At 36.6% G+C, this 72,089-nt stretch overlaps 1 protein-coding gene across 2 annotated transcripts; it reads left to right on the forward strand.

Annotated features, from left to right (window-relative positions):
• The first annotated feature begins 9,654 nt into the window (after positions 1-9,654).
• On the forward strand, positions 9,655-60,299 carry LOC107079539 (formin-H). Of its 2 annotated transcripts, none has more exons than XM_015364560.2 (17): positions 9,655-9,990; positions 11,829-11,954; positions 16,863-16,937; positions 17,686-17,859; positions 18,886-19,043; positions 20,476-20,664; positions 21,246-21,789; positions 23,133-23,295; positions 37,862-37,973; positions 40,175-40,265; positions 42,734-42,820; positions 49,315-49,467; positions 52,711-52,840; positions 52,936-52,968; positions 53,522-53,619; positions 55,898-55,981; positions 57,808-60,299. In XM_015364560.2, exons 1-17 carry the CDS (start codon positions 9,820-9,822, stop codon positions 57,910-57,912), a joined length of 2,493 nt encoding a protein of 830 aa, XP_015220046.2. In that variant the 5' UTR covers positions 9,655-9,819; the 3' UTR covers positions 57,913-60,299. The 2 variants fall into 2 exon arrangements, with proteins under 2 accessions (XP_015220046.2, XP_015220047.2); XM_015364561.2 differs by having other exon boundaries at positions 9,900-9,990; positions 11,834-11,954.
• The last annotated feature ends 11,790 nt before the right edge of the window (positions 60,300-72,089 follow it).

Raw genomic sequence — 72,089 nt, forward strand, 5'->3', positions numbered from 1 at the left:
TTGTTTTTTTTTTCATAAGATGTCATTGTAAAGTTTTATCTACTGAATTAACCAAAAAACACCCACAGACAACCTGAGCCTACCAAGATCCTTGTGGATTCAGGAATGTGCTATTGTCATTAGATTTTGTTCATTGGATTATAGCAAGAGATAGGATGGATGGGCAGGCATACAATCAGAATAGCTCCAACGGCTTCTGCAGTATACACTCTTTTTGACGTTTTCCAGATTCTCCTTTTTCAACTTCTTAGATCAAGCTGTGTCAATTGTGTCAATGGTTTTATGGACGTTAAGTCCAATCTTGTGTTCCCTTATTTGGTTGTAAGAGATTTAGTCTACAGTTATCGAATGTCAAAAGCACACAATTCATATTATGTTGTCCAGAAAACCATCATCTGCAACAGGCACACACTATCTTTTGATAGGAACTCTTCTGTGAAGTAGGTCATAAGACACCAGGTGCAAGACTATTGTAGTTCCTTAACCCATAAGACACCAGGTGCAAGACTATTGTAGTTCCTTAACCTATCTACAGTATTTCCACCATTGCATTTGTAGAATTGATTGACAGCTACAATAGGCCGCATTTCACACCTCATTTCCACTGCCACTCTTAGGAAGACAGCAATATTTTTATTAGTGTTCTGTTCAGTATTCTGTTCAGGTCACCAAACGCTTTAAATATCAGGTGAGTGCATTAAACCAAAACTGAAATGAGTCTGAAAAGCAGATGGACCAAAAATGATTAATTTATATGTGGCAGGTGAAACTAATATGAACCAATGCTCTGTCCTCTGCAAGGCAAGTCTCAGAAATGACACCTGTTTGAGAAAGAAAGGAATCTCTAGTGGCCTTAAGAAAATAATGGGTAAAGCATAAAGTATCAGTTATTGATCCCTTGAAACACATATCTTGGTACTTTCCCATAGTAAGCCAAGAGTGTATATACAGTAGGTCATATTTGAAGAACTCATCATCAGACTATATTAAATCTATTATAAAAGAGATAATTTTATGATGATGTTCTGGCTGAAGTACAGATATTTAGTGCCATTTAATGCCACACAGTATGTATGATACAAGTTCTAAACATCTCTTCTAAACATTGCATTATAGTTATTTTCTCCTTCACCTGTGCATGTGCACCTATTAACTTGTTTCCATTGGTGTAGAAAATTAATTAAATTCAAAAGTCTGATCCAAGACGATACTGTGCTTGTGATCACAGACCTCTGCTATGGGAATTTTTGCTGATGTGCTCCTTGTCATGATCCTTTGGTTATTTATCCACTAAATTAAATAGTGACAATACAATAAAGCAATTAGAGGTAACTGTGCCATTCTGATGTTTTCATATATGATGACTGATTTATTATTTCCTGTCTGGTGGTATGACTAAAATAAGGTTTGTAATGTTGTTTATCATCACCAAAAATAATTCAGTTGAAATTAGAAATATTTAGCAGGACATGTATGTCTTTTTATTTTATCTACTAGAATATTTTGCATCTGAGTCAGCTGGGTGGAGGACTTTTGTGTGTAAAAAGAAGACCAAATCATTCTTAGACCCCTCTTCCTGCTCACTGTAAACAACCATGTATTTACTTTGCCAACAGCTAGATACAGACTAAAGTTATTTTACTGTTATTTCAGTATGATCATTAGTTAAGATAGAGTTGTTATTCAAATAAAGAGTGTAAGCTTTTCAGATAGTCTTGATCTGAAGTTCTTGTGGCTGTACTTTCATGTTTAGTTGTTTTTACAGGAAGCACCATGGAGAAGTGCCAAGGTGAGGGAAATGCAGTGGAAGTGGATTAGGACTGTGGATGTTTCCAAAGCCTCTCATGTGACTTCTTGGAAATCATTTCCTTTCTCTGATTCTAGACACAGCAGTGCTTCCAGTGCTGAACTTCAGCATTGCATCTGCATATTTTCTGATTTTCATGGAGAAGGGATACGTTTCACTTTTCTTCTGGCCATCCTACTAAGATTATTGTGGAAGAGAAACAAGAATGTATGTCAAATTTGGCTGATTTAAAGTGGAAACGATTGGTATGACTAATTTAGAGGAAAAAAGCTCATTGCCTTAATACGAAAACACAAAAGAAGATCTGTACTAAAACAAAATGATTAGGTTTCTGGAATTGTAAACAATTTTTTTTTTCTTTTAACCGGATGTATTGTCACACCTCTGTACAAATTTGAAGTCCAAATTTGAAAAGGCGAGAGTTAATTTTAAAGTTTCGGATTTGATGAATAGTGTAAGGTTGTGAAATAGGAAAGACATCCCCACCTATGTTGGACTCAGTTTTACAGAGTTTCCTGTTTGCCATTATGGCAGAAAAGGGAAAATAGGAGGGGATTTAGTTCTGCCAGTGTCTCACAAAACTGTTCCAGGACTTTTATATTACACACTGTGCCTTGCGTTCTTTGAATGATTTTCAATTTTGTTCAATTACAAACAAGATAACACATTTTTTAATTTATGATGAACATTAACAATCCATACCCTCATCATTAACAGCTGGACATGCATCACACACACTCCCGAAATGACTGTTATTTATTTTTCCTTCTGTATAGGTTTAATCAGTTGCATTTCATCTGATATGCCTGAATAAGATGTGCTTTCTAAGTGTTGGCTCTTCAACGAAGCACTGACAACTTATTTCTGAGCCTGCAGTTACCAATTTCCATACCGATTACCTTTTTTAAGAACTGTAAGCAAATTTAGTAATGTACCTCAAATACAAAATAAAAAGTGACTAGCTTGTAATTAAGACCTTGGCTGGAAAAAAACAACAGAAGATGGGAATATCCCAGGAACCAATCTCTTCACAGCAATATAAAATGTCTACCATTTGAGAAATTCATATTTGTTAATGGTAGAAAATCATTCCTTTATTGTTGTATATCCCTTTGTTTTAAATTGTGTTCATTTATCTTGTTGTGTCACCCATTTAGACCAAGACATATAGTCTCTTAAATCTACCTAGAGTCTGATCTAGCTGCAATGCTTACTAGGAGTGGAAAATCACCACCCTGGAGGTGTTAAATAAAAATACAGACCCAAAATTACAAATTGCATACCCCATACCTTTCAACAGCTTTACCTTTCCAAAGACTTTTTCCTTCTACAAATAAAAACTGTTTATCAAGTCCTGGGTTTGTGAACTGTGAGTGGCAGGTGGATTGAATGTTGAGTTATTCTAGGTCTGAATAGTATGAATGCCCTTAGAAACAAATGTACTATTGTATTGTTTTCAAAAAAAGCATTAAACTAAGGGTGTATTGTAATGAAAGCTGTGTGAGCAGAGTAGTTGTTGTCTGGAGGAAGTATAGTACAGAATGAACAGGGAACAACACTTCCACATTTCTGTGATTGCTAATCTTATACAGTAGTTACATCTGAAAGGTCTTAATTTCAGCTTTGTCAGATACACATCTGGTACTTTAAATTAATATATATATTTTAATACATACCGTATGATTAATTAATTAAGACCAGTAACATATCTCTCACAATTTGAAATGCTAACTAGAAGGGTTTCACTATAGAAACCCTGTACTTTCCCTAGTCACCTACTCATCTGTATGGAGCTAATTGTTTGTAGCAATTGTTGCAGCATTATTATTATTATTATTATTATTATTATTATTATTATTATTATTATGAATAATAATATTAATAATAATAATATTAATAATAATAATAATAATAATAATAATAATAATGTTAATGCCATTCCTTTACTATGCTGTCACAATTTGCTTGTAGTTATTTTTTAAAGAACAGTATTACCAAAACTGTCTTGATGACCATAAACGTCAGTTATTTTTCCTCTGCCTTATAAATATAATTTTGAAGACTGGAATTATTACATTATCTAAAAAATGTTTGTTTTGTTTTTTAGTAAAAAAGGAATTACTGGGTTTTATTCAATGCGTTTGACATCTACTCAAAATTCACAGATTACACAGATCTGGCATGATGGGGCCCACAGGATAGTAATACTGATTTAACATACAACATATCCATGTTTTTATGGTTTAAACTTGAAACATTTTTTAACTTTCGCTTGTAAGCTTTTACAGCCCTAATTACTGAGTGGAGAATACACTAGGGGTGTAACTATGGCAGGTACTGTAAATTTGTATCTACAAGAATAGTGGCCAATCACTCTCTGTGTGTCTCTATTCATCTGTTCTTCAGAAAAGTTGTTTTTCTCTTTTCTCCCTCCTAAACACCCATACATTATTTTCCTCCATTCTCTTTCAGGTAGTTTTACACTTGTGTGCTTTAGTCTTCCTTAGTTTGAAATATCCTTGTCCACAATTACAGTACCATGTCTTTGGCAACGTTTCTCACAAACAGACCTGTCACCTTTAATTTATTTATAGGGAAGTGCTCTTGTGCCAAAACTACCTACCCAATGACCAAGCAACCCAGCAGGTTCATCTGCACAAACAGAAAACTTTCCATGCAATTTTGAACAAAACGACAGAAATTACAGTTCAAATCAGCAAGGAATTTAACTATGAAAATCCAGCACAAACTTTGAATGCTCTATCAGCCATCCACAAAAAAAAAATGAAAAAAAGAACAGAAACTGATACCACCTGTATATTTGTTTTTATATGTCACCAACATTTCCCTCTTACTTTACACAGTGTAACGCATAAAGGAATGCTCTCCTAATAAACCAATTTTACACAAAGTACATACAGTACACGGAAATATTTACCATAATGTCAGCAAACATTACAATTCACTAGACATAAAAATACAGATGGGTCTAAAGGAAAGGGGGTGTGTTAAAAATAAAACAAATTTAGTATCATGTTATTTAACCTTTGCCAAGAATTTTGTACTGTATGAAAAGGGGAAACCCAACAGCAATTCTCAGGTTCACCACAAGCAGTCACTGCACTTTAAATGTTATTAAAAAAAAAAGAAAGAAAGAATAATGCTAGATTTCCCCCCAATCAAGTATGCACACTAACATGGTTTAGCTTTTAACAGCAACTTTTAATGATTTTATTTACTAATACAGATGTATTCAGTTCTGCAGCCTGAATAGAAATATGTAAAGCAAATGCATTGATAATTATTATTTTTTTATTTCTCTTAGCACTGTCTTAGATTATTTTGAAATATGGAACTTTGCAATTAAGACTCTTTTAGGAATATGTAACATCTTCCTTTTCAGGTATTAGCAAAGCACAAATGACTATTCACTTATGCACTCTTCACATCCACAACCTCCAATTACAGTAATTTAGTTAAATGTTTAACATCACTTTATTAACCCTTACAATCTCTTGCATTAGGAATTATCTTTTTGCATACCCCAGCTTGCTTTCCATGAGACACACAGACAGGGAGAGAGCCTGGGGTCAGAGCACAGGGTCTGCCATTGTACAGCACCCCTGGAGCAGTTGGGGTTAAGGGCCTTGCTCAGGAGCCCAACGGAGTAAGATTCCTCTGCCAGCTGTGGGATTTGAACCAGCAACCTTCTAACCACAGGCGCAGAGCCTTTGCCACAGAGCCACCGCTCCACCCCAACTTTGTTATTGATATTATTTTAAAAAACACCCCAAAACCTTGCTATTCACTAGCCCTGTGTTACTGTACCCTCCTGTATTCCATCACACTCTGTGTACTCTTTTTGCCTTCTTACAAACACCACTTGCTTTGTTGCCACTAAAGAAATGTAGACCCAAGAATCCTCCATTTTGCTGCAGCTGTACTTCTTGAAGCATTTATATTTATGTATAGGCCTTCACAATCTAAGAACAGTATCTTAAGAAAATGAGAAATACTTTAAAATGTGAACAAATAAACACTGAAGCGAATGACTAATGTGGTCAACATGGAGGTAGAGTGGTTAGCATTACTGCCTCACAGCCTGGGGTCCTGGGTTGAATTCTGGACCCGGGATGCTACTGTATGTGCGTGGACTTTGTATGTTCTCCCTGTGTTCACGTGGGTTTTTTGAGCAGGTACTCTAGTTTCCTCCCACAGTTCAAAGACATAGTGAAAGGTTAAGTGACTTCTGGGAAACCTGGCCTTGCACCTGTTGTTTGCCAGGATTCGCTCTGCCTACCCCACGGCCTTGTATTGGATAAAGTGCTTAGAAAATGGATGAAAGAATGAATGCCTAATACAACTGAAAATAAATCAACATAAATCTCTTTTTAGGTACTGTATATGTGAGATTTTAACAGAAATTTGCACTCATTAATGGAAAGTACAGTTGAGGTAAACATCGGATACGACATAGTGCATGTATAAGCCGTTTTTTGCTTCCTTGTACTGTATATGTAAGGCTAGAAGGGGAAATTGCTGTAGACTTTGGTTTACAGAACGTCAGAGTGACCCTTGTTTTGCTTTTCCTGCGCTTTTGTGTTAGAGAAATCGAACAGTTAGGTGTAATCCACAGTGATTCATAAATTGAATGGGGGGGATTTCCGATATCCCAAGGGGTAATAAAACATAGAGATTTAGGTAGAAGGCTGAAGTTTGTAGACCAACGGAATTCCCCCGGCAAGACAAACACTGCTGGCCACTCAAGTGGGTAAGGCTGCACCTGCTAGCTTGGTCACATGATTAGAAACAGGCAGCAGCAAGTAAATCTGAAAGAACCTTTGATTTTAGTCTGACTGATCTCCTAGCTGTTGGAGACTCTTTTGTTGTAAATGTAAAGATAACCAAAAAGAGTTAGTAGTGGTGTGAACACGATGGGTTTATGTTCCTAACTAGACTGAATATGTCAGCAAAATTAAAATAAGTCATCAGCTTTACAGTTGGTTAGCTCTTACCTTGGTCGTTTTCAAACAACACCATTCTTCCAGCTGCCCAACTGTCCTTTTCTCTTTGATCACTCAATAAAACTCGATAGAACAGCAGTACCATCCAAGAGCAAGCCATTAATTAATTATCCATCAGACAGCCAATTGTCTTCCTAGAGTATCAGGGGACATGGAGTCTGCCCTGGCAACATACAGTACAGCCTTAGGCAGAATTACTCCCTGGACAGGATGTCTGCCCATCACAGGTCACATAAACAAGCACCTACTAACAGGAGGATTTACAGACACCAGTCAACATAACGAGCTTGTCTTCTGAAGATGAGAGCAACAGAACACAGGGAAGAACACAAAAAAAAGGAAAGACATGTTAACCTCACGTAGAAATATGGAGAGGACATGTTGATCTCTCACAGAAACATAGGGAGGTCATCTCACCAATGAATATACCATAAGGAGGACATGTTAACCTCACAGAGGGAACATATGAAGAGATACTGTATATGCCTTTTCATAATGAAAGAGTTAGTTATCTACTACAACTGATAAAGTTGCTCCCTAATAAAAAACTCCACACTCTTGGTATGAAGGCAGGTAGAGTTGTGTAACTTTATTGAACACTGATTTGTGTGTTTACACATGAAAACCCAAAAGTAACCTATTTTTACCTCTTCACTGCTTAGCTCCTTGCGAAAATTGTGAATTTCTTTTTCATGCTCAGCAAAACACTCTGTTCAAACACGTTTTTTCAAATATGTTTACAAGGGTTCTTCTCAGCTAGCAGTGTTACTTCCACAGTATGTTATTTTTTTCTCCGAAAATGACAAAAACTACTAGTTAAGAAACAGATTTGTTTTTGGTTAATCTCTGAGCACATACCTTATTGCTCATTAAGTGTCAGAACTACAGTCTTAAATTTTACTTTTAATTTCTTTAAGCCTGCCAGTCTGCATTTTCGCTGAGAAACAGAAGTTTCTCTTTCCTACACTGACCTCTGCTGGAAGCTATTAAGAATGACTTACATTTTAGCCCAAGACCACCCTAAGGGCTGTTTAAATAAGTAAAATCAAATATCATAATGTAATTTAAGCATATACCTATTTTTTCTGAAACTTTCCGAAAGAAAAGTAATCATAGATTAGTTTCATAGGTATAAGAAACAGGCATAACTAGTAGATGGGTTCAAGTTGTGTAAATAATATAAATATTATATGAAATAAATAATACAAAAGGAACTTTTTAGTCTGTTATGTTACTTCCTGTAAACCACCTAGGCTCCTCAGAGCTACACTCACAGAGTAAGATGTAAATATTTGGTTTGTGATCATACTGAACGTTGACAATGAGTAAGAGAAAGCAGGCAATGCTTGAAAATGGTATGCAGCTGCATCTCTTGCACAGTTGCATTACTTTTCAAATGAACCCTTACTCTTTTGAAACTGACAAGAACAAATATGAAAATTCCCAAAAGGAGTTGACATTTATGCAACTGAAACTTTCAATACTGTACCTCTTATTTATAAAGATTCCTATATTTTACCTAGGTAAGACGTACAGTACAGCTAACATTCATAGAAACGTAAAAATTTATGTTTTTAAAATATAATTTAACACCACAAGAATTGCTAACAGATATTAATGCACCTACTGCATTTCCAGTACTGTTCTGTAAAAAACGATCCAGTAATTCAAAAATTAAAAAAATAAAATAAAAAAAACAGTCAAAAGAAAGAGCGTAAAAAAGTAGTGTTAGAAGCTGCACTAACAAAGTAACAAAGTCGTGTTGTAAACGTTCAGTGAAGGGTATCGTTAATTTATTCTGTATCGCCATTCGTACTGTATACTCACTTATACAGTATCAATGCCAACTGATCATATCCACGAAGTGAAGAATATTGCTTAGTGACATGGACCCTAATATGTGTTATGGAGAGTTTTATATATACATACCATCTTATATTTAATACATAAGTTTTGTATATACCTGTATCTGTGTCGGGACGAATACCTGACATTCAAGCCAAGGTCCCAAGGTGACAGTCAAAAAAATCACAGAACTGAAAATGTTTGACTGATTTCTGGTCTTCAAAAACGAAGACATCTGTTCCCAGACATCTGTGGTCCTGGTGGATACAGTAGATTAATAAAGAGATACAATAAATAATGTTTTTTTTAAAAAGCTTGAAGGCATAGAGATCACATTTCTAATATTTACAAAGAAATAACAGCCCCTAACATTGAAGAGCACCCTTCATCTTTTTTCTTTACTTCATGTAATTATGTTCCGTTAAAGAATGAATGACTTTAACATTAAGGTCAAAAGTAGCCATTCTTGAGCGAATTGAGCCCTCTGGTGTGTAATCAAAACATTGCATACGATTTTATGGGTGTCTTTTCAGGTTGCAGCCTTTATCTCTTATCAATATAACTTTAGGAAGCAAGTTGCAAAGTGCTTTTGATTAATTGTTTTCGATGGAGATATACAAAATCATAGATTGGAGAATTTAAATCCTGCAGCTACTATGTTTGTTAATTATGGGAGTATATGCACACCTATATTCTGGTATTATAAATTACATTTAGATTACTTGCTGTACACAGACCAGATATTTAAGGATTGTTAATCCACATTACAGCGCTAACACAGTGTTAAGCATGGTAAATATATTATTTTAATTAGAGAATAGAAAACAATATCTATTAACAATATCTACAAAACACAGTATGTAAGAAACTTATTCCTTTGAACCTTATATTAGGCGCTATGCGTACAGTACGCCGAAGTACACACCTCCACTGTGGAAAACCCTCCTTGCTTCAAATCCTAAAGGGAAATGAAATCTGATCTCCTCTTAGGTAAAAGCGTCGGACAGTTACTGCTTCAGTGAAGCAGGTTCCCCAACTGCGGTTCTTGCAAATCCACGTTTCTTCTTGAATAAGGAAGTTGTTCTGCGGGTAATTAAGGTGTGTTCTCACGACCGGGTGAGGAAATAATAGTCTCTTTTACCTATGGCACTAAAAGGACTATTCGCTGGAAAAGGAAGTCTCACAGCCGAGAAGCAACGGTGGCTGTTCAGCTCTGTGAGAACTGGGAGGCTTACTTTCGGACAGGCTTGGGATCTAATGAATGAGGACGTGAAGACTATGGAAATGCCTAAACTCGCCATAGACGTCCCGCAGGTGCAGTAGAAAACCCGTTTTAAGGTTATATAGATATGCAGAATATAGATATTGTTACATTGTCACAGTTTGATTGTCAATGACCTTTCCTGCTGCTGCAGAGTTACAACTTGCCTTGGTGACAGAATTACTGTACGTTCGAGTTCCTTGGATGCTTATCTGGTGTTTTATTAAAGCTGTAGAGTACTTATAATTATAAAAGGAGAATATTTGACTAAATTAAAAATAAAAACATTTAAAAACATGCATAAATACCATTGACGTACAACCCAGTGTATAACTTCAAACATATAGCCGGAGATGGAATATTCTGAAAACGGTGATTGGGTTGGTTTGTTGGGTCAGTAATCTGCAAGGAAAGTACGTCTCACGTGTACCGGCTCATACGGTTTTGAGCTAGAAATGTATAAAGCCTCTCTAGAAATACAGATCAGGCTTTACATCTTACAGCTATATATATACCTCAGATAACCCCACAGTTCCATATACTGTACAGTACACACACCCAATACCCAGTGTTGTTGTAGAAGATGCTGTCACTTGAATGAAGCATATTCAGAATCTGTGTAAACTGTGGACAGTGTTTGGTGACTATTCTTTGACAGTTGTAAACGTAACGAAACTAAGAACATGAGTCCCTAATTCCGCACTCTTAACGATCCCAGTAGTCTTTTATGTGCTATGAAAGTAGCTGTTCAGATGATTTCTTTGAGTTAGAAGTGCATTTTAATTTGAGTGCGTTTGCGACATTTTGTACTGTTTTTCAGTAAAGGATATGCGAAACGTTAATAAAATTATACATCATAACATATGACGGCTGTCTTCATCAAATGCTTGTATTGAATATCGCAAGCTTGAAGTTTATGAAGATGTTAAGAATTCCAAATTATTTTCACATTATTCTGTGAAAGCATGTCATTAACATTCATTTCCTTTTTAAAAGAAGGTAGTAAGCGCAGCTGTTCATTCCCTGGTAGTTCTCAGAGCAAAATATAACTCACTTTTACACATTGCAAATTTGTACACTTATGAAGTATTTTATAATTATAAGTATTATGGAATATTTATCAATAATGTGTCATTGATATGCTGTTAATACATCTTCTCTGAATAATACTTTAGATCTGATAATTATCTGAATAATCAAAGGTCTCTATCACAGTAGTACTGTCTCTACCCAGTACTTTTTATTTCAAAACCATTTTCTACACAAAATATCATGCATGCAACAATTGTACAGTACATGTTTATTGTGCAAGTATTACAATTATAATCAGATGGCATACTGTACATACTGTATTATGTCTACAGCCATCAAAGGGTTTAAAAAGCTAAGAAAAAGTACAAAAGGGCATACAGAAAACTGGCGGTGGGTATCCAAAATCAATACTGTATTTCTGGTGCTCAGTCTCCAGTGGAATAATCGTAGGAGTGCAATATAGAAGGTTACACTGTGGAGTGATCACTTGTTGACCACTTGTTGTGTTTCTTATCTGTTTAACTGTGTTCCTTATTACTGTAAATGCTGTTCTCTTTTTCTGCAGGTCACCAGACTGTTTGACTCTCTGAAATCCCAACTTTTACTTTGCAGATCAGCTGATGTGTTTTATTCGTGTCCTGCAAAATAAAGCCCTTCAGAAGCAATGTGCTAAAAAAGATAATTATACAAAGAAATGTAGAATTAAATAATGCAGATTATATGAAACAATGTAGATAATATGGTTGAATGCCTGGCTTTGTAAACTATCCTTTTTATCATTTTCTTTGTACTTAATTGAGCAAGCCAGATGGAAAACAATTAGTGTGTTTTCACTTTTTCTTTTGCACGTGTTTTTCAGCTCAGCAATGAGAAGCAGCTCAGTATCATGAATATGGTGAAGAGAGGGGAGCTGACCATCGAGGAAGCTTTAAACGAGGCCCGGAAAGAGAAATCTGAAGTCCTGAAGCAGAACAGGCTATCCCATGTAAGGACAATCAGTACCTGTCACTTTGCTCGATGTACAGTTCATGTAATGGCAAATGACGAGATGTTTTATCTGTATTTCCAAGTACAGCACTTTTTTACTATAATAGGATAGTTCCTCCTGTAACTTGAAAAGTAACTTGATGTGCGTAGGTGCTTGAATGTGGCTTTGACCTTCTGAAAAAAACATCAAAGCAAAATGGACCTCACCACTTTGTTCATAATGTTCCCTGTGCACTAATCCCCGTATTGTGTGTCGCCCATCAGCTCAGCGTTACAAGGAACAGTGTGAATTACAGTATTAGCTGCAGCTCTTTTTTTCTGCTGGTCGCCATGCCATGCCATTTCACTCTCTGAAATCCCAACTTTCACATTGTAGATCAGATGGTGTGTGTTGCTCGTGTCCTGCATGTCCTTCAGAAAAAATGTACACATTGTGTTAAAAAAAGAGTATTATTTTTTGGTCCTGAAGTACTTTGAAACCCGTTCAGTTACTATATGGATGTAACCTGGTAGTTAGAATGCAGAACATACAGTACAGTATGTGTTGAAGTAAGACATCAGAAAGATATTTGATTGGAAAATCCTTGAACTAATACACTTATTAGATATGGATTTCGCAGTCAGTTTCCCAGTAGGTTTGTATAATAAAAAAGCTCTATTTAGAATTGCATCAACCTTGCTTATCGCGAGCAGAACTCTTACAGCTCTTAGATGTGTCTTTAAAACCAGCTTATTTGATTAGCTAGAGTTATAGAACCCTGCAGCCTCACAAGTACTGAATTAATGGAAATTTTCACACTACTAGTAGAGCGCAGAATTGATTTTATAAGCTACCTACTTACTTTTAAATCTCTTTATGAATATACAACACTCTTACCTGGCTGATGTAATGATTCTAAATATTTCGAAACAAGCCCTGGGAAAGATTAGAGTTAGAAGTTCTTAGAGCCTGGTGTTACTGTAATTCTTTTGACACTTGAGAGAGAGCTCTGCTTATACCCTCCTAATGTCTGCAGTACACCAAGTAGATTAGGCAAAACAAATCTTTCTTTTAGGGCAGTATGGTGGCACAGCACAGAGGTTAGCATTGCCTCTTTGCTGCTCTGGGTGGCTAGGTTCAATTCTAGACCTGGGGTGCTACAGTATGTACAGTATGTAGAGTTTGTATGTTCTCCTTGTGTTTGTGTGGGTTTCCTCTGGGTGCTCTGTTTTCATCCCACAGTCCAAAAACATACCAGTAGGTTAATTGGCTTCTGGGAAAATTGGCCCTGTGTTGGACTGGGGTCCCACCTAAATGCCTATTACTTACCAGAATAGGCTCCAGCTCCCCTATGACTCTGTACTGAATAAAGGGATTAGAAAATGGAAGGATGAATCTTTCTTTGTGCCATATACAGAGAAGCTGCTTTTCTGCAAGGGAAAGGACAATAAATTAGCCCTTTTTACAGCTTTTGATCAAGCCTGATAGCCAAACCCATTCTCTTACATTTTTTGTGTTTTGGGGATTCGCTTCCCCTTCATAAGACCATGTGCTATAGTCCCGAACCTGAAGCCTTTTTAAGGACAACTTAGAAGAGGATTTTAATAAGAAATTAATTTAGTTCAAGTACCGTAGGTAGTAGTCACACCTGAAGAAGGTTGTGTTTCCTTTCTTATCTTTTCAGCATGGATTAATATACTTCACAGTCCTCCTCATTCCATGCATCCTGAAAGAATGTTGCATAACTGTACCATTTCTCCTCCAGAGAACATTTGTTTTGAAAGCCAAAACCTACCTAACAGGACTTGGAGCAGATATCTCAGTTGTAATATCCTAACATCAGCCATGTCCCCGACTACTAGATAGGGCAAAGCCTACAGTATATGGTTTATAGATCTGTTTTATTTAACTGTTCATCTCAGTATCTGCAGAAACATCTACAACCCAGGTGTTAGAGTGAGCTTCCCCATTGCAGTCAATAGAACACTTCAATCTGTAAATTTAAAAACGGAACAGCAAAACCCTTGCATGCTTTTTAAAGGTTCTCTAAGCAAATCATTAAGCATTTCTTTTGGAAATGAGGAACTGAGATATTCTCTAGGAGGAAGTAGAAATTAGGATTTCCACTACCCATAATGATAAGACCAATTTAAATCGACTACATGGTGTTTTAATGTTGTGGACAAAACTCTCTGTACTAACATATAAGATGTGTTTGCTTCATGTAAAGGATCACTGCAGAATTGGATGGAAAAGGGAGAAATTTAAAAGGAGGTTTAAATGCAAAGTGTTTCATCATCTTTGTTTTTATACATTACATGATAACATAGTGGCCGATGAACAACTGCACTTGCTAATGTTTAGCATTGATAAGGTGTTCAAATAAAAAAAAATACTTGCATAACAGTACAGATAGTAATAGTAACTTTCCAAGGTTACAAAACTGCCTGTTTTGGCAGAGCTAACCTTCACACCCTGAATGACATGATCTCATGCATTATAATTACATAGTTCTATTATTAGGAAAAATACGCATAAAACTAAGATGGGAATTGTCATATTTTCCTCCAATAGCAAAATAACCTTCTAACTTGCTTAAAGTAAATGTTAAAGTACGAATACACTAATAATGCTAGAGACAACATACAGTACATGTGAAAACAGAAATATACTGTAAGTTAAATTCAGTTTCATTATGTACTATAACATAGTTTTAGGATTTCACTGGGGTTTATTTTGGAAGAGAAACAGTGGGTCATTTTTTCCACTTGAGCTGAATGCTTTTGAATGTTACCCTGTAAGTGTAATAGTATTTAAGGATCTTTGGACAGCCCAGTGATTTTGAGTGTGCAGTGTGCTCTGTATCGTTGTTAGTTTGGTTAGCCATGTTTTGTCATTAATTGAATTAGGCCCAAGAGCTAATACAGAGAAAGGAGGAGGGATGCAAGGAGACAATAAGAGGAAAATATAGGGTTTACTACCCATATGTGTGGTTGGCTGCTAGACTTAAATACACTGATGCACAGCAGTGAGACTATTTGAGTAGTTTAGTACAGTGGGATGATAACAAAAAGAACTCAGGCCTTGAGTTTGATCATTTAGTATTTTTCAGAAATTCCCTAAAATAGTTAACCCAGAATCTTTACATGAAAAGAGTGTTACATGAGTATAAATAACTCTCTTGAGTGATGATGGTGAAAGCGTAATTGAGAGTGGCCTGTCTGTGAGAGAAGCTGCCTAGAGAATAATATGTCTAGAGTATCCAAGAGATTAGGCTCTTAACTAGGGTGTCGATGAACCTTCTAGTTATTCATAGCAAATTAAGAAAAATATATTTCTTTAACAGTATGATGAATGCATGTCATGTGCACGATTCAGTATTGGATAGTAGCTTGTTTATGTCCACTGGTATCACCCTGGGGTATGCACAGTATGTGCAGGAACAGTTTTGAATTAGCAGAGAAGACATGGGGCAGTGCTTTGGATGCAAAAATACTTTGTCTCAGGGTATTTAGGGGAGGAAGAGGGCTTATGAGAAACAATTCTTCAGCTCCTGTAAAAGAAAATAAAAGAAAATGCACTGACGCTTATGACACTTAAAAGTACTCGTACAAGCCAATAGGGAGAAGATGCCATGATTTCAACTCCCGGCAGCAGCTTCATAATTCCTGAAACAACAATGTGGTTGCAAAAGCCAGACATTTTGTAAGCATATAAAAGGACAACAAAAATGAGTTTCCAAGTTTCTTTTTCCCCAATTGGCATAGAGGTTTGTAATTTACATTTTGCCTATCCAATAATTGAAGCACCTGAATTTTTTGGAACGTGTAGCATAGTCGAGGCAGCCAAAGGTGGTTTACAGCTGGAGCATAACGACTTTGCAGAAATATGTCTCTGTGGTGGGCACAGAGAGTGGCTGTTATATGGAGATAGAGGATCTGCCTGCAGCTTTGGGTTCATTTTGATCCAGAAGGTATATGGACCTGTGCCACGGTGCCTTTCTGCCTCCTGGCCACAGACTTCATCTGCTGGTCCTGCTCTCTGAGGGGGAGTATTGCACTACTGGCATTGCACTACCAGTCTGGAGTTCCACTGATGCTTTGCTACAGTGGTGAGATATTTACAGATTTGTGTGAATCAGGATTGTTATCAAAATGCTTTGCTTATCATAATATCAAGACATAAATAAGAAAACACAGACCAGATAAGCTGCAGGATACTGTATTGAAACACCCTGAAGACCTCTTTCAAAGGTCGCAACAATGGTAATAAAACAATGATTCCTTACGTGCTCATTTTAAGTTCCTCTTTTGAAAACTTCCTCTTCTGCTTAGTATTCAGTGGAGTTTTGTTTGTCTGCAGAGTACACCCATCTGAAAGACCTGTATCAAAACAAACTGAATAAGATATAGATCATAATATTGGATTGTAGGCTGCAGAAAGAGCAAAAATAAACCTGATGCTAACAAGCAACCCCAATAGTAAAGATACTTGCTCTTTAACACAAGATGGCTAATTTCAGTCTGTGTTACTTACCCCCTGTCCTTGACTGTCCAAATGGCAGTACATAATTCTGGCTAGTGTCTCCAGAGCTGGCTTGGTTTGAGTTGACCATGGTGTCCTTAGGTTCTTGCCCACAGTGACTTACTGGGTATCATTTAATTGATGACAAAACTGAATACTAATTAATTAATGGATGACAAGGAAACACAATAGTAAACATAGTGAAATTACAAGCAGCTAGCTTTCCTTAACAGCGAGCATCACATCAGAAGAGGAAGCTGTCTATCATACTGTAGATGCTATAATGTTATAATTTTTCATATACTGTTGATAATATTTTCTGAATATTTGGCCAGTAGTAATGCATAGGATGGATTTGGCATTGCAAAAAGAGTCAGATAACATGTTTTCTTTCCTTTGTAGGAGGAAGACATTACACAATACAATTTCAGTGTCTACAAGTACAACAGATATCGATGGCAGAAACGCATTTTGCAGGTGAGCGAAAATAACTGACAGATGCAGGGAAACAGAAGAATGTATTTCCATCTGAAATCCATTCATCCCCCTGAGAACCATGAGAATTGCTTCTCAAGAAAATTGTTTCGGTTTTAATTAAAATAAAGACAAATGTTTGTAAAATTGAATACACGACATACTGTAGATCTGTGGCATTGTTCAGATAGTTAATAATTAAATAACACTCAATTTAATGAGATATATAATATTTAATTACTGCCTGTTATAATGTTTGTATCAGTAGAATGCAAGAGGAATGTTTATACTACAGCATGTACTTTCCTGTTTCCTATAGATTTTATGAGTTTTGTAATCTTTAACGTACTGTATACTGCATTCAAAAGGACCTGCTGCTTCATCTATCCATTGCAAGAAAGCAGTAAAGGTTGTGATGTGGTAGAGGTTGCAATCTGTTCCACTATGTTGTCTGTTTCTATCCAAAGGGCACAGGGCACATCTATGCCACGCACAGGATGCAAGTCCTTTACAATGAATCAGTGTTCAGTAAGATCTATTAAGATTCAAAATTGCAAAACATCAACACCGTGAATGGGGCTGTGAAATTCTAGCTGAATGTTGCTCAAGGTCAGAAACCACATGGAGATTCCAAATGACATGTGCCTAGTTAGACCAAAAGTATTGTAGGTGGTGATGGAATCTGTGCAATTGAAATGATACATTGAAATTGAAGCAAGGAAACTATTTTTGTTCCCTGGTTTTCTTTCAGATCGATTTTAAGGCAAAAGTCATCTGTAGTATTGAGAAAGGAATTGTCAAGAGGCAGCTGCCCTTTTCAACTGTGAAGTCGTGTGATGATGGGGTAGGGGCCAAGTTCTCCATCTCATTTCAGGGAAGGCATGACTATGAGCTGGAAGCATCATCGCTGGAAGACAAACAGAATGTGAGAAGACAAACACCCTGTCAGTGTACAGTAGGACAAAGCAGTTGAGACAGGAAACCTTCGCCTTAGTCCTTCACCCCTAAGGGCACTGTTGCTTTAAGACAGTGATCTTATTGCATATTCCTGCAACACCAGTCCTGCAGGTTTTAGATGTTTGTTAAAAATGTTCCATAACCTGTCGGGAACAAAATGTAAAATATTTCTTAGATCCCCGATACCCTGTCTGAGACTGTATTTGACTGCTCTTTTGAAAGTTGTGTTTTTTTTACTTAATTTTGAGTGATTCATTTTAATATGTTTACATGCCAAGCTGTGTCACCTTTGAGACACATCAGCAGATGTGTGACTGTAAATGCACCACAACTTCACTTCTACTCTTGCTTCTGCACATCTCATGCGCACCAGTGGAGAAGCCATATTTCTCTAGTCTGTTCCTCAAGGGCAATAGTACAAGACCTCAGGAGTTACATTAAGGTTAAGAGCAAAGGTTAAATTAGCACGATCGTCTTAATAGAACCCACTAAACCTTGCTGCAGTTTCTTAATTTGTTGATGATTTTAAGGAGACCTACAAAACCTGTTGGACTGTTCCCTTTAAAGAGCTCTGCACTAAGTGCACTATGGATGTATATCGTTGGTGACACTGGTCATGGTGCAATTTTTGAAACAAGCGCATTTTTTACACTGACACAGAGATCTCAGCACCTCAGAACTCAACCTTATTCAAGAGCAAAATGGGTTTTTAAAACAAATATGAAGGCTAAGAAGTTAGTTTTTATATTTTCTGGAGGGAAGATCAGCTGCCGATTAAACCTTTATAAACTTAAAGCCAATCTATCCAAAATACCTAGTAATCATTCTGATCAACTAAAAAAGTAATAGAATCAATTACTTGACCTGACTTGAACTGTTTTGCAGGTTTCTGTGTGTTTTGTATACTTAGCTCTTACTTTAAGTACAAATAACATTGGTTTCTCAGAAATGGATGTTTTTCTAATTTTGTCTTACTTTCTGTCTCCTTTGCAAGATTATGCAGCTAGTTAACACAATCATATACAGCAATATTTATGACTTTCCAATACCACCCAACTCGGATACCTATGAGCAGCCTGCAACATCAAATACCATTCGCGAAGGACCACTGGATTTACAGAGAGGGGGCTTGGCCTCAGTCACATGGGTGAGGTATGGAAGGTCTTGTTCCAGTAAGAAATTGGTGATTCCTCAAAAGTTTCATTTGTACCTTTAGCTCAACAAACACATTGACTTTGTACATGGCTTCCACATGTTTAATCAACAAAAGTCTTAAGAAAAGCTTAAATCCAAAATCTTATTCACATCTGTAGTTAATCGGTTCAAGAACACAATTAAGTTCACAATTGTTTTCTTGAAAAATGTCGTTTTTTCTTCAAGAAAAATGTAGCCACTCTCAATCTGGCTAAGGGACATTAATGCTTGTCACACACTTTTTGGTACAGTGATTTGTACAAGGAATAACATCTAACTCTTAAACATTTTAAAAAAGAGAAAAAGGAAAATAATTTGGTGGTTGTAAATTTTAAATAATGCACCATTGTTCATTGAAAATGAAAACACTATGATAGTAAAATATCCTCCTTTGCCCCAGAGGTCAAATGTAAACTTCTGCAAAAAGGTTTGATTGTTCCTAATAATATCAGCGTTGTATAATGCATGAGTGGTAGTTTAGCTTTTAAATAGAGGACTAATATAATGCATTTGCCATACAACTGAAATGACATGCTTGACAGGGAACCATTATCTCTGTCATTGTAATTTACCTACAGCAGTAATCCAGAAATGTTCCCCGCAGTAATTCAAAGGCAAAAAATTACATTAAATCTGATATAAGGTCCCAGACTTACTGCATAGGGATACATTTTTCTTTTCTTATGGAATGTCAGCTTTGAAAGGAAGGCTCTACATGGACTGCACAGAACTATTTAAAGAAAAAGATATGGTGTCACACTTTAACAAAAAAAAATGAACAGAACTATTATGCTATAATCCAATTTTCCTGATGTTCTATATAGGCTTTCATGATGGATCTAATGATGATGGATTTCTTTTAGGATTGTCATGCGTGTTTCACTAGCAATGATTAAATGAATTGAAGTTCAGCTTCTACAAGGGAAGTGTGTTAGCCATTCTTTTGTTAAGAGCGGTGCTTATTAATTTTGACCTGTCTTTCCTTCACCAGGCCTTTTGAGGCCAAATGTCTGTGTTAAGTTATTAATCATACCGACAGGCTCTAAAAGAGCACTTTGAAGAAACCAAAGCCAGCACTTTCTTTATTGATTTTACAGGTGTGGTGTTACAAAGGTGGGATTTTTGCAAGGACAGTTTGCAAAATCAATATCTTAACCTTAAAACACAATCTTATGGATTGTGGTTCTGGGACAGTAGGGTTGTTGTACAGTAAGTCAGTTGAAGTGGCTATAAAGTGTCAGGGTAGTTGCATGGCCTTGATCCTGCTTCATGTGTTTTATGCAAAATCCTGTTTCTGACACATAAGGTATACTGTACAGAAGTATAATGCCTTGTCTGAAAAGAAGAACTATAGCTTATTATCAACATACTGTATCTGCTGTTCTGTTAGGTGCATGGCCAGACTTCAAGAGGGAGAGCTTGTCTTGTCTCCTGTTGGTAGCGGCCAAGACAATGATGACATCAATGCCACATCCCAGTCCTTGCCTGTGGTCATACACTTCTCTGATGGGAATGCCAGCGTGGAGAAGCACAGAGGCTGTGACACCTTCACAGTGCTCACCAAGAAAAATGAGTATCTGTGAGTGATGGTATCGCCCTGCTATCTCCTACTCTGGCTCTGCAATGCTACTGTGCTTCAGGTGTTGTACCATGCAAGGGATATCCATCTACTTGCTTGCTTTATCAGCAGATAACCAAGCAGTTACTTCTGGACTTGTTGAAGGTGAGATTAGATATCCCCACAGTGGTGCAAACCTTTAACACTGGCAAAGAAATAGGTATTCAAAGTCCCTGAGGCATTCCACAATGCATTCCTTAAGTGAGCAGAGCTATCTTAAGTTTTACTTCCTAGTTTACTTTCCATTGGCTTTGGGGGAACAGGTGCCATTCTGTATTGCTGAAGTGCCCTGCTTTTAAAAGGCTTGCAGAAATGGATTTTTACCATGAAAACGGCCTTATCTGAAAAAACCAGCACAGATTGTGTAGCCTCTTGATTAAACAGCCATGACCTGCTAATGCATTTTTTTCTTACATTTTATTCTTTTTTGTTTCCCTACAAACAAAGCAAGTCTACAAGTGCTATACAAAAGGAACAATCTCTTTTTCTCATTTATTCAATGCCATCTCAAAAGCTCATTTAAAGACCATTTCTTCTTTTAGGTTTCGGGTACCTGCTAGTAATGATGTGAACAGCACAGAGGCCATTAAGATGGATCGGAATGAGTGGGTGCAGGCCATAGACAAGTTCTGCCTGGATTGGAAACGCAAATCTCAGTCAGAAGACAACAGTATATATGAGGTCATCAGAATGCCAGAGATCCAGGAGAACAAGGAGATAGAACAAGACAGGAAAAAGAATGACGAAGAGGAAAAGGTAGCAGAAGAAACGAAGCCCGCTGTTTTACAACTGGAAGGGAAGAGAGCCTCTGGAGAATCAGATGTTGCCCAGGCTTCAACTCCACATCCCCCTTCACCTCCTCTATTTCCTCCTGTGCCTGCAGTTCGCAAATTTACCCCTGCACTGGTCAGTTCTTTCACCCCTCTGCCTTCTCCCAACGCACCTATGCCTATCCCTGGATTTGCCATGAATCCTCCTCCGCCACCTCCAGTTCCTGCCCCACCTCCTTTGCACAACAGATTGAATGCTAAACCCACATCAAAGAGAACTAAAGCATTTCACTGGGACCTGGTGTCCCAAGAAAGGGTGAGCATCTTTATAAAATTAAATTGACAAAATAAATTCAAAATAGCTTTTCATATACAATACAATGATGACCTGGATATTAACTTCCATTTATACAGCTGGACATTTCACTATAGAAACTATCTTACATAAGGGCACAACATCAGTGTCCCATTCATGTTTGAATATACAATATTACAGCTGCAGAACCATGACTGTTATACCACAGTGCTGTTTCAAAAATGCTTCTTATGTTTTAAAGTATTAGAATGTATTAGAAAGTATTTTAAAGTATGAGAATGGACCTATTCTGAGTGCATTATTGTATTACACACTGTACATTGCAATAGTGCATATCGTACAACACAACTAAAGGATATACAGTAAAAGTGAAACAAGCAGAAAATGGAGGAATAATTTTTACTTGATGGAAACGTTTGTTTGAAATCCTGAGAAAAAAAACAGCTTTCTCTTGGCACTTAAAAGAAGTAAAATACTTGGAGTAAACAGAGAAACAAATAAGGCTTTTGCTGTACAGTAATTTCATATATTTCAAAATAAGTTAAATTCAACTTGATCAAATCACCTTGCAATGGGAGTTGTATTGTGTCCATTAAGAACTATTACTAAGGTCAAAGGTTAAATGGCTTTATACTGTATGCCTAATACAGTGTTTCTTTGCTTCTCAGAACCTCAACACAGGGACCTACTGTATTCACTGATGTCAGCAACAGCTTTGTCATGCCTTGTAGCTTTGACTAAGCTTACTGTGTAACCCCAAAAAATCTTAAGGATAACAACTTTTCAGAATTCTTAAGAAATTAGGATTTTAAAAAAGGTCACTTATCTTTCAAAGCCTCTAGCAGTCTTTACAAAAGTCTCCAGTTACATAAATAATAATGCTTACACATACAATACTAGTACTTTTCTGGACACTCCACTTAAAGCACTTTACAGGTAATGGGGACTCCCCTCCACCACCACCAGTGTGTAGCCCCACCTTGATGATGCAACGCAGCTAAAGTGCACCAGTACACTCACCACACACCAGCTATCAGTGGGGAGGAGAGCAGAGTGATGAAGCCGATTCATAGATGGGGATTATTAGGAGGCCATGATTGGTAAGGGCCAATGGGAAATTTGGCCAGGACCTACATACTTTTCTCTCACTATACAATCTCCTATTGTAATGTCACTTTTTTACAAATGACTTTTCCCATACCATCATGATTCATTTCTATAATGAATGAGTGCCACTCAGTAAGGAAGGTGGACTGTAGTATTTCTAGTTGATTATTACTGGCATGACAATATTAACAGGTTGGTAATATTGCTTGTCCTGTTGTAAACTGTTTTTTTGGCAGATTGGGAAATCTGTGTGGACACGGAGTGATTCTGGGAAAATTAAAATTGACGGAGAGCGGCTGTTTGAGCAATTCTCCGTTCAGGATGTGGGAGTCATTGGAGGGGTGGAGTCGAACAACAACCCTCAGATCATGTTAAACCAGAAGATAGCCCATAACTTCAGTAAGTCTTTTCTATCTAAAGAAATACAAAAGCATATATATACTGTATATATTTTTACATTTTATACTGCACCAGATTGGGAATCATTAATTGGTAATCGACTAAGATAGTGAAGACAATAAATGTCTTTCTTCAAAATTTACAACAGCTGGTGTTGATGGCACAGTAATCTCATAGTGTTTGCTACTATATTGTATGTAGGAAAGCAGATATTACTTTGCCCACACAAACAAGTGTTGTAGTTATAGTCGAAAACCAGTGCTTGAAAGACTTTCTGTGCTCTGAATTGGCTACGTTGAGTGATTGAGCCATTAAGTATACACTATATTTACGGACTACATTGAGTCTTTTTACTTCAGTGTCCTGCATGAAAGTATTAGAGCGTCTCCACAATATAAAAGATGTGTAAAATGATTTCACTTCTCCTCACTCTCTTTGCCCCTGTAAATAACCAGCTGGCTTTCCAATAGCACAAACTCATTAACTGTACTTGTGTTTTACCAGAGGTTTGTGTGTGTATGTTACACAAGCTGGATGTGCTTTTGTTAAATGCAGGGTCAAATAAATACACAAATGATGTGAGTCGTGCTGTTATAAAATTGCATATCTATTTGAATAGCTGAATCTTAAATCAGCTGCATTTTTCAGAACAAAAAAGTTCAAAATCTTAAATACAGATGCTTCACATGTTCAGACCTTTTTTTCTGGCAAGAAGAAATAGCAGTACTGTATTAGTAAAAGATCAAGTATTAGAAACAAATCAACATCCTTGTACTGTTCTCTTTTAAACACTATAGTTACTTTAGGTGTTACATAAGGCTTTGTTAAGAAACAGAGCCTTCAACTACTGAGGAGGAAGCATATAATTTTAGTAACAGTGAATAGCTAGATCAAGACAACAATACATGAACTGCAATGAATTACAAGGAAATAAAGCCTTAAGGGAATGCCTGACAAGATAATGTATGAGAGCTGAGCACAGGTTTTGATAGTAAGAGAAACTGCTGAAACTGGTACAAAACAGCTGTTAGAAAGCATTTTGTTTTAAATGCAAACTAAAAGATTTTTAGATAATGATTTTTCTTAATTTATCTATGTGTATATTGATTAATAAATGATTGGGAAGCAGTCTTTATTACAGTTAAATGTCTAGACACAGTCATGGGTAACATAAGGAAACGAAAAGGACTTTGCACAAGATGGGAGAAACCAACTGAAACTGAAAAACATGAAGCACTATACTGTACAAAAGTCAGGTTTTGAGCTGATTTCTGCTTTTCTCTGCAAGTTCTATTTGGGCTTATTAAGTTCCAATATAAAACAAACAAATACTATTTAGACACTTATACATCACCCTCAGATTCACTCATTAGACTTTGTTTAGGAATGTGGAAATTCTAGATTTGATCTTAGCATCCCATAACTGACACCAGGAGGTTAACTTTTGCTGTGATGTTGATAAAAAACATTCAAAATCAGTTTCCTGCTTTAATGGGTCGGCAGCATTTCAAAAGGGAGGTAGAATAGACATATAACCAGCTTCCAAATTGTCTTAGTCTGGTTTGTAAGGGGGCAGATGGTGTTCTTCCTCTCAAACTAAAATGGAAAAATAATCGAATACAGGTGGCAGTGGCCAGAGAATCCAGTGCAAACACTCTTCTTGATAGAAAACACATAAAAGACACACAACTGATTTATTTTCTTTAGGGCTGTCTGTTAAATCGCAGCCTGGTTAAGGAGAGGGGAATTCAAATCATATGGATACAATAGATATACTGTAACAAACTTTATTCCTTATTTTTTTATGCCATTGAAAAAACTACAGCGTTCATCTGTATTTTTGCCCATTCTGATTTGCAAGAACTGTCCATTAGTGTAATTACTGATTGTCCTCTCATTCTATTGCACTTAGTTTCCTTTACTGTCAAAAAAAGGAACCAACAGCCCTGATATTCACCACTGGTCCTGTATATGTCAAGGAATCTAATCGGTAGAATAGGAGGATCCTTGTGCGTGACCGTGAATCCCACAGAACACAGAGTAGCAAAGGGACAAGCCAAAAGACAAGATCCAGAAGCTAGGTCAAAAAGGGTCCAGTAATGGGAGACATCCAAAAAACAATCCAAAGACAAAATCCAAAAGGCATGGTCAAAGAGTTAGTAACAGGAGATCAGTCAGAGGGTTTGGAAACACACACAGGAGAATACTACAAGAGACTTCTCACTAGTGAGCTGTCATTGGGTTGGGGTGAGAGGGAACCTTAAATACTGAAAGGAAAGGGACGTGGGAGGATAATTGGTTTGGGAGTGAGAATTTTTGGAATCTGGTGCATGTGGGAATGTGATGGGTTCAATTAGGAATGTCAGTGGGTTTGGGAATGCAACGGCGTTTGCGAGGGAGAGTGTGGAGTGTGACAGTATGGTGGCCGTATCTTCCAATTTGCATTCTACACTGGAGTGTTAATGACCTTATTTGAATTGACTGTTCACTTAATGTGTCTATTTTACCACTGTTGCTGTGCAATTACACACTGGAAAGTATAGGTAAGCCTCAAAACCTGGAGGACTGTGTCAAGTGCTGTTCTTAAACACTATTGACAGGTGAAAAAACTGAGACATTTTTAACATTTGTTTTGTGAAGTGCTTCTCTTATTATCCAAATGTTGATTTTTGCAAGACATTCTTTACCCTATGACATCAACAGTGAAAACACATTTCTGAAATTCTTCTGAAAGCAAAATACCTTGAAAAGATGGACATGCACTCTGTGACATGACAGGCCTGTAATTCCACAATTACTAAAAGTGAATTTAAGTAAATTTAGCTTTATTGTGCCTTTAGAAACTAGCTTACTACTAATGTCAGACGACTATTCAATTTACCATTTAATCATCTCTCAAAAAAATCATTGTGAATAAATAAAAGTCCCTTCCTAGTTGTTCTCACTATAGATAGCAAACTGGACAAAGCATACCATGCCCTGCTGGATACCTAGATAGAGTAAGTTAATTGAAGCAAAATTAATACTTTTGTCAGTGAAAAAGTATTCTCTTTTTGTAAATAGAGAAAATGCCCAGTTGATGGCAGCAACAGACAGCAGTAGGAACTTGGTGCACTTTTCAGTGTTGGGTTGTCTTGTAATGTTTTTTGTCTTAAGAGCTTATGCAAAGTGTTCATTGATTAAAGAATGAGTGATATTCTGACAAATCCCCACTTACAAATGCAAAAGTAGTTTATGGAATAGAATTAACCATTTATATTCATTTCACGTTGATAGGTGAAAAGGCCTCTAACTGGATAATATTATAATAATGCTATATTTAGTTCAAGTAGGAAGCTGTGTCAGCATGCATAGGCTGCAAAGGAACAGGTAAAGGTTTATTCCATGCCTAAAAGAGAAGAAAAGAAACACATTTTTTGTGTTTCTTTCCTTCTCTTTTCAGCATACTACATTTATACACTGTTTTTCAGGCAATGCTCCCAATGTATTTTACAGGATTGGGAAGGTTAGGGTTAGGGTTCAGTCTACCTTCAAAATATCAACTTCACCTTCTACCCATTTCATGAGAAAATATATATCAGAAAATGAAAATAACAGTCAGAACCGATATAGCAACCTCCAGAAAACAAAGAGAAAGCATCAACAGTGCCTACATTGTGTTTTTTGTCAAGCAATCTGTGAGTGGAAATCTGATGTTGAATGGTGTCCTCAATGAGCACTGTTTTAGGCTTAACTAGAGTAAGAGTCAGGAATAACCAGTAAATACTCAATTTAGTTGATAATATGAGTCTCTGGAATGAAAGCCAACTGAAAAAGTTTAAAATCGTTACCCCCTTTCTTCAATCTTTTGCTTTTAGGGCAATATAGACAACATTCCCATTTATGGCAATGCAGTGCAAGTAGCCATATATGGAAGAAAAAAATGTGAAGCTAACTTGGAAATACCACTTTTCCTACATTTCTTATCAGTCCTGAAATACAGCTATGCCATCACAACTTGTCTACAGTTGGAGGGAATCCTAACCCTAACCGAGCTAAGGATTGGGAAGGTTAGGGTTAGGGTTCAGTCTACCTTCAAAATATCAACTTCACCTTCTACCCATTTCAGGAGAAAATATACATCAGCAAATGAAAATAACAGTCAGAACTGATAGAGCAACCTCCAGAAAACAAAGAGAAAGCATCAACAATGCCTAAATTGTGCTTTTTGTCAATCAATCTGTGAATAGAAATCTCATGTTGAATGGTGTCCTCAATGAGCACTGTCTTAGGCTTAGCTAGGGTAAGAGTCAGGAATAGCCAGTAAATACTCAATTTATTTGTTAATATGACTCTCTGGAATGAAAGCCAACTGAAAAAGTTTCAAATCGTTACTCCCTTTCTTCAGTCTGTTGCTTTTAGGGCAATATAGACATTCAGATTTATGGCAATGCAGTGCATATAGCCATATATAAAAAAATGTGAAGATAACTTGGAAATACCACGTTTCCTACATTTCTTTTCAGTCCTGAAATACAGCTATGCCATCACAACTTGTCTACAGTTGGAGGGAATCCTAACCCTAACCCTAGCTAAGGATTGGGAAGGTTAGAGTTAGGGTTCAGTCTACCTTCAAAATATCAACTTCACCTTCTACTAATTTTAGGGGAAAATATACATCAGCAAATGAAAATAACAGTCAGAACTGATATAGCAACCACCAGAAAACAAAGAGAAAGCGTCAACAATGCCTAAATTGTGTTTTTTGTCAAGCAATCTGTGAATGGAAATCTCATGTTGAATGGTGTCCTCAATGAGCACTGTTTTAGGCTTAGCTAGGGTAAGAGTCAGGAATAGCCAGTAAATACTCAATTTAGTTTATAATATGAGTCTCTGGAATGAAAGCCAACTGAAAAATTTCAAATCGATACTTCCTTTCTTCAATCTTTTCCTTTTAGGGCAATATAGACATTCCCATTTATGGCAATGCAGTGCATATAGCCATATATATAGAAGAAAAAAAATGTGAAGATAACTTGGAAATACCATTTTTCCTACATTTCTTTTCAGTCCTGAAATACAGCTATGCCATCACAACTTGTCTACAGTTGGAGGGAATCCTAACCCTAACCCTAGCTAAGGATTGGGAAGGTTAGAGTTAGGGTTCAGTCTACCTTCAAAATATCAACTTCACCTTCTACTAATTTTAGGGGAAAATATACATCAGCGAATGAAAATAACAGTCAGAACTGATAGAGAAACCTCCAGAAAACAAAGAGAACGCATCAACAATGTCTAAATTGTGCTTTTTGTCAAGCAATTTGTGAATGGAAATCTCATGTTGAATGGTGTCCTCAATGAGCACTGTTTTAGGCTTATCTAGAGTAAGAGTCAGGAATAGCCAGTAAATTCTCAATTTAGTTGATAATATGAGTCTCTGGAATAAAAGCCAACTGAAAAAGTTTAAAATCGTTACCACCTTTCTTCAATCTTTTGCTTTTAGGGCAATATAGACAACATTCCCATTTATGGCAATGCAGTGCAAGTAGCCATATATGGAAGAAAAAAATGTGAAGCTAACTTGGAAATACCACTTCTCCTACATTTCTTTTCAGTCCTGAAATACAGCTATGCCATCACAACTTGTCTACAGTTGGAGGGAATTCTAACCCTAACCCTAGCTAAGAATTGGGAAGGTTAGGGTTAAGTCTACCTTCAAAATATCAACTTCACCTTCTACCCATTTCAGGAGAAAATATACATCAGCAAATGAAAATAACAGTCAGAACTGATATAGCAACCTCCAGAAAACAAAGAGAAAGCGTCAACAATGCCTAAATTGTGTTTTTTGTCAAGCAATCTGTGAATGGAAATCTCATGTTGAATGGTGTCCTCAATGAGCACTGTTTTAGGCTTAGCTAGGGTAAGAGTCAGGAATAGCCAGTAAATACTCAATTTAGTTTATAATATGAGTCTCTGGAATGAAAGCCAACTGAAAAATTTCAAATCGATACTTCCTTTCTTCAATCTTTTCCTTTTAGGGCAATATAGACATTCCCATTTATGGCAATGCAGTGCATATAGCCATATATATAGAAGAAAAAAAATGTGAAGATAACTTGGAAATACCATTTTTCCTACATTTCTTTTCAGTCCTGAAATACAGCTATGCCATCACAACTTGTCTACAGTTGGAGGGAATCCTAACCCTAACCCTAGCTAAGGATTGGGAAGGTTAGAGTTAGGGTTCAGTCTACCTTCAAAATATCAACTTCACCTTCTACTAATTTTAGGGGAAAATATACATCAGCGAATGAAAATAACAGTCAGAACTGATAGAGAAACCTCCAGAAAACAAAGAGAACGCATCAACAATGTCTAAATTGTGCTTTTTGTCAAGCAATTTGTGAATGGAAATCTCATGTTGAATGGTGTCCTCAATGAGCACTGTTTTAGGCTTATCTAGAGTAAGAGTCAGGAATAGCCAGTAAATTCTCAATTTAGTTGATAATATGAGTCTCTGGAATAAAAGCCAACTGAAAAAGTTTAAAATCGTTACCACCTTTCTTCAATCTTTTGCTTTTAGGGCAATATAGACAACATTCCCATTTATGGCAATGCAGTGCAAGTAGCCATATATGGAAGAAAAAAATGTGAAGCTAACTTGGAAATACCACTTCTCCTACATTTCTTTTCAGTCCTGAAATACAGCTATGCCATCACAACTTGTCTACAGTTGGAGGGAATTCTAACCCTAACCCTAGCTAAGAATTGGGAAGGTTAGGGTTAAGTCTACCTTCAAAATATCAACTTCACCTTCTACCCATTTCAGGAGAAAATATACATCAGCAAATGAAAATAACAGTCAGAACAGATATAACAACCTCCTGAAAACAAAGAGAAAGCGTCAACAATGCCTAAATTGTGTTTTTTGTCAATCAATCTGTGAATGGAAATCTCATGTTGAATGGTGTCCTCAATGAGCACTGTCTTAGGCTTAGCTAGGGTAAGAGTCAGGAATAGCCAGTAAATACTCAATTTATTTATTAATATGACTCTCTGGAATGAAAGCCAACTGAAAAAGTTTCAAATCGTTACTCCCTTTCTTCAGTCTTTTGCTTTTAGGGCAATATAGACAACATTCCCATTAATGGCAATGCAGTGCAAGTAGCCATATATGGAAGAAAAAAATGTGAAGTTAACTTGGAAATACCACTTTTCCTACCTTTCTTTCCAGTCCTGAAATACAGCTATGCCATCACAACTTGTCTACAGTTGGAGGGAATCCTAACCCTAACCCTAGCTAAGGATTGGGAAGGTTAGGGTTAGGGTTCAGTCTACCTTCAAAATATCAACTTCACCTTCTACCCATTTCAGGAGAAAATATACATCAGCAAATGAAAATAACAGTCAGAACTGATATAGCAACCTCCAGAAAACAAAGAGAAAGCAGCAACAATGCCTAAATTGTGTTTTTTGTCACGCAATCTGTGAATGGAAATCTCATGTTGAATGGTGTCCTCAATGAGCACTGTTTTAGGCTTAGCTAGGGTAGGAGTCAGGAATAGCCAGTAAATTCTCAATTTAGTTCATAATATGAGTCTCTGGAATGAAAGCCAACTGAAAAAGTTTAAAATCGTTACCCCCTTTCTTCAATCTTTTGCTTTTAGGGCAATATAGACAACATTCCCATTTATGGCAATGCAGTGCAAGTAGCCATATATGGAAGAAAAAAATGTGAAGCTAACTTGGAAATACCACTTTTCCTACATTTCTTATCAGTCCTGAAATACAGCTATGCCATCACAACTTGTCTACAGTTGGAGGGAATCCTAACCCTAACCGAGCTAAGGATTGGGAAGGTTAGGGTTAGGGTTCAGTCTACCTTCAAAATATCAACTTCACCTTCTACCCATTTCAGGAGAAAATATACATCAGCAAATGAAAATAACAGTCAGAACTGATAGAGCAACCTCCAGAAAACAAAGAGAAAGCAGCAACAATGCCTAAATTGTGCTTTTTGTCAATCAATCTGTGAATAGAAATCTCATGTTGAATGGTGTCCTCAATGAGCACTGTCTTAGGCTTAGCTAGGGTAAGAGTCAGGAATAGCCAGTAAATACTCAATTTATTTGTTAATATGACTCTCTGGAATGAAAGCCAACTGAAAAAGTTTCAAATCGTTACTCCCTTTCTTCAGTCTTTTGCTTTTAGGGCAATATAGACAACATTCCCATTAATGGCAATGCAGTGCAAGTAGCCATATATGGAAGAAAAAAATGTGAAGTTAACTTGGAAATACCACTTTTCCTACCTTTCTTTCCAGTCCTGAAATACAGCTATGCCATCACAACTTGTCTACAGTTGGAGGGAATCCTAACCCTAACCCTAGCTAAGGATTGGGAAGGTTAGGGTTATTGTTCAGTCTACCTTCAAAATATCAACTTCACCTTCTACCCATTTCAGGAGAAAATCTACATCAGCAAATGAAAATAACAGTCAGAACTGATATAGCAACCTCCAGAAAACAAAGAGAAAGCAGCAACAATGCCTAAATTGTGTTTTTTGTCAAGCAATCTGTGAATGGAAATCTCATGTTGAATGGTGTCCTCAATGAGCACTGTTTTAGGCTTAGCTAGGGTAAGAGTCAGGAATAGCCAGTAAATACTCAATTTAGTTGATAATATGAGTCTCTGGAATGAAAGCCAACTGAAAAAGTTTAAAATCGTTACCACCTTTCTTCAATCTTTTGCTTTTAGGGCAATATAGACAACATTCCCATTTATGGCAATGCAGTGCAAGTAGCCATATATGGAAGAAAAAAATGTGAAGCTAACTTGGAAATACCATTTTTCCTACCTTTCTTTTCAGTCCTGAAATACAGCTATGCCATCACAACTTGTCTACAGTTGGAGGGAATCCTAACCCTAACCCTAGCTAAGGATTGGGAAGGTTAGGGTTCAGTCTACCTTCAAAATATCAACTTCACCTTCTACCCATTTCAGGAGAAAATATACATCAGCAAATGAAAATAACAGTCAGAACTGATATAGCAACCTCCAGAAAACAAAGAGAAAGCAGCAAAAATGCCTAAATTGTGTTTTTTGTCAAGCAATCTGTGAATGGAAATCTCATGTTGAATGGTGTCCTCAATGAGCACTGTCTTAGGCTTAGCTAGGGTAAGAGTCAGGAATAGCCAGTAAATACTCAATTTAGTTGATAATATGAGTCTCTGGAATGAAAGCCAACTGAAAAAGTTTAAAATCGTTACCACCTTTCTTCAATCTTTTGCTTTTAGGGCAATATAGACAACATTCCCATTTATGGCAATGCAGTGCAAGTAGCCATTTATGGAAGAAAAAAATGTGAAGCTAACTTGGAAATACCATTTTTCCTACCTTTCTTTTCAGTCCTGAAATACAGCTATGCCATCACAACTTGTCTACAGTTGGAGGGAATCCTAACCCTAACCGAGCTAAGGATTGGGAAGGTTAGGGTTAGGGTTCAGTCTACCTTCAAAATATCAACTTCACCTTCTACCCATTTCAGGAGAAAATATACATCAGCAAATGAAAATAACAGTCAGAACTGATAGAGCAACCTCCAGAAAACAAAGAGAAAGCAGCAACAATGCCTAAATTGTGCTTTTTGTCAATCAATCTGTGAATAGAAATCTCATGTTGAATGGTGTCCTCAATGAGCACTGTCTTAGGCTTAGCTAGGGTAAGAGTCAGGAATAGCCAGTAAATACTCAATTTATTTGTTAATATGACTCTCTGGAATGAAAGCCAACTGAAAAAGTTTCAAATCGTTACTCCCTTTCTTCAGTCTGTTGCTTTTAGGGCAATATAGACATTCAAATTTATGGCAATGCAGTGCATATAGCCATATATAAAAAAATGTGAAGATAACTTGGAAATACCACGTTTCCTACATTTCTTTTCAGTCCTGAAATACAGCTATGCCATCACAACTTGTCTACAGTTGGAGGGAATTCTAACCCTAACCCTAGCTAAGAATTGGGAAGGTTAGGGTTAAGTCTACCTTCAAAATATCAAGTTCACCTTCTACCCATTTCAGGAGAAAATATACATCAGCAAATGAAAATAACAGTCAGAACAGATATAACAACCTCCTGAAAACAAAGAGAAAGCGTCAACAATGCCTAAATTGTGTTTTTTGTCAATCAATCTGTGAATGGAAATCTCATGTTGAATGGTGTCCTCAATGAGCACTGTCTTAGGCTTAGCTAGGGTAAGAGTCAGGAATAGCCAGTAAATACTCAATTTATTTATTAATATGACTCTCTGGAATGAAAGCCAACTGAAAAAGTTTCAAATCGTTACTCCCTTTCTTCAGTCTTTTGCTTTTAGGGCAATATAGACAACATTCCCATTAATGGCAATGCAGTGCAAGTAGCCATATATGGAAGAAAAAAATGTGAAGTTAACTTGGAAATACCACTTTTCCTACCTTTCTTTCCAGTCCTGAAATACAGCTATGCCATCACAACTTGTCTACAGTTGGAGGTAATCCTAACCCTAACCCTAGCTAAGGATTGGGAAGGTTAGGGTTCAGTCTACCTTCAAAATATCAACTTCACCTTCTACCCATTTCAGGAGAAAATATACATCAGCAAATGAAAATAACAGTCAGAACTGATATAGCAACCTCCAGAAAACAAAGAGAAAGCAGCAACAATGCCTAAATTGTGTTTTTTGTCAAGCAATCTGTGAATGGAAATCTCATGTTGAATGGTGTCCTCAATGAGCACTGTCTTAGGCTTAGCTAGGGTAAGAGTCAGGAATAGCCAGTAAATACTCAATTTATTTGTTAATATTACTCTCTGGAATGAAAGCCAACTGAAAAAGTTTCAAATCGTTACTCCCTTTCTTCAGTCTTTTGCTTTTAGGGCAATATAGACATTCAAATTTATGGCAATGCAGTGCATATAGCCATATATAGAGGAAAAAAAATGTGAAGCTAACTTGGAAATACCACTTCTCCTACATTTCTTTTCAGTCCTAAAATACAGCTACGCCATCACAACTTGTCTACAGTTGGAGGGAATCCTAACCCTAACCCTAGCTAAGGATTGGGAAGGTTAGGGTTAGGGTTCAGTCTACCTTCAAAATATCAACTTCACCTTCTACCCATTTCAGGAGAAAATATACATCAGCAAATGAAAATAACAGTCAGAACTGATATAGCAACCTCCAGAAAACAAAGAGAAAGCAGCAACAATGCCTAAATTGTGTTTTTTGTCAAGCAATCTGTGAATGGAAATCTCATGTTGAATGGTGTCCTCAATGAGCACTGTTTTAGGCTTAGCTAGGGTAAGAGTCAGGAATAGCCAGTAAATACTCAATTTAGTTGATAATATGAGTCTCTGGAATGAAAGCCAACTGAAAAAGTTTAAAATCGTTACCACCTTTCTTCAATCTTTTGCTTTTAGGGCAATATAGACAACATTCCCATTTATGGCAATGCAGTGCAAGTAGCCATATATGGAAGAAAAAAATGTGAAGCTAACTTGGAAATACCATTTTTCCTACCTTTCTTTTCAGTCCTGAAATACAGCTATGCCATCACAACTTGTCTACAGTTGGAGGGAATCCTAACCCTAACCCTAGCTAAGGATTGGGAAGGTTAGGGTTCAGTCTACCTTCAAAATATCAACTTCACCTTCTACCCATTTCAGGAGAAAATATACATCAGCAAATGAAAATAACAGTCAGAACTGATATAGCAACCTCCAGAAAACAAAGAGAAAGCAGCAAAAATGCCTAAATTGTGTTTTTTGTCAAGCAATCTGTGAATGGAAATCTCATGTTGAATGGTGTCCTCAATGAGCACTGTCTTAGGCTTAGCTAGGGTAAGAGTCAGGAATAGCCAGTAAATACTCAATTTATTTGTTAATATTACTCTCTGGAATGAAAGCCAACTGAAAAAGTTTCAAATCGTTACTCCCTTTCTTCAGTCTTTTGCTTTTAGGGCAATATAGACATTCAAATTTATGGCAATGCAGTGCATATAGCCATATATAGAGGAAAAAAAATGTGAAGCTAACTTGGAAATACCACTTCTCCTACATTTCTTTTCAGTCCTAAAATACAGCTACGCCATCACAACTTGTCTACAGTTGGAGGGAATCCTAACCCTAACCCTAGCTAAGGATTGGGAAGGTTAGGGTTAGGGTTCAGTCTACCTTCAAAATATCAACTTCACCTTCTACCCATTTCAGGAGAAAATATACATCAGCAAATGAAAATAACAGTCAGAACTGATATAGCAACCTCCAGAAAACAAAGAGAAAGCAGCAACAATGCCTAAATTGTGTTTTTTGTCAAGCAATCTGTGAATGGAAATCTCATGTTGAATGGTGTCCTCAATGAGCACTGTTTTAGGTTTAGCTAGGGTAAGAGTCAGGAATAGCCAGTAAATTCTCAATTTAGTTTATAATATGAGTCTCTGGAATGAAAGGCAACTGAAAAATTTCAAATCGATACTTCCTTTCTTCAATCTTTTCCTTTTAGGGCAATGTAGACATTCCCATTTATGGCAATGCAGTGCATATAGCCATATATATAGAAGAAAAAAAATGTGAAGCTAACTTGGAAATACCACTTCTCCTACATTTCTTTTCAGTCCTGAAATACAGCTACGCCATCACAACTTGTCTACAGTTGGAGGGAATCCTAACCCTAACCCTAGCTAAGGATTGGGAAGGTTAGGGTTAGGGTTCAGTCTCCCTTCAAAATATCAACTTCACCTTCTACTCATTTTACGGGAAAATATACATCAGCGAATGAAAATAACAGTCAGAACTGATAGAGCAACCTCCAGAAAACAAAGAGAAAGCATCAACAATGCCTAAATTGTGCTTTTTGTCAAGCAATCTGTGAATGGAAATCTCATGTTGAATGGTGTCCTCAATGAGCACTGTTTTAGGCTTAACTAGAGTAAGAGTCAGGAATAGCCAGTAAATACTCAATTTAGTTGATAATATGAGTCTCTGGAATGAAAGCCAACTGAAAAAGTTTAAAATCGTTACCCCCTTTCTTCAATCTTTTGCTTTTAGGGCAATATAGACAACATTCCCATTTATGGCAATGCAGTGCAAGTAGCCATATATGGAAGAAAAAAATGTGAAGCTAACTTGGAAATACCACTTTTCCTACATTTCTTTTCAGTCCTGAAATACAGCTATGCCATCACAACTTGTCTACAGCTGGAGGGAATCCTAACCCTAACCCTAGCTAAGAATTGGGAAGGTTAGGGTTCAGTCTACCTTCAAAATATCAACTTCACCTTCTACCCATTTCAGGAGAAAATATACATCAGCAAATGAAAATAACAGTCAGAACAGATATAACAACCTCCAGAAAACAAAGAGAAAGCGTCAACAATGCCTAAATTGTGTTTTTTGTCAATCAATCTGTGAATGGAAATCTCATGTTGAATGGTGTCCTCAATGAGCACTGTTTTAGGCTTAACTAGAGTAAGAGTATGGAATAGCCAGTAAATACTCAATTTAGTTGTTAATATGACTCTCTGGAATGAAAGCCAACTGAAAAAGTTTCAAATCGTTACTCCCTTTCTTCAATCTTTTGCTTTTAGGGCAATATAGACATTCCCATTTATGGCAATGCAGTGCATATAGCCATACAGTATAAATGTTTACCTTTGAGCATATTATAGAATTGCATTGTAATCAAAGTTTATCATTTGTAGTAATCTCTTAATTAAATATAATACTGCAATCAGCTTTTACTGTACTTCTATTTTCCTGCTGATACCATAGCATACTTTACATTCATCCCTAGTTATGAAATAGAGGCAGCCAATGAAAAAGTGATACGGATGAAAAAAATAAGAGTAATAAAGCAATGCCTGGGTAATTAGTAACTGAATAATTAAGTCATTGTGTAATTGGTGACATTCTAGAAGCTGTGTCTTTATCTCTGATGGACTCATTACTTTATTGGAATTTACCAAATCACACAGTCTGATTTCATCTGATTTAACAACCAAAAAACGTAAAAAATATTGGGTTTTACCCCTTGGTACATTAAAACATTGACATCATCACAAACAACATTTATTAAGCTTCTTTGAAAAATAATCTTAAAAATATTGCATGAAAGCATTATATCATCTCAGTCCTGCAGAAGTAGGAATCATGTGTGAGTCTCAGTGCTGGAAACTGGGGGCCTATGATATCATGTACATGTGTGAGTACAGCAGTCAACATATTGTATCTACATATGTATAAATCAAAGAAAATCACACTCTATTATGTGTTTTTTTTAAGAAAATAACAAAGGACATTAAAGTAAATGGAAAGCCTGATACTTAAGTGTTTGTCTTTTAGTATTAATTTTCTAATCTTAAGTTCTTAAGAGTTCTGAAACTGCATTATTCAAATTTTAATGTTAAAAATCCTTCATGGTATTTTATATTCAGTCTTTCTTTGTTAAAAGAGTACTTTGGGATTTAACAGTCAATTAATGTTTTTTTTCCCTTTTTGTTAAGAGTAGCCTTTGATATTGTGGTGAACCACTTGAATTTTCTTTTGTTCATACAGATATTTTCCTCAAAAGTTTTCCTGTGAGGCCAAATGAAGTGAAGGAAAAGTTGTCCATTCTTAATGAAGAGGATGGAGGCCTCAGTGATGAGCAAATTGCTTCTCTCAGGAGGTTTGCTCTCTCACTACCACTCATGGCTCTTAAATATTCTTTAAAGGGGCAGTTTATCTCATCCTTACTATACCCTTCATTTTACTTTTCTGTTCTCTATTTGTGCTGTATGAAGGGTTCACCTCCTGCTTTTTTGTCATGCTGTTAAATCTGTATTATACAAAAATACTTTCAGAAAGATTTCATAAAGTTGGATGAGAGAGGAGAGTATAGTATATCTGTGCAGGGTGTCCTACTCTTGTCATAGAGTAGACCACGTCATACTGTATCATGAGGGAGACCCCAACTAGGGATTAAGAAGGTCTTCAAATACCCTCTATAACCCACACTAAATACCTTTCTGGGTAGGTTGTAGACAGCGGGCACTTTCCTAGCTGTTGTTTAACATGCTTGACATAGCTCTGCTTTCCTTTAGAGTGGGTTGAGTTGTGAGGTGTGTTTTCCAAACCTGAAAACTATAATCTATTTTGCATGCATGAATTAGTGTGCAACTTTAATTTATGACAGGCCGCCAGTGCTTCATAAATGATCTAAAGCACATATTTTTTTTCATTTGCACTTCAATTACTTTAACCATATATTGCCATTGTGTGCAGGTAAGGATGGATTAAATTTTAAACTCACTGTGGAACAGAACTATCACATAAGCAAGATGGGATTGAATGATCTCCTTTCATTTGCAGCATTTCTTACATTCTTATAATGCCGTTGGAAAAAAAAGACTGCATTGTTGCTGTAGCTTAAGTGGAACACACACTTATATACTTAGTTATTGATATTTATAATCAAATCAATAGTAGTCCCATGAACATATTTTTAAAGTCAAAACTTAAAATTCAGATGAGAGGACTGAAAACAAAACCTCTTCTCTTACTATATGATTAAGGAGAAACTACTCTAGTACATTACTAGGAAAATTTATGATTCCTTTTGTGGTCATTCTGAGTGTAGTTTACACATTGAACTTTCCCGCAAGGAATGCAATAGCCCAGTTCTACTCTTTCTGTGCAAGTCACTGCTAGATGATATTGGGTGAAAAGGGAGAGTACTGAACTTTATAATGTTGATGGAAACAAATGCCAGAACCTTTTAGCAAAACAGGTGCATAGCTCTACAGCTGAAGGTCTTATGATAAAGTGCTCTAAGAGGCATATAGAATTGAGTGACTCTCTTGGGCACAGGGTCTGAGAAATGATAAAATGATTCTTCAGTTGAATCTTTGTGGAATGCTTGATGTCTTCAAAAGAGACTGTGGTCAAAGACATTCCATAATTCAAAAAGAAAAAACTGTTTTTTATGTCAATTTTTTCCATACAATACAATATGTATCTTATACTAATTTTTCACTCCTAACAAAATGTTAATATGCTGTAGCTGTAGCTACAGAACTGAATAACCCCCCTGGTTATAAATTTATGAAAAGGTTCGGTTCAGACATTTGAGCTTTATATTGAAAACTACTGTACCTAGTATTATTTGGGTCCACTTGTAGACTGGGTCAAACGCAGTGCAATTTAGACACAACTCAGCATCAGCATTTTATGTGGTTTATAAAAACTTTTTGGTTATCTGAACAATATGGCTTTCTCTCTGAGCAGCTAAACACCCGGGTACTGTGCCATGAGAGAAAGAGAAAAATGTGTGATTCTTTTGATGTGTGTATTTTTATAGAAGTAGCACAGGGTTATAACACCAAATTTCCAATAATTAAGCAGATGCTAAGATTAAATTTTGGATAAAATTAGTCAGACTAATGGGCAAAGGCTGTGATGTTTTGTAAACTAAAACATTCATAATTAATTTACCACCACATCCTTCATTTTATGTGAAAAATAAGACTGGAGCAGCTATTTATATACTATACTGTATGTATCTTAGGTTCAGGCTTCCCTTGTTCTGTTTTGTGATTAAATCTCTGTTAATCAAAATGTCTCTGTATGTAATTAGAGGAGCAAAACGCTCCTATGAATTGACTGACTACACAGCAGCCTCTTCAAACTAATTTTAGTTGTTCTGATTTACATTATTCATTTTTATCTTACACCACTTAGAATACCTTAGCAATCCACAGTACTGTCATTTCTGTTTGAGGACTGGAAAAAGGAGAAAATGACAGCTGTTAACAGTCATTAAGCATGTGGTAAAATCAAATCCTGGATTTATTTCATTTCACTGTTACTGTACTGTATATTTCCTAACAGATATGTACCCACTCCAGATGATGTGGAAATGTATAAGTCTTACAAGGGGTTACCCTCAGAGTTGCACCTAGTCGATCAGTACATGTTGGAGGTAAGGAGAGGCATCTGATGTTTTCTACTTATGTCAAAATTAAGTTATTGTTTGCAATGTGGAATCTTTTTGCTCTGACTTATTAAATTAATTTTAATCTAACACTGAATACCTCTCAGATTCTCTTCCGGCAACTCTTTTAAAGTAACTGTGAGAACACACAGCAAAAACTTAAAATATGGAAATTTCTGTTTTTAAATAATAACCATTTCAGGGATTTACAATTTTACAGTGGTGCTGACGCCATTTGTGAAGCCACTGAATTTCTATATAGTATTACTTTTACTTGTGAATTCCTCATATTTCTTACAAAAGTGCTCAGAAATATGAATGTAGTGCCCAATCCCTGTAGTACTGTGGATTGTCTTTTATGCTGATTTACTATTTCATAATTTTCATTTGCTGGACTTTCACTTAAGTGAACAGACTTCTTTATTAATTGAGAACCAGTGTGGGCAATGAGGGGACTCTTGTGAGGCAAACAGATTCCAACTTGTCCTCCCAGGGAAAAAATGAGGTGCACTACCTGAAGAGGAAGACCAGTATATGATACCAGTAATGATGCTGAGTGCATTCACTGCTCATAGGGAAATCAGGAGCTGTTCAGCCATCAAATGAGGGGTCTGAGACCTCAAATCCAGGCAGTTGATGCCACTCTCATGGTGTCCATGTGCATGAACACATGTCTGTTTTGGAGGAGCAGAAGAAAATGCCAAACTGCCAATAAGACCATAAGATCGGTTACAGTACATGCCCAGAATCACACTTGAACAAATTTCATACACCCAACCCTATAAGAGTGAGGCATACATTGCATCAAAGCCTAGCTGAAAACCCTGGAATATGAACCTAAGATGGTTCTTCTTCCTGTTAGATAACCTGGAGATGGTGGTCTGTGACAGGGGCTTTATGGGATACAGCTACTGTAACCCTTGGATAGAACACAAATTACAGTAGTTTAAGTGGAGAGGGAGCTATGTTCATTCCAGCATCTAGGAGTTCTGTAGAAGACTGCACACCAGGAAAAGGTGATTTTTCAGGAAGGTCCTGGTATGATGATGCTTCTTTTTGGAAAAGCCAATGCTTTTAGACAGAACAGCACCCACAGTGCCCAAGGGAAATGCCAGTGGGTCCCACTGCTTCTGTCCTCCACATGGAAGTGAGGTCTTCCAAGGTATTACCTGCAGTATTAGAGGTTTATGCCCACAAAGAGCACAAAGAGTTTATTTCATTTTTAACCAGAACACCTATGTTTTTTCTTTAAATCTATCTGCATTTTCTTGTTCTTAAAGACAATAATTTCAAGACCTCTGCATATAAAATAAGCAACTTACCTCATAGTTTTTTTCATTGATGTAATTTAATCTCAGGTCAGTCAACGAAACATCATTGGCTCAAATGCAATTCACCAGTCATAGGTACCAACCAAACTGAGTTAGATACCATCACTGGCAAGTATTTGCTAGAAATAATTGACTTAAACAGTGATCAAATAACAAACATTTGCTTCTATTTCCTGAAGGGTACAGAGGTGAGGAACTGAACCCTTAGCTTCTTCCTATTTACCATGTTGAATTTAACCGAAACCAAAAGACTTAAGGAGCCATTAGATCTGCAGAAAGGCTGGTGCTGAATGACACCACGCTTTGATGTATTGCTAGTTAGTAATGACTATGTGCTCCATTGAATAGCACAATCTCCCCTTTAAGAGCTCCTTTGCTTTTTAATCATTCTTGTCAAGCTTCAGTTCAGAAGGAACCATCCGTTTCTTGCACCACAAACCTCTTAAGCGCTCCCTCAGATTTAAATCTGGAAAATACTCTGCAGTAAATGACAAATGGACAAGCCAAAACTTTCTGTGCGCTAGGAGATTTCACAGTTTGCTTTGAGGAGTGCTTTCTCCTGTTTGTGTTCATTCAGCTGAAGCCTTTATGCAAGGTGACTTATGGAACTCCACTCTACATAATGGAGCATTGTAAACAGAAAGGTAACTGAAAGAAATGCATGGTGCCATACTAGAAATAGTGACCTGATGGATTGCAGGATGAAGCCATAATGGTCATATCTTATCCAGTGAGGCAATATCTTATCACATCTTGGCAATGTCATATCTGATCCATTTAGTTGACATACGGTTATGAACAAAAACAACAAATAAGGTCTAGGATGCAATGCACTTAGAGCAAAACAAAGACAAAGTTCAACACAGATGCTTCTGTAGAAGTGCCTTGCTGTTTTGATGTGCAGAACATTTATTAAAGTATTAATAAATTATTACTTTATTGTTAAACTATTAATAAAGACTCCATGAAGATGTGTCATAGACAGTAAAGCAGTAGAATCCAGTTGTGGTCTAGATGAAAGTGTGATGTTTTTTATAACAGTATTTATCCTTGTACCAGATTATTTGTTGTGTTTGTTAATGGTATTTTCAAAAACTTTAAATACTTTGTTTTCTTCCCCCTCAGATGTGCAAAATACCATTCTTGAATAATCGATTAGACGTACTACTCACCATCAGAGAACTTCCCATAAGCATGGAGGACCTGCAGCCAGTGAGTGTAAAACTTGAATATTTATCCTTGAGTGTATCTGTCATATACACCGCCCAAGTCATATGTTGGGACACTATCAATGTCAATTGTCAATGAAAATGTTTAGAAAACTGCAAGCCACATCTGTACTCATTAGGCTGGAAGATGCATTTAATAAACCACAGTAACACACAGAGGAGTGAAGAGAGTGAAGTAACAGCACTCAGTTCATTCTCTCTAATGACATAGATAGGGAATGCTTGAGACAGGTAGAAAAATATTCCCAACCATTCCTTTTTTGAAGATTACAATTAAGTTGTCTCAGCAGAGCAATCTGCATTTGTTGTATTAATTACAAGCTCCAATTCAAGCAGTGGTATGTTGCAATTCTAATTTCATTGTAACTTACAGTGAAAATGTCTGTCTGTCTCCCCTTGCCAGAATTTGTTGTCCTTGGTTATTAATAAAATTACATAGACTGTTTATGTAGACAAACTTCTAACTCACTTTCAAGCCAAAACAGAAAAGAATGGTGTCTTGTTTTTATATTATTACTATTTAGCGACTAAGCTTTGAGTATCTGGTTTTCTTTTTAAATGTTTGGGATTGCAAAGCAAAATGACCTTCTAGTCTTATATGTGTGTCTACATTTATTAAGCTGGTGAAAAGTGAAGTGTACTACAGTGTGTCGTATTACACTGAAATGGGTTTTTTCGATTTGTTGAAATATTGCATCAATCCGCAGTCTCCAATATCCCCTGGATTTTCACTGCTGTCAGGTTTGCTTATTGATGTCAAGCAAAACGAGTTAGGAATTACTCTATTGTCCACACATTCAGAGCTCTCTACTGTGCTGCGCAGAGACAGGTTACGTTACAGGTCAATTGTATAGACAGTCTAATGATAGACTGAGCTTCCGGGAAAAAATAAATGGCTGTCATGTACATTTTTATCTTGTTTTATTGTTGCTGTAAAGTGCTTTAGTCATTTTGGACTCACATGTTCCTTCTGATTTTCCATAAACAACGAGGACATTTAAAAAAGCAAGCATTATTGCACGTGTTCCAAACCTGCCCAGACACCTGCAAGCTTGTGGTGTTGCTGTGTTGTCTTCTGCAAGGCTCTGTGGCGTTTCTGGAGTGTGAAATGACAAATGGCAGCTAGGGGGCGCCCTTGCTCAGGTGATTGTTCCCACCAGTGAGCTGCAGGAGTGGTAACAAGTAGAAATGACTGACAATAGGCAATACCAATTTATAATGTTTTTAATGTAGAAAAAAATAAATTTGATTGGAAATGGAGCAAATTATCATGAAATAATGTTATTACCACAGAGGGATTATGGAGTTTTTGGGGACAATGCAGGACTTTTCCTAATGAGTTCCCTACTTGAATATTTAAGGTTATGAGAACATATTATTATTGCTGAGCATTATATACCCAATAGGATTACCATGGAATGATTGTTATAGCTTTTAAGGCTGAAAAAAGATTTAGGTATTTTAATGTACCTTAATCTGACTAGTTTAATTTTAGATATACAGTATGGCAATATTATTGGTATTTAAGATATTTCCAAAATAAATACTGTAAGTATTGTTGCATTAGGGGCTCCTAGTAGTAACAAAGGTTTAATGTTTGGTTCAGATTACTTAGATCTGTCCTGCCACCAGCCTGAGTACATGATAATTAAAAAAATGAAATAATCACACGCCTCCAATGATCAGAGAATACTGAGTGAGGTCCTGTGGCCTCTTTAATGTTCTGTAAATAATTTGGAGGTTGGGAAATAAATAGGAACTTACTTACAAGATCAATATTTATTTAGCTAACACTTGAGACACAAAATCCTTAGCTAATATTTGCAGACTATTATTCAGAATAAAACAGCCTAATCCCTTTAAATCATATACTTTGATACTGAGAATCCTTGAAACTGGTTTCTTTAAATATTTTTCATGGGTGAGTCTGCAATCTAGACTGATGCCAAAAATGCCAAAGAAACAAGAGTGACGAACACTGCCTGGTAGATTTAAATAGAAAACACATCCCCAAATCCAAAAAAATAGCTCCTTCCCCTAAATGTAATCTGAGTCTCTTCAGTGCCCTTTCTTGTTTGTTTCTAGAACAATATGTGCAGTACAGTACCAAACTGATGTGTGGTGAGTGTTCTTGCGCACTATGGCTGCCGTCACATCATCCAGGTGGATGCTGCACATTGGTGGTGGTGGAGGGGAGACCCCATTACCTGTAAAGCGCTTTGAGTGGAGTGTCCAGAAAAGCGCTATATAAGTGTCAGCAATTATTATTATTATTAATTATTATAGTTCAGTACTGGGACACATTTGCCGTGGTGGGCTGAATAGTTTCTTCTTATCTGTGGCTACTTCCGATGTCTTATGTGTTGTCCTTTTCACTCCATAGATTGAATTTCTAATCCATAATTTTCTCTTTTAGTATCTTTTCATTGTTTGTGCTTCTGGGGGTGGTGGAAATTAGCTAACAGATGGCTTTGATTGCCAAGCAATGATACGTTTTCTGTTCTTCATTGTTTTTGCTATGTATAGCTTAGGGAGGGATTTGCATTAATTAAACTGCGAGGTGTTAAAATATCACTCACATAGTGTCAATGTGGCGCTTGTGAGAAATATTTTCAATTGGGAGAAAATGTTAATGTGTTGCAGGTTGGTGTGGACTTTGTAACTTCTTTCTATATATAGTACAGTATATACCGTAGGTTTTCCAGACAGTATTCCTGTTCCCTTACTCCTCCCAAAGAAATGCAGAATATGACTGGCTACTTGAAATTGTCGCTTTCCAGGATGGGTTTCAAGAATTTTATGCGGGAGGGCTCTCTCCCAGTTGCACCAGTACTGGCTGTCAACCTAAAGAATAACATAACCAAATGGGGACAGTGGATTGAATGACCTTCTCCTAAGCTTTGTATCCTTGTTGTCATGCATATGGGCCTGGATCTGCTGAATCAGTTTTCTTTCTGTACAGAAAGTTAAAGCAACAACAAAAACATAAAGCTTTGACTAAAACATGTTCTAGAAAGCAGAATATTTAACAGAAAGCAGAATAACTTATCCTTTACTGAGAACTTTAAACCTTTGAATTTAGGCTTAGCATTGTTTAAGCTGGGGGCATCAAGAAGGATTCATCTGTCATTTCATAAGCTTGATGATGGAAATAATATTGAGAAGCAATGGGCATGCTTCACTGTGAAATTATGGCTAGATTTTTTCAGCTGGCTGTATGACAGAGGTTGGCTAAACATTAAAAGCCCAATAAATACGGTACTTTGCTTTGTCTGGCTCAAGGTCAGGAATAAAATCATGGAACCCTGATGGTTTTGTGTCTTAGATCTGTATTTTAAGTGCATGATTTGTGTTCTCCCTGACCTATCATTGCTTGCAATTCTGTGAACAAAATGTTCAGAGAACTCCATGTGTGGATTTTCTTTTTGTATTCAAGACACATGGAAACTGCTTATGTGCAGGTGCACAAGGTTACAGCTTGAATCCTTATTTACATATCCACATCACAGCACCGGTACAAGCAAAGCAGGGGACGAGCTGTGAGGAGGCAGCAGTTAAGTCCAAATATATGTAAAAAACACAAGGGGCTGGAATTCCCCAGCAAGCATGAACATATGGATAGGTGTTACTGAACAACTCTTAACCACAACACAATATGGTTATTCAACAAATTCTCCCCCCCCCCATCCAGCCCCAGTGGCAGCAGTGCTTATACTGTACAGTAGCTGCCTTTTTTAAACAAAATCATGCGTCAATGTCAATAGATGGAAAATGGAATATTCATTTATGTTCTTAGAACATTTTTAGTATCTTTTTTACCAATCTTCCCTGAAGAGGAAACATCTCTCTATTATTATGATTTTTATTATTGTTATTCATTTCAAGCCATATGGAGATATTAGGTGTTGGTTTGAATATAGGAAACAGTGTTTAAGCTAAAACATTATGATTTAATTTTAGATAATTGATGCTACACTAAAATGTGTTACACAGGTGTTGCGAACTTAACAAAGGTGGCATTGGGGAAGTACTGTATAAGTCGTCCTCTCAGAATCAATGTGGAATACAACATATGGCAAGATGTGACTTTTAGTTGAATTCTTTAGAGCAAGCATTATAGCACAGAGGAAAGTAGAATCTAAAGATTGTCATACTTGAAATATGGAATATGTGAAAGTGCATTCTCCTTTCAGATTTACATTCTTCTTTGAAATTTAGAGTCAGTGAAGTTCTTTTTCAATAACTGAGAAGGGCTTCAAAATATGCATTTTTCTTCTTTTTCATAGCCAACACTATTGACATGTGACCTTCTACTTAGCATGTGTATCACTAAAGAAATGTCAAGATGAGTGTGCTGTTTGTAACAAATAATCCCAGTGTACTTCACATACTGTGACTACCCTGCCACCACTGAAGTGAAATATACACCTGGTGCTGCTGTAGATCACAGCACACAGTATGTATATTACAGTAGATTGATAAATTTAGCTACCGTAGGACACTGCACGAAACCACTAGTCTTACAAAACAGTGCCATTGGAAATTCCATGACCAAGTAGTCACAACCTCTATCTACAGTCTTATGCAAGAGAAAACCCTTCCTACAGTCCAGTGGTCCTGGGGCTTTAATTGGTTTGGAAATTTTAATCCAGAAGGAAGAGTGACGCCAACTGATCTACCAACATCAGTCACTGCAGTAACCTTCTAGTTTTCCTTAGATTTCTTCTGTCGTAAGACAGGTCAAGCTTAATGTTGCTAAACTTCCAAGATCTGATGAGATCCATCTACAAGGTCATAGCAGTGTTGCCTAACGTCATGATTTGGGTGATGGTGCAAAATTGCAATAATGCCAAAGTAAAAAAAGTGTGGTTTCATAAGTAACATAAGTGTTATAGCATTGTCACAGTAACTCAGGTACAGTATTTATTATAGGTCATATGTTTTTGTTTTTTAAGTGCTGATTTTTTTGTCATTATATGCATACAATTTAGAGCAGCCAGTTGTGTGTACTTTATGTCTCTGCTCATTGCAAACCCTGTGACTGCACACAGGGGCGAATGGGGAAATGAACACTCTTCTGACCTACCTGCCTTAGAGGCACTCATCTTTAACACTTCACAGGCCAAACAGCCCCGTAACTGAGGTTTGGCTTGAGGTGAAACAGAAGCACATACCGTATGTCACCAACAGCACTACAGGCCACCACGTGCCCAGGAGGCCAGATGGGGCGCTGTGCTGCCAGCAGCTGAGAGAGCTCTCTCCTACGAATCCAACCCTGCGCTTGGTGCCTAGCCTTCCAAAAACTATTTGTAGTATAGTGTCTATATTTCTGCTACATAAACCTGTTTCAATATTTCTTCTATTTTTGAACATTTTGAATCTGTGTAAGACAAAGTTGTCTCAGAAAAGGAACAAGATGACATTTAAATTTTATGTTGCATTGTCTGTATACTGTACTGTATGTTGTGGTTAGCATGGTGGTTAGCATTGCTTCCTCACAGTGCTGGGGCACTGGGTATAATTCCAGGTTTGTATGTTGTCCCTTTGTTCACCTGGGACTCATCCGGGCTCTCCTGTTTCCTCCCACAGTCCATAGGAGGCCATGATTGGTAAAGGCCAATGGGAAATTTGGCCAGGACACCGGGGTTACACCCCTACGCTTTTCGAGAAGCACCCTGAGATTTTGAATGACCACAGAGAGTCAGGACCTCAGTTTTATGTCTCACCCGGAGGATGACGCCTTTTTTCCAGTATAGTGTCCCCATCACTATGTTGTGTTAAAAGGAAAACACAAGGCAGACTTTGCTAGTATTTTTCTGAGGTGTTTGTCTTAGAGGAGAACTTAAATTAGAAACTAGGCCATTCTGTAAAGCAGAAGTATTTTGGAATTTAAAACCAAACAAGGCTGTCGCAAGCTAAATATGTGCAGGTATTACAGAACAGCTTTAATTTGGTGAAAGAAAAAACTGTCATTACATATTATGATGTAGGCTTCCATTAACAGTAGAAGTCAAGTAATGTGGTAAATCAATGTCTTGAGTAATTGTGAACAACATAAAGGAAGTTGACAAAATGGTGATCTTGGGGGCTACTGTTTTTATTTTAAATTTTAGATCAATCTCAAAGTACTTGGGCAAGAACCAGCAACAGTCATGGCACTGTAACTGAAAAAAACATCAGAATCAAGAAGAAAATGACCAAAATGACATTCAACCACACTGAGAGTTTTTGCTACTTATGATTCAAGTTACATAAGCACAAAAGTAAATGTAATACCTGTATGGTGTAAACCATGACAGTCCCAGAATACCACTGCTCATGTTACACTTAAGGCAAGAAGCATTTCTTTTTTAAGCATGTTGCATTTTTATATTCACAGCTGATTATGTTGGAGCCTTTACACACCTGACTTATTTAATCAAAGTTGATGCACTTGTGAATGACTAATACATTTCTTATTCATATTTCATATTTCAGCTGATTGACCAGAAGATCAAAATGTGCTCTCAGCTGTTGAATTGCAAGTCGTTTGTCTCTGTGCTGGAGTACCTTCTTGCTGTGGGCAATTACCTCAATGAGAATGCTGGGAAGGAAAAGGCCAAGGGATACCGGCTTTCCTCTCTGACAAAAGTAAGCCGCTGTCTTCTGTGTCTGACCTTTTTGACAAACACTGCAGTTCAGTGCTAATGAGATTGCTTAACAGTTTACACCATGGGTCCTCCTTACACCTTGTGTAGATCACGTTAGCAGAGTTTTGCAGAGTTCTAAATCAGATGAAGCCATTTTTGTCCAGCAATACTAAGTCTGTAGATTGAGTTTGAAGTGAGTAATTTGATAGTTTATCCTTTAAGCATATGCAAGCTTTTCACTCACAATATTGACCTCTTCCCTATACATGCATACTGTACAAACCAGTACCGTTTCAATATACATTATCACCACCTTCCCAGCCCCTGAAGGAAACAATAGTAAGGTACTGTATTGTACTGGAAATAATTTTCTAGTTTTTATTGTTTTTGGCCTATTCAGTGTCTTGTAACACTTGAACATGTGAAACTTGAAAAAAAAAACGAATTAATAAACTAAATATGCTTATGTTCATAGAAACAACTGTAAACATAAAAACAGTGGAAGGAACCACTGTGTGCACTTCAGTATACTGAATTATCTTCTATTATAGACAGAAATAATTTTAATCTGACCACTGTGTTGAAAACTACAACTTCCGCTGACAATGGTATACTGTGTGTACTTTAACGATTAATACTGTAGTTATAAGCAGTAATTTGTAGCTAATCTGTGGTAGTGAGTAGTAAGCTACTACATATTTTTCCTTTTCTCTAGTAAGTTTATTTTCATGGATCTTGATGTTTGTCTTCTTATGTTTAGATTTGCTCCTTAATTGTTACAGTTACAAATTATTTGCATGCTGATGAATTTCACAAAGTCAGTTTTAAAGCATATATTGTATTTAAATTCACTTGGTTTGATTCCAATAGTTCAAGTACTTCACATTGATGTGCTTTCTCACCTCTTTATACCCAACATTCCACCCCCTCCCAAAATAAAGATTAGAAGCTTGCTTTTTTAGGACTCTGTCAGATGTTTGAGGCAGCCAGCCAAATTGTTTGACCTGTGGAATCGGCTCCCTATTTCTTTTTCTGTTTGCTTCATAGAAGCACTGAACTACAGAAAGATTGGTGATGTCATGCTGTCAGTTCTGTTTTTAGTTCAAAGGAAATACAGGATCAACCTTTCTGTGATGCTTTACACATTTCTTTTGGCTTAGTCCTTGGAGATGGTGCAGACACGAAATCGGTAAACAATGTTAGGCAGAAAAGACAGCAAATCTCATTACAGAATTAAAGGGTTCTCTTGCATTTAAATTAAGAAGCACACACAACTATGCAGCAGTCAGTTGAATTTGGAGACATCTTAGCTTGTGAAACCATTAACATTTTAAAACAATCTCTGTAGGCCTCTTCTTTTGAAGAAATGTTTGGTCCCACTGTCAATTTATAACATCCTTTACTTGATATACCTAAAGGAAGGAGTGAAGAGATTTTAAGATAGTCAGTAAAACCTATTTATTTTTTTTGGTCTTCACAAAAGACGCTCCTTTGTGTTCTCCAAAGGATAGAAAGTCCTGCTCTTTTAATGTACTTGAAAAATAATTCCAGAGATGTGTCATCTTGTGAAATGACCGCCATGAGCACATAGAGGATACAAATGAAACTATGCTGCTATTATGCTGTTTAGTGCAAGTAAACAACTAAACACAAATGAAATGGCATGAAAACATGCTGAGCCTGCAGAAGATGCAGATGCAGAAGATCATATAGCCAGCAGCCATATCACTCTGCAACTCACAACTGGCAACCCACTGAAGCTAAGGATGGGAGACCTCCTGGGAAAAACTAAGGTTGCTGCTGGAAGAGGTGTTAGTAGGGCCAGCAGGGGGTGCTCACCCTGCAGTCCATGTGGGTCCTAATGCCCCAGTATGGTGACCGGGATGCTATACTGTAAACAGGTGCTGTCCTTCAGATGAGACGTAAAACTGAGGTCCTGACTCTCTGTGGTCATTAAAAATCCCAGGGTGCTTCTCGAAAAGCATAGGGGTGTAACCCCGGTGTCCTGGCCAAATTTCCCATTGGCCCTTACCAATCATGGCCTCCTAATAATCCCCATCTATGAATTGGCTTCATTACTCTGCTCTCCTCCCCACTGATAGCTGATGTGTGGTGAGTGTTCTGGCGCACTACGGCTGCCGTCGCATCATCCAGGTGGATGCTGCACATTGGTGGTGGTGGAGGGGAGTCCCCATTACCTGTAAAGCACTTTGAGTGGAATGTCCAGAAAAGCGCTATATAAGTGTAAGCTATTATTATTATTATTATGATTATTATTATTATTATTATTATTATTATTATTATTATTATTATTATTATTATTATTATTATTATCATTATTATTATTATATAGAGGGCTGATATTTGTAAGGTGTGAAAACACTTTAAGAGTTTTGATGGTTGTTTTAGAGGACCTTCACTCTTTTCATTATGCAGGGCTATAATAATGATGCTGTGGAGCATTTCATAAAAACATAAGAAAGGTTATGAACAAGAGGAGGTCATTGAAGCCATCTAGCTTATTTCATTGCTAGCAGCCAATTAATCCAAGGATCTCATACGTACTGTACATCCTACCCAAAAGAGCTCAAGGTATTGGCTTTGTGAATACTGCTGGGAAGCCCTAAATTATTCAAAGTCTAGTTAAAAAGTAAAGCCCCTTTTAATCTTCAATTAGGCAAGTGAAAGATTTTGATCCTTAAAATCTTAGTTCAGGAAGAAGGGTGTGGGTGAGTCCCATTTCACCTATGTTCAGCTTGTCTTTCACTTTATCCACAATGGTGAACCCGTTTTCCTGGTGTTTCTCAGAGTTGAACATTAGCACTCAATTTTACAATCAACTTCATTATGAAACAAATTCATTTAGTCCTTGCCCTGGAAAGTATTTCAAGCAAAACTCCCCTTGTGGGTAACCAATTTGTGTTCTTGGGAGAGATTATTGATTGACATTTGTCTTTCCATAGATATTTATTCCTTAGTTTACTCTTGTCCCAGGTCACGTTTGTTCTTTTTGAATGTTTATGAATGTTTTACAGTAGAGGTTAGCTTTGAAAAGCTTAATTTCACCTTAACCCAACCCAGAACTCAATCAGTGTCTAAATAAGAAAACTATACTGTCACTTCATTCTAAACAGCACAATGACAAATGCTCGCAGAGATAAAGCCCTATAAGGATTTTTCTGTGCAATGCCCTGCTCTGTGTTGGGTGGAGCAACATCTCTACAGTGTCCACTGTTCTTCACAGCTCTCACAGCTGCGTGGGAAACACAGGAAGTTCACCTTGCTGCATGCCCTTGTCGAGCAGATAATGTTACATGATCCTGTCGTGGCACCATTTTTCCAGGAGTTGACAGAATTTGAAGCCGTTCCAGGGGGTAAGCTAATGAAATTTTTATCAAAACTGAAAATCACTGGCATCATGTAGTTGACAATTAGTTCAACTAACACTTTTTTTTCCCTTTATTTCTAGCATCAATAAAAGGACTTACAGCAGAGGTGGATGGTATGTCACTTAGGAAAATGTCCTTTAATGTCACACAGTTTTATCAAACAAGCTGTGCTGTACAGTACATCTCATGTATTTTTCTTTGAAGAAGCTTATTTGGTTTTGTCTATGACCATTAATCTAAAGAACAAAGTTATATTAAGACCATATAAAGCAGAGATGGCTTATTTATTTGATTTTTTTATTTTAATGAATTACTAATTAATGCTGAAATGGCCAGTTTATGTAAAAAGATTGAAATAAGGGAAAGAAATGTCCAAACATTTAATTAAATATTAATTAATCTCTGTTACAAATGAGAAAATGGTTTTGAATGCCTTATTTTGTTAATGCCTGGAAATGTACATTTCTTATATAATTCTTATGTGAATCAACATGCATTACTGATTTTTAGAATGTACGGAATAGTACACATAGATGCACATTGTGCAATTTAGTGTATAACTTAAAATTGATGTTATGCTTCAGTACATATTGAAGTTATGGTTATTTATTAACCTTCAGTGGTCAATTGCAAATATGTATGATTGTTACAATTTTCATCTTACAGTTCTGAAGAATGAGCTTCAGAAAATTATTCAGTACAAAAAGGCTTACAAACCAAAAAACCAAGGAAATCAACATCCAAAGTTTTGTGAAGACTTGAAGGTATATATTGTTACCTTATATTTTTAATATCTAACAGGCAGTATACAGTATAACTCAGAGAAAACAGTTGTACAGTAGTTTCCTATAAGGGTATAGAAATCTCTACATACTACTGTATAACAGTTAAACTGAACGAAGCATGTTGTATCTGTGGGTAATCCATAACTCTCAAGGCCTTCATCTTTTCCTAATGTAGTACATTTACTTAATAACACATAATGCTTCGAAGCACTACATACAGTACAGTATAAAGGTTATCACTGTGCTGAAATGAAATCTAATTTTAGAAAAGTCAATGTGAAGACCCTCAGCATGTCAGAAAGAATAAAGTGTACATGTTTCTACCATGTGGAAGGAAAAAAACAGGACATTTTCTCGGAATCAGGAAAAAGATATGATCCAGAGATTGTGGAAGTATTTCCAAGAGATTAGAAGTACAGTATTTGTAGATTGTTGTAGTTTGTTTGTTGATCACAGTACAATTGATTGACACTGAATATGGTCCTTGGAGCCATTCATTCTCAAATGTAATAATTTGAGCACAATATCTCCTATTTTCCACCTGAGTTTTTAATTTGTAGGACTAATTTATTCTTTAATTAACCTGTGCATTATCTTTATTATCTTAATTAAATATCTTTAGACCATTTTCTGCTTTTTGACTTCCATTTCATAAATGTGCTACTGTATATTAGTTGTTGTGTTGCAAAGACATTTAGTAAACAGAAATCTCTGTTCACCCTGTCCTCATGTTAATGGATCACTCTTTGCTTCCCAATGACTATTTAAACTGCTCTTCTAAATATTTGTAATTACAGATGTGTAGACAAAGGTGGGAATTATATCCCAACTTCTCAGCTAGAAGCATTAAGATATATAAATCTCTATGCTTGATGGTACAGTATGATACCAGCTGTACTTAATGAAGCAAGATTTATTAATAGGGTATTAATGTACATTTTCCTTGAGACAAAGGTAATAAAATGGCAGTGCAGTGGTCATCCATAAAAAAGGACACAGAAACAAGTAATTGCGGATGAATAACTCTTATTTTTACTACATGTAAGATTATGGAAACAGTAATTTGAAATAAATTAACAGAACATCTCTATCATGTGAAAATTCTAAGGGAAGGTCAACACAAAGATAGGTTTTCATTAAAAACAGCAGTAATGGATATGGACTCACCAGAAAATATGGTACAGTATATTTCAATTTTCAGAAGTCTTGAAATACGAACTCAAAATCTTATACAGTAAATAACAAACCAACTCAATGTACAGATTTAGAATTAACAGTGAAACATGAACCAGAGGATAGACATGGAAACATTTAGACATTTAAAACTAAGAACAGGAGGCACATCTTCACTCAATGGGTTGTGGGAGTATCCAACAAACTGCCTAGTCATGGTTTTGAACCTCATACTTACTGTAGTTTCTTCTTTCAAGAAACAGCTGGTTGAGATCCTTGAATCAATTAACTACTGAGATCTAAAAAAAAACCTGCTACTGTAAATGGGCTGGATGGTCTTTTTTTTTGTAACTATTCTTATAGTTTTAGATAACTTCTAAAGAGCTGTTAGAAGGCAGGGAGAGTTCTCATTCCTTGAGTAAAGGTCTCTTTACTGAGGAGGCTTATGGGGGAAATGATTAATAAATTAAATTGAGGAGTACACCATTTGATGATCAGAAAATGAGTCTCCTAAGTACATGGAAAAGATCCCCACTTCGTTTTCAAAAGCTACACAGTCTCTGCAGTTTTTACAGTGAAAGCCATGTTTTCAAGGACTAAAGATTTGGAAGCAGTAATTATTAACACTGATTAAATCAATAATGAACACAATTAAGTCATTATGAACTGAGAATAAACTAAAAGATGCTGTGTACCCTCCAGGCCCATGAGTGTCATTGGCTTTACTTTAATGCATTTTCAGTACATTTCTAATGTTATTTTAATTGAAAGTGTAAAAAGAAAACCAGTGTTGGTTTATGTATAACCACCTGTGGAATTCAAAAATGACTAAAATTGCATTTTAATGAGGACTTTATTTTCATCATAAGGTTCCTTGTTATCCATAGGAATGGTGTATTTTCCGCATTTAACTCTGCCAGGTTACTTGTTCTTCAGGCCTAATGACCACTTTAATTTAAAGCTAAAATGATTCTACAAGGTGGTCATGCTTTCCAGATCTCACAGAGGCATGTTTATAAATCTTCATGTATAATTGATACACAAAGTAATGAAAGGTAATTTTATGTTTTATTATGTGCTGTAGATAGTCATCCGGAAGTATAAAGCTGATCTATCCCATCTGACGAAGAAATGCGATGAGATGAAGAAACTCTACTCTGACATATTGGTAATCCCTGGCTTTTACATGTGATATCTTTGTCTTTTGGTCTCTCTGCCAGAGATAGACAGTTTCTGAGCTGGCAGTGTCTAGGTGGCTCAGTTTGATTTTTCATGGTTTACAGAGAATAGAGGAGGAAGAGTAAATATTTTTTAGAGATAATAACTAAAGGTCACATTGGCCTGCTAGATATGTTTATTAACATGAGAGAAACTAAATGTCAGTTGCAGTAATGGATGCCAATGCTGAAAACAAAGCTGCAGAAAAAGTGTAGTTTATTTTTCACTTGTTTTAGTCCTTTTTCTGCATATGCTACTGTATATACTGCATATGAACATTTTTGTGCCATATAAACTACTGTATACTGGAAACTATTTTAATCGGCACAAACCATTACTATATACATCTTAGAAAGGAAGCATATTTTCCCGAAGTGTCTGAAGAACATTTGAATTATTCTGCTTAGATGTGCATCATTATCTTAAAGAAACCGTTTTGCCATCAGGTTCCTTTTTGCTCCACATTAAAAGAGAAATTGCGCACATAACTAAAATTATCTCTGCACAATGAACACAATGTTATTTTCGTTTTTGCTGTGTTGTGTTTTCGTGAGATTTGCAGACAGCTCTACAGATCATGCCTTATAGATCACTTGTTTTATTTGCCATAATTTCTTGAAACACCCATGTACTGTAAATTAGCAAATATTCTACATCACTGAATGCTGGTTCTCTTCAATACTTAAAACAAACCCCTAATAGTGCATAGCAAATTCCTATTTCTTTGTTAAGCATGGGACATTATAGTGTAAAAATAAATTAATATAAATTCTAGTTAGCTATTAATGGGTGTTTTACAGCTAGCTGGCCTAGTTGCCAGCTTGTCAAGTGATCAATCAAAAGCATATTTCAAGTTATGTAATTAGCAAGCCTTGACAGGACATGCAATTATAGAGAAATCGCCAGGGAAACTGCTATGCAGTCTAAGCTTTTCTCACACTTGTAAAGCTGTTAATGAAAGTAAATCAGTGTTGATATACAGTAGAGGAAATGTTGCAATATCCTTCAGCCGAGAAGCATTACAGAAAAGAACACTTTTTTAGGTACTCTACATGAATTCTATTTCACTTCCAAAACTACAGCTGCCTTAGCTGTTTGAGAATTGAGTCTCCTCATTTCAGAATGAGAGAGGAATTTTCGTGGGTTAAAAATGCTTCCATGCAGTGGTACCAACCTGCCAATTTGCAGTGATAATCATTGCAGTGGTTAGCAATGCATTCTAGCTGTGCTGGGGCCCTAGGTTGAGTTCCTGACCTGGGTTGCAATCTATGTGGAGATTGTAGGTTGTGCCTGTGTTCACATGGTTTTCTTCCCATAGTCCAAAAACATGCTGGTAGGTTAATTGGCTTCTGGGACAATTGGCCTGAGGCGGGTGTGTGTCCTGCTACTCACTGGCATCCTGTCCAGGGTGTATCCTGTCTTGTGCCTGTTGCTTGCCAGGATAGGCACCAGCTCCCCTGCAGCCTTGAATTGGATAAAGCAGATGGATGGATGGGATTTTCATGGTACACAAAATATAATGCAGTTGAATTGTTTCTAAAAATCCATGCCGTTTTATTTTTCTATGTAATTTTCACCATTACAATTTGATATGGGATTGCAGAAAGGAAGGGGCTAGAGCTGTTGCTTCTTTTCAGATGTTCCATTCTTCTGATTTCATCCGATGAATTTATTTTTTTCTTCTTTCTTCCATTTATACTTTGCAGGAGTTTATCGTTGAAGTGATAGAAGCACTAAAGAAATATTTTGAACGTATTTTTTGTTTGTTTTTTTAAGGTTAAATTTGGAGAGCCAGGAGATCAGGATTCTCAGGAGCTATTTGGATGGTTGTGCACATTCATCAGTGATTTCAAGAGGATTTACATGGAAATGGTGCCATAAGGACCTTTAGAAAAAGCATAGCATGTTGTTTTTCAAAATATTATGTTATTTTGTTGAGACTTTACAAATATACAGTAGCCGGGTTTAATGAATGATAATAAGCTAATAACACTATGCAATGTCTTTCTCTGCATTTATCTTTAGTAACAAAAAAATAGGATGCAGACAGCTTCAAATGACTTCATCCTATTGATAACTAAAATCTGCTTAAAGGCCATCCAAAGCATGCTATATCTACAGCCTTATGCTAAAATGAGGCCTGGTGAAAACCACATTGGTTTTATGGATTGAAGAATAGTTAACATTTGCCAGCATTTAATGTGTTCAGGTTTATAAACTGGTAAAAGTAATACATTTTTTATTTGTGTGTAAGCTTCAATAAAGTTAATGTTTAAACATATCGTAGCCCTAAACTACTGAGACCTTAATGCTTAATGAAAAATTAAATGGAACTTAATCAATAAATACTACCTTTCATCATAGCTTAGAATCCCAAAGGGTTTGTCGAGAGGCTGGATTACTTTAACCTGAAGTGGATTAGTCCAGAATATGAGCATTTGTTCTTTTGCTCAAAGAATTGCCACAGGAGTCTTCAGTGCCCTCTGAAAAGACTTGAATCTGGAGTAATATCTCAAGCTTTATTAAGTCACCCCCTGTAGCCAAGGCTTCTTTTGCCTTGAGTGGGTTGTGATGGAACTTGAATTGGGATTTTTAGGTCCTAAGAGAAGAAGATGACTTTATTTAGAAGATATCTTTGAACATAACCTTTGCCATCTCCCTGTTTGGATAGCATGCATTTGCTCTGGCTTGTCAAAGTCAGCCCATCAATAACTATGCAGTTTTGCACGATTCATTACTGGAAACTTCATTCTGAATGGAACTGAAGTGCTAAAATGTTATACATCAAAATAGTAACTCAAAACAGAGAACATCCTGTGTCTCCTGCTGCCCCTAATAATGCAGTGCTTCTGCTAGATACATTTCTGTTAAGTATTTTTTTGTGTGTCATGGGCAATGTATTAATAACACTCCGTAACTGTTTATCAAAAACTTTGATTTACAGTGTGTGTATTTTAAAGAGATTTTTTTTTCCTTGTTAGGGTTCTGATTTAGTTAATGCATACAAAGGAGACTGTGTGCTCCTTTTTACTTGAAGACTGAATTGCCTTACTTTTGGGGAGTAAAATGCATCCAGGAAAAATGCTTGTATTCTACTGTGCAGTGTTAATCTTTCAAACACGTGCACGTTGTTCCATTTGTTGTTAATGTTTTCTATTATTTTTTAATTTATGTACTTTTTAGTTGCACTTTTGTACTTTGAAGGATTTGAGTTGTAACCAGAGAGACCCTGGTTAAATGTTTTGTTGAATACAGAGTCCTGGAAATACAATTTCCCACCTTGCTTAACAATAGCCAAAAAGGTTATTTTCAGTTACAGTATATAAAGTACAGTATGTGATATGGTGCATGTGTTGTAATGGGATTAAGTAACTACAGTTGGTAAGTCAAGTTAATGCTGTCATCTAACAACCAAATACGAAGAAGTTAGTTTTTTTCTGCCTTTGCTTTCGTAAAGTTTTTGTCTGTGATGATCATTGTCTAAGCTCGACAAATATTTTATACTTCTGTTGTGTATTAATAATTATAATGTAATTAAGATAAAGTTTTCTCTATTTCCTTTCTTTTTAATTCTTGGGATGACTAACAATCTACCTTCAGAAAACATTTTAGAGTTCACTAATCTGTTTGGCAATGTTGTCCCACCCCATATGGAATAGTTCAATGTTTTTTTTTGTCTTGGTTCATAGCAAAAACGTGTGTATTGCAGACTCCTATTTGGTAAATAAGCTCCTCTGTCCAGCCTACACCCTGAGTCATCCGGCTCTTCACAAGGCCCAAGCTCCACAGTGCCTTACAGGAGAGCTGGTGCTGATTGGAGGAGCAGCATATTATTCACTGATGTAACCACAGGCTTACAGGTGTCTAATAAGTCTCAGAAGTAAGTTTTCCTAGAATATTAAAGAGCCCTCGCCAACTAACCCCAGCATCACTCTTCCAATTGTTTTCCATGCCTTGGAAATCTTAGGAACAAATTAAAGGTTTATTCCATGCTGAAAAGAGAAGAAAGTTCAGCTGTGGAGCCTTCTTCAGGTGTGAGGGAAATCTTAGTCACATTCAGATAGTGACATGACCTTGGACCTTGAACTCACAACTTCCTTTGCATGGAGGTCAATCTGTTCTCAGAGCCACTACTGGTACTAATTGAGTCCTTGAATATCATATCATATTCCTTGGTTTGAGCAGGTTAGCAGAAAATCATACTGTATATGACAAATTATGAGAAGTGTTTGATTATTTCCTTAAGTAAAGAATATTTTTACACAGAGTTTTAGTTCGAATTTTTGTTCATTTGCCCTACTTGGCAGGTTGCATTTCTTGGTGTGGTGTAAGTACAGGCATTATGATGACAGTGGGAACAGGTTCACTCCACATGAAATGCTTGAAAAACTCTCTCGTTTCAAGTGAAGAACTTAACAAATGGAAAAAGTTTTTTATTTTGCAATAGTTTGTGCTGATGGACCCTCAGATAGACAGGTGAGTCTATCACAAGAACTACAGTTCAATGCATTTCTAATGTGAGGCACCAGAGGAATGCATAGGGTCAATTCTGATCTCATTTTCATTTCCTCAGTGGACACTTCTAGAATGACAATGCAGGCCAGAAAAGAAATGACATGTTTCAAGTTTTGTCATTTCCCTCCATTTCAGCAAGTCTGATAATAGCTCCTGATATAGAAATACCCATTAGTAAATAAATTAAAAGGCTTTAAACTGTGGAAGACAAAACTTTCTATGTCATACCCAGGAGTGACATTTAGCTCTGCTTCCCCACGGCTCTTGGGTCCTGGGTTTAATGTCAGCCTAGTGCCTGGTAATGCCGTTTTATTATCGTCATGCAGACTGGGGTTTGCATTCTGCCAGACTCACAAACTTTGCAATCTCAGAAGATGGGTAAGTTTATAGCAGAGCTTGCATTTTCTATTTATAAATAGAATGAGTGAAAGTATTGTAACTTAGTTAGTCTTAATCAGATAATTAATAGTTACTGTTATTTAAAAAATCAAAGTATCAAATTAGGTCCTGGCTATTATAACAGCTGGTGATTTTTATTAGACTCCTTATTCCTTATAAGTCCATCCATCAAAGTTCTAAGTGTCTTAGCCAAGGCAGGGCCGAATGGAAACTGGAGCCTAAACCACCAAACAACAGGTGCAAGGCAGGGTGCACCCTCTATAGGACACTAATCCATCGCAGGCACACACACTCGCACCAAGGACAACTTTCTAAGAAGCAAAATAACCTACCAGTATGTCTTTGGACTGCCGGAGGAAACCAGAGCACCTGAAGGAAACCCACTGGAATAGCACACCAGGAATCGAACCCATGGCCCCAGTGCTGCAAGGGACCAATACTACTCAATATAATATCTTACAATATTGAGTATATTGTAAGAGTCATATTAGCACATTACCTAATTTTGTCCTTGACTTCAACTTAGCCCATTCAAATGAAAGAAAAGTTTTATGAAGAAAGCCTATGCACATTAGACAGACTTTTATTCTGTATTTTTTTCCCTGGCTAATTTAAACACCTTAAACGTAAACTGGAGTGAAGGACCTTGTCAACCCACCCACCTCTTAATCCAACTGAAAGTCAACAACCTTATTTAGAAAGCTAGAGTACTGGTTAGGGAATCTCCTAAAGCAGGGAGGATGAAGGTAGATTTCACTTTTAAAAGTAGTAGTTCACAGGTACATGGCAAATGACAGGGGTCAGTTTTACAGGTCACGTCAGTGCTACAGTGTCTCAACTTTCTCAACTTTCTCACTTTTCCAATTGTGCACTGGCTCATTCCATCACCCAAGTCTCAACCAGCACTGTCTGGACCACATGGCTCAACCTGTACTCTATATGGGCGTTTTTCCTGTATGACCTCTTTAGAATCCTTGGGATCTCTTCTGTATGGACAGAATCCAATCCAGTTCTCAGGTCATTACCAGTATTCCATCAAGTCATCACCAAGCATGTCTGTTAGATCATCCTTGTTATGAATCACCTCTCCTCTGCATTTCTTGTCAAGCACTCACTACTCCATGCTGTTGATGACACTGCCATCTGTGCCTTACAGGCATCCAAAGGCACATTCGTTTAAATGGTTGCAGTACAATGATCCTTCAGTGCAAAAAAATAATGCATGTAATTTATTTCTGTTAAATACTGACACATCACTACCACCTTGGTTTCTGTCTCAAATGTCAATGAATGTCTTCCCTTTGCTGAGTCCTTTTAATATTATGAGATAAACTTGATAGTCTACTCACGCACAAAGTGAATATTTCAACATTTATGGGCAAACATAAGCATAAGGGAAAAAAGTGCTTTTAGCAAAGTTCATTAATTCCTCTCGTTTAATTTCCTCTGAGAACATCAATTCCATTTTTCTTCCCATCGTTACTTTAACCCATGCAATTTGGTGTCTTGACTGCAAAAGATGCCACAGCTTCTTGAAAATTATGCTTTCATAATTACCAATTGCTATAAAACATTTACTTAGCAAAATTGAATGGTTCTAATCTTTTACAGATAATAAAGTGGATTTTATTCCATTCCCATCTTTAAATCTTGAATCAAAACCAGTTCCTTGTCTTATCCCCCTGAATTTTTCTGTAATCCTCTCCCCAAACACATAACCAGTAGACCACTGATACCGCTGGTTCCCGAAAGCCCTAGGGTCTAGTGATATTCTTTCTATCCCAGTTCTTAATTAGTTTGTAAATTATTCATTGACTTAATTGGTCTAAATTACCAATGTTTCCAAGCCTTTAGCTACATAGATTTTAAGGTAGCAACAAAACCTACAAGACTAAAAACAATAACTATATTAAAACTACAGTGTTAACACAACAGAAGGGTACGGACATCCCCAAAAAACATTAAATGTGCACACCTCTAATGTTTTGTCAAATATGAATAGCTGGAAATAATGATATTGAGAGAGATTAAAAGAGATAAAAAGTATTGGAAGCAATAGCATTTGTTGCATTTTTAATGCCTCTCAGTATGTCTCCTAGCAGAGCAAACATAGAACAGCTGTAAATATTTCAGTATACTTCAGTGAAGATTGCTACATAAAGAAGGAGCTACTGTATACTAAAATTGTGTTGAAAAACAATTAAGAGGTTAATTGATCACTCAGGTTGCAACAAAACCTGAAGACTCAAGGCCTGCAGAAAATGAGTGTGCAATCCCTGCTATAGTCCAATCTGTGGTTCTTTTAGTCACTCAACTTTCTTTGTGGTTTTAAGAGCACCTACAGGCAGGGATCAGACTTTTTATACAGTATGAAATTATCTTCTTATATCCCTTAGAACACATGCAATCAATCAAAATTCCAACAGAAGGAAAATCAACATCTTAAATGACCGGATTTTACTACTGTAGTGCCTGAAACACTTTCCCCACATCTTTCTCTTTTGTGTCTTATTAAGCCCCATTCCTCCAGTATTGGTAACTTGTCAAGGCTATATTACATCCAAAAGCATGGAAGTCCTTGCATGAAGGTAATTAATTTACAGCAGTGCTATATTACAATCCCAATATATTTTTAGTAAAAAAGGATCACTTTAGTAGAGGTCCACTGCCAAGGAAACCTCTTGAATGCAGAGTATTTTGCATGTCTGCTGCCTCATGTTACAGCCCTATGATTTCAAGCCAGATTCTACAAATTCACTTTTCCGCAGTGTGTCAACACTTTTCTGTGTCTCCCTGTCCATGTTAAAGATTGTGGTCTCCATGTTTAGTCTTTTCTCCGGTTGTTTGTTCCCTTTTTAAATCTCAGCAGTGCAGCAAATTGGTAAGGGTTCTGGACACCTGACTGGAAGGCTGCAGGCTCACATCCTTGGTAGGAAACTGCTGCAGGATTGTTGAATAACATATGTTCTCCATATTGCTCCAGTAAAAATCCAATTGAATGCATGGATACGAAAATGTGCATGTAAAAAGAAGCAAATGTAACACCTCTGAGTCACTTTGTATAAAAGATTTAAGGAAATAAATTGATAAATAAGTAATAATCTTCATCCACTAGGCCACTTCTTTCACTCTGTAACTCTATCTTTCATGAAACTACCCTACAGTATTGGAACTCAAATTCATATTCAAAAATACTCATTGTCATTAGAAAATTACAAGTAGCAGCAAAACAATAATATATAGTGTATCATTACAGTGAGAGATGCACATCTTGGCTTCAGTTATTATAGCCAGCAGGAAAAATGCAAATAAAAAATATTTATACAATTTCACATTTCATTCAGTTAAGTTACCAGGTCCACTGCATAATGTTTGTAATAAATGTCTCATATGTAAGCTTACCTTATCCAGAAGCACTTATTCTTTTGTTTTCTTCTGTAAATCAATTACAAATAAGAGCTATAAAAAGTCTTAGACTATAAAAAAAACCTACAGTTGTAAGTTACTGTTAAATGAAAGAGAACTGGTCTATTTTGACATACTTTCAGTTGCCTGAGATTGCATTATTTTCAAAGTGTCACGTTATTGATTTCTGACAAATTTCAGTGGAATATTTTCCTCTGACGTGTTTATGGTCTGACCTCAGATTATTTTCATGTACTGCTTACATCTGTTTTCTTTTATCCTTTTTGACATTTCTGAAAAAAAAATCAATATTCCACAAGGCTTTGACTTCAGATTCATTATTCATTTGAGTGTTAAAGCACTCTCTGTATGCTGTAGCAGTTTCTGTAAAGCAATGTAACTCCTAATTAATTGCCTCTTTTATTGCTTTACACTTTATATTACCTGGCTATAACTTAAACGACTCAATCGCAAAGTCTGAAGGATATGAAAAGTGGGATGCTCTTTGAACTTGCTTTTAAACCCTGGTTTTCTTCTATTCTAGTTCCCTGATTAAATAGAAAACAACAGATTTATATGACATTGAAAAGGAAATCTGTTGTTGGGAATTATAATCTAGCTTCACAGTGTGACAGAGAAATTCCAAGGACAGCTTTAAGAAAATTCTTTACTTTAAAAGCTGTTCTTTTCTTCTCACGAAAATCTGCCCACAAGCCTTCAGGACGCTCAAAACAAAAACAAAGTCAAGAACACAGATTTCAATGTCTGTCAACACTGGAGATATTTCTTAGAAAGGGTTTACATGAGATGCGTGTTGCACCCACTTGTTTGTCCATTCATATTGTTATCCAAACTAATCCAACTAGTGAAGATTATGACAGGATCAGGAACAAGTATTCAAAATGCCCCAAGGCTTCGACAAAGTCAATGAAGCAGATTTGCTCAACAAGTCAATGAATGCATCAGAGGGCACAAGTGGCAATTACATTGGAAATGTGGAAGTGCATTTAAAACTGAGAATAGCAGGTGCTTTTTATCGAAAGGTTTGTGGGAGTCTGGGACAACAGCTCGACTCGTTAGACAAACGAAGAATAAAATTGTGATCAAATTTTTATTTCTTTTTATAATCCTTTTCTGAGCATCAAAGTACATCTAGAAAAATGTATTTTTATACATTTAGAGAATTCATGTTTTAATCACTTAAAAATGGTCCTTGTGAAACATACTGTAGCAACAGCAGGCTTGACAGAATCTTTCAGTTTCATTCTGCAGTTAATATTCATTAACAGCTTAAAACATATTTAGTGGTAAGAGAAGCATGTTGCACTTTATCAAATCTATACTAAGTCACCCAGCCTACTCTGCTAATATATATATACCCATTTATTCCACTGCTAGGTGTTCCTGACACTTTTTAATTTTTTTCTTATCAATGCTTCTTTTTTGTTCCATCAGTAACATTGTGTGAGGGTCGTCACTTCTCTGAAATTAGCACAAATGGGCTGTCATATTCAATGAAAAATATTTTCTGTTACAATATGAGCTTCTGGTTTTCTAAGCCCTTTCACCTAAATTATACTTAGCAATATGGTCCCTAAGATTGTCTGACCTAGAAATGTGACTAGTAGCCTAGCTAACCTAGCACAAACATATACTAGCTGCCATTTGGCTCATAAGGTTTACTGTATAACTGACTCCCCTTAACACCAGGAAACACAAAACATGAACGCACTTGACATAATATCCACAGTCATAAAGTTGCATTTTTCCTTATTTTTATATTTCAGTGAGCAATTACACCTCTTTCTTTTTATTTCTGCGCTGTTCCAATTAAGGATGAAATGGTCATTAGACAGGAAGGAGTGCAACAATGAAGTTGTATAAGAACTACAAGGCTCATAGTAGATGCTTGTGCATATACAGTATGCTGTATCTGTATCCCCTATTTCCCTATATTACTTATTTGATTTCATTAGTCCTAGCACATTCTAGATATAGGGGAAAATAATTATTTAATGAATATATTTAAAAAACAAATAGTTCATAACCTACTGTATGTCTCTGCAAAAGTATGTTGTTTTACATATTCTCCTGTTATTTTTGTTAGTGGCTCACCGTTCTAAACCGTCTTTAATATGCAGGGGCTTCTGCCAGTAATTTGGAACTGCTGAAATGAGATAAGTTATACATACTGTATAGTAAGCCAGTATTCCAAGTCCAATATTGTACCCCCTGAAGAGCATTGTCTTCTAGGGCAGAAAAATGAACATCAAATGTTATCCTCAGATGGGTTTTTCCAATGACATACTAATTAAATAATACTACATATTTAATTTACATGAGTCTATGTGAATGTCTTAAAACACTACCTCATTCACATTAAAAGCATGTTTGCCCTGTGGTTCTGTGCAATAATTCTGGCAGGAGTTCAAAGTTTTGCTTATTTAGTAGTCAGACTGATTCTGATTCCCTCCAAATGGCTATGGGTTACACACATGAGTTTAGCACTGAATGCTGCTAGCTTTGTTCCAAGGGAATTTGCTTTTCATTACAAAGCCAAGTGACATAGAGACCTTTCAGTACTATCTGCCTTTTTCCTAGTGGAATATATTGAGCAGATGATCGGAGTCAATCAGTTCCTTTGAAGAGCAGTGGGAAATAAATAAATTACTCTAAAATGACTCCTGGGAACAATTAAATCTGTCAAATGTTGACATCGCAATTTGGATCCTGAAACAGTCTTATTGAGTTTGGTTTAGTGAATTAAGATGGTGCTTGTTTTCCAAATCAAAGCAGTGAAAGGTTTAAAAATATATATATATACTGTATACAGTACATGTACAGTACAGACTGTACAATATAATGGAAACATTTTCACAAACTGTGTGACATCGTAAATGCTCTAGGGTCAAGTACACTGAGCCAAACTTCTTACTACTGTGAAAATGTAAAATAGAAATGAAATTTGCACTTCATTAACTCCCGAGTGTTTGATTTAAAAAAAACAAATAGTCCTTTCATGTCCTTAACATGTTCATTCGCAATCAATTTGTTTTTCATCATATGGTTAACAAGAAGGTTGTTCTAGTGCTTTGATCCTGATAAAAGAGCTAAGGTGTAATAACTCCTCATCAGGCAAAGTGATGCTCTTCATTTTCTAGGATAAAGAAACACTTAAGATTATGTTGTATAAATAGATACTTAGCAGTTTTGATGTTAGATTGAAGTTAATGTTAGGGTTAGGATGAACATTATTGATAAAGATGTTATATAGATACTTATTGAGCTTTAGTTGGTAGTATATTGATCATTAATATTGTTATAAAGTGAATCTAGATACAATGGGAACACCTGGCCAGTGTCAACATTTCCAGTCTCAAAGCAAGAGGATGTTTGCTGAGAAGTAGTGGTCCTAGATTCAGGGATCAAAGTAATCATACAGTTTACCTTGATTTACCTTATTTAAGTTCTGGGTGGATGACTTAGTGTCAATCAACAGTCAAGGAACATAAAACAGGGAGACAAGTACATAGGGGATAAAAGGAAGACAAGAGAAGAGGGGAGGCAAGGGCTGCTTTTTCTAGATCACCTGAAAAGATCAGACTGGAGCTAAGTATTTGAACCTTGTTAAGAGAGCCTGCTATTCTGTGCTTTTTAAGGGATCTCTGATTTCCTGTGTAAAGAATCCCTCCATTTAAAACACCCTCTCCTGGTTTATGAATGCATTTTAGAATAGGGAGATAGGTTCCCATTCATTTTGTGGCATCTGGGTGAGCAGAGAGAGAGAGAGAAGGCAGCTACTCAAATACTTGGTAACAATCTTTTTTTTTCTTGGTGACAAGGTTGTTAGGGTTCTGAAACACCTTGCTAGGAAGGGTGTACACATAATAACTTGTGTTGCATGTTTATGTTATGGGTTGTTTAATGTGTGTACTGTCATTGTTAATAAATATTTGTTTAACCCAGTGTACCTGAATTATTGTTAATTTCGCCAAAACTGTGCCAGAGAGCAAAGAACTCATATGCTTCTAACTATACCAACTGCTGAGGTATATCCATGGCAAAATCTTTACAAGTTGGGGGTTTTGATTATTTATTTTAATTACTGATTTATCTGCACAGTCACATGGTGCTCAGAGCAAATAAAAGAGAGCAACATTTACATTACAGTGTATTTCATGTAAAGAGCTGTATAAAAGTATCAGGTTTCACCATTGATCCATCACCCTGTCCAAGAAAACATAAAAAACTTTGATTTGTCCTTGTATATTTATCCTACAAGTTCAAACCCAAGATTTATTTTCCCATCTTAATTCTCTTGTGTTGTTCCACTCTTCTGCTTTATTCTTCAGCAGTGTGCAGGGGTATATCCCTTGTGTTGCAATGGAGGTCATTTTATTGTCTAGTCTAGCTGGCCTCTGAGATCAGCAGAAGAGATTGTAAAGTAACAATATTCAGAAATGTATTGTATTCATTCCTCTTAGCAATGCATCAATTCTGCATAATGCTGTCATCTAGTTTTTTTTAACTAAGAATGTAAAAGACTGTAACTTTTTACTTACATTGTAGAGTGTTCCCAGAGAGCCTGGATTGTGCTTCAGGCAAGTCTTCTGCTGTACGGTACCTGTCGCAGTTTTCTACTGAAATGTCAAGCTCGGTACTCATGTGAATGGTTTATTTCAGAACTTTTCTCAGCATCACAGGAAAGTGTGATTTCATGCTCCTATCACTTTACAAAAGCTCCAAGATTTAATTATTCACATTGACCTTCTAGTGCAGAACACACAGTATTATACCACATTAATCTGAGAATTAACTTATCCTTCAAAGGAAGGAAAGCTTTAAGTTGGAAAAAGAGAAGATAACTGGGGAAACAAAGAAATGCACAGCACCATTTGCAAAAGTAAGAAAAATGAGGAATGGGTGATGCACACACAACTTCCCTGGAAACTTCCCTGGAAAAGGATGTTTTGGGATGTTTCCCTTTTCACAAAAGTTGGATAAAAGATCCTTTTCCCTTTCACAAAGCTGCTAATGGGCTAAGGGAAAAATATAATTGTACCTATGTGTTTCAAACCCCTTTAGTACAGTACAGTTGTACAATACAGATACACTGTACTATATCAACCCAGTTAAAGGCAAAATAATGCTTGTTGGAATTTCAGCTGTGCCTGTTATTTCTTTTGTAAACAAAGTGTTATATTTATATACAGTATCTCTTGACTCCTTTCATCCCAGAATCTTTAAGAAAATCAAGTAGGAAAGTAACATTTTTTTTATTTCTCAATGTTCCTCTTCAGGACTACCTTTGCTTATTTTACAAAATCCATCCTGAAAAATGCAGTGACCGATGTCTTAGGAATAACAAGTAAAATGACAAGATGGAACATTTTAATATAATTAAGTACCCATTAGCTGCTGTTTTTATTGTACTATTATTTATTGGGTTTTATTGTTATTTGTATTGTGTTTCATGTAGAAAAGTTTTACATATTAGTAACTAACAAACCAAATATAACTAACACCCTTTATATATTGGTAATATTTAACATTTTGCTTGTCATGTATTTGCTGTGCCCAAACAACAAGTCTGCGACAGTGAAAAGTGAATACTGTATGTTGCTCTTTTTCCACATCACTGATGTGGAGAAGTGTGATAGTTTTTAACATGGCTAACTGCAATCCGATTTGTTACTCATCTCCCAGGCTAGCTTTTGGGTCTCAAAACCAGGGATCATTAACATTTATTTTCTTTCAGGAATATGTATTTTTCTCTTGATTTGCGGAGCAATATAACAAGGTTTGAAGAGTCAAATAATGATGATCCCGACAGACATTCTTGTAAATCTATTCCAGAGGATTATTAATTGGAAATATAAAGGCAGCTGTTCTTACGGGTCGCATTGGAATTCCTGTTTGACTTTCTAATGTCAGGTTTTTTCTATCTTCAAGAAAAAAAAACACTTTAGGGTTGCAAATGCCTTTATTAATGTTTTATAAATAGAATATATTAATGTACTGTAGTAAAGTGACTACATATACAATACAACTACAATAAAATGACATACATGTGATGATAACTAATCTCTAACTGTAGATTTGTTATAGTACATTACACTAACAAAACCTAAATCTTGACCAAAACTGGAATTATACCCTTAACCCTTCAGTTATGGACAGCTAACGTTTTTATAGCAATAGATTATAGGGTAGATGTGAAATATCTGTCACGGCCACCGCTCATCGGAGCTCTACCTGTAAACAAGTTAACCAGCTTCAGGGGTTTCCAAATTACACCAAACATCGCCACAAAAGTTAACTAATCATCTCCTGCTGTTCTTCATGATCTCATCACCAGTTCACCGCATACTTAAACCCTCACTTCACACTGCTTTGTGCCCAGTATTAGTTTCTCCTCTTGAGAGCTCCTACCTTGCCTTCGTAATCTCGCTTTCTCTCCTTCTGCTACCTCTTTGGTTTGGGACTTTCGGATATCGTTTTCGACTACCACTTTGCCTGATGTTTCAGATCATAGAACCTGGCTTCCCTTCTACCTCAACCTGTTTGACTGTCTCTCAACTTCCCATAGGATCCTAAAACTTTTTTGGCTGGTGCGTCATAAGAAGATCCCCTTTAGCTGATACATGACAGCATGTCTAGCACATGAAAACCTGAAGCCAAAAGCCTATCTTTCTCTCTGTAGCAGCGGTTATACCCTCAACCCAGTTGATTTTGTTTGGCCGGTTATGCTCATTAACCGTCTTCTTTACCAGCGTCCCAACATGGAAAGTGCCTGAGACCTCTACCAATAATATCCAGTCATAACCTAGTGTATACTCTAATGAAGTATGTACTGTAGGTACTGTAACAAACTCTCCCTAAACGTTTTGTTTTTCTCATTCTTAGTGCTCACTGTTCCTAGAAACCTTGATAACGATAATATCTTACAAGACAACATCTGACTGCTCAGACACTGCCTTTATAGGGATCTGGTGATTCCAGATGCAAGCAAATCACTGACTTTGTGAGAATGTGAAAACCCTGACTCATAATATTTTATAATATTTTTCACAAATTAAGTGTCAAGTCAACATTTTGGACAAAATGGCAGTTGCTAAAAAAAAGCAAGGTTAGATGTTCGGTCATTTCAACAATTTTGGAGAGAGGAATATCGATTTGTTCAACATCAAGACCATGCTGTTTGTGATCTATGTTGTGAGGATGTTGTTTGTCACACATCAAGTGTCCAATTATTGTACATTTTCAGAAACAACACAAACACTTCAAGGATATGGTGGACAAGGCTGAGGCTATCAAATTGATAATAGTAGTGTGAAAATAAAAAGAGGTGTCTTCAATTATTTCTGTTTAAGTAAAAATCAACCACAGAAGCAAATTATAAAAATTGCACTACGTGTTGCGAAACATGGAAAGCCTTGTACAGATGGGGAATATACAAGAGTCTTTTCTTAGTTGTTCAAAATTTTTGTTTGATGGTTTGCCCAACAAAGACACGATCTTGAGTGGTAAAAGACTTACCTGCATTCTATTACATCTGTGGAGAAATGCGTAAGTGAAATGGCCAACAATGTCAACAAACCACAGTGTGAAAAGGTCCCTCTTTTTTGATAGCATTTCTGGGGGTCTCCACATGGACTGTAATTGTGTCTTCCCCAGATAGCAGTGGCAATAACCTCTCTCGGTCAATTTCAGTTGGCCAGGTACGCTCATTAACTGTC

This window comes from Lepisosteus oculatus, chromosome 16 (assembly GCF_040954835.1).
Source record: "Lepisosteus oculatus isolate fLepOcu1 chromosome 16, fLepOcu1.hap2, whole genome shotgun sequence".
Taxonomy (NCBI): domain Eukaryota; kingdom Metazoa; phylum Chordata; class Actinopteri; order Semionotiformes; family Lepisosteidae; genus Lepisosteus; species Lepisosteus oculatus.

Excerpts from the sequence above, each read along its gene's own strand:
- LOC107079539 (XM_015364560.2), top strand. The coding sequence starts at position 9,820 with ATGGCACTAAAAGGACTATTCGCTGGAAAAGGAAGTCTCACAGCCGAG. Across the intron at positions 9,991-11,828 it reads TCGCCATAGACGTCCCGCAG|CTCAGCAATGAGAAGCAGCT; the intron begins GTGCAGTAGAAA and ends CGTGTTTTTCAG. Across the intron at positions 49,468-52,710 it reads GGCTTTCCTCTCTGACAAAA|CTCTCACAGCTGCGTGGGAA; the intron begins GTAAGCCGCTGT and ends TGTTCTTCACAG.